This window comes from Athene noctua, chromosome 4 (genome assembly GCF_965140245.1).
Source record: "Athene noctua chromosome 4, bAthNoc1.hap1.1, whole genome shotgun sequence".
Classification (NCBI taxonomy): Eukaryota; Metazoa; Chordata; class Aves; order Strigiformes; family Strigidae; genus Athene; species Athene noctua.
In genome coordinates, this window is record NC_134040.1 from 85,814,810 (window position 1) to 85,877,201 (window position 62,392).

General features: G+C 42.8%; 4 protein-coding genes across 9 annotated transcripts; 2 read left to right on the forward strand and 2 right to left on the reverse strand.

Moving 5' to 3' along the window:
• Window positions 1-5,537: 5,537 nt before the first annotated feature.
• LOC141960436 (glycerol-3-phosphate acyltransferase 3-like) lies at window positions 5,538-23,312 on the reverse strand. The gene is made up of 12 exons (XM_074905932.1): window positions 23,157-23,312; window positions 15,978-16,050; window positions 14,186-14,456; window positions 12,958-13,032; window positions 12,161-12,250; window positions 11,181-11,274; window positions 10,779-10,894; window positions 9,387-9,442; window positions 8,949-9,034; window positions 8,070-8,198; window positions 6,827-6,906; window positions 5,538-6,389 (listed from the first exon to the last, which is right to left on the reverse strand). Exons 1-12 carry the CDS (start codon window positions 23,310-23,312, stop codon window positions 6,275-6,277), a joined length of 1,341 nt encoding a protein of 446 aa, XP_074762033.1. The 3' UTR covers window positions 5,538-6,274.
• Window positions 23,313-30,905: 7,593 nt separating this feature from the next.
• Window positions 30,906-37,542, forward strand: ABRAXAS1 (abraxas 1, BRCA1 A complex subunit). 4 transcript variants are annotated; one of them, XM_074905934.1, is made up of 9 exons: window positions 30,906-31,088; window positions 31,625-31,715; window positions 33,042-33,078; window positions 33,840-33,906; window positions 34,570-34,763; window positions 35,414-35,533; window positions 35,846-35,930; window positions 36,334-36,466; window positions 36,591-37,542. In XM_074905934.1, the coding sequence occupies exons 1-9, from the start codon at window positions 31,002-31,004 to the stop codon at window positions 36,992-36,994; spliced, it is 1,218 nt and encodes a 405-aa protein (XP_074762035.1). In that variant the 5' UTR covers window positions 30,906-31,001; the 3' UTR covers window positions 36,995-37,542. The 4 variants fall into 4 exon arrangements, with proteins under 4 accessions (XP_074762035.1, XP_074762034.1, XP_074762037.1 ...); XM_074905933.1 differs by having other exon boundaries at window positions 36,334-36,442; window positions 36,570-37,542; XM_074905936.1 differs by having other exon boundaries at window positions 31,008-31,088; window positions 31,629-31,715; window positions 36,334-36,442; window positions 36,570-37,542.
• A 139-nt stretch (window positions 37,543-37,681) lies between these two features.
• Window positions 37,682-40,038, reverse strand: MRPS18C (mitochondrial ribosomal protein S18C). The gene is made up of 6 exons (XM_074905937.1): window positions 39,933-40,038; window positions 39,763-39,845; window positions 38,757-38,840; window positions 38,269-38,326; window positions 37,886-37,945; window positions 37,682-37,807 (listed from the first exon to the last, which is right to left on the reverse strand). The coding sequence occupies exons 1-6, from the start codon at window positions 39,976-39,978 to the stop codon at window positions 37,731-37,733; spliced, it is 408 nt and encodes a 135-aa protein (XP_074762038.1). The 5' UTR covers window positions 39,979-40,038; the 3' UTR covers window positions 37,682-37,730.
• Window positions 40,039-40,159: 121 nt separating this feature from the next.
• On the forward strand, window positions 40,160-56,502 carry HELQ (helicase, POLQ like). 3 transcript variants are annotated; one of them, XM_074905939.1, is made up of 18 exons: window positions 40,160-40,419; window positions 40,773-41,508; window positions 41,839-42,028; window positions 42,583-42,778; window positions 43,798-43,870; window positions 44,353-44,450; window positions 45,023-45,121; window positions 45,885-46,030; window positions 46,888-47,127; window positions 48,012-48,153; window positions 48,483-48,587; window positions 49,107-49,326; window positions 50,119-50,276; window positions 51,170-51,268; window positions 51,555-51,728; window positions 52,288-52,401; window positions 54,534-54,668; window positions 56,310-56,502. In XM_074905939.1, the coding sequence occupies exons 1-18, from the start codon at window positions 40,267-40,269 to the stop codon at window positions 56,394-56,396; spliced, it is 3,165 nt and encodes a 1,054-aa protein (XP_074762040.1). In that variant the 5' UTR covers window positions 40,160-40,266; the 3' UTR covers window positions 56,397-56,502. The 3 variants fall into 3 exon arrangements, with proteins under 3 accessions (XP_074762040.1, XP_074762039.1, XP_074762041.1); XM_074905938.1 differs by having other exon boundaries at window positions 41,839-42,017; window positions 42,578-42,778; XM_074905940.1 differs by having other exon boundaries at window positions 40,160-40,407; window positions 41,839-42,017; window positions 42,578-42,778.
• The last annotated feature ends 5,890 nt before the right edge of the window (window positions 56,503-62,392 follow it).

Consider the following 62,392-nt stretch of genomic DNA (forward strand, 5'->3'; position numbering starts at 1 on the left):
CGTTATATAGAACATCATTGATTGGATGTACTAAACACTAGCCCTGATGACAATTGATCATGGTGAACCCTGCTCACAAAGGAGTCTGGTACTCTAATTGAGGAGCCATCATTAAATAGAATAATAAATAGAGGAGAAGGGGAGAGGAGAAAAGGCTCCAGAGCTAAGGTCCTTCCTGTCTGTACAACAACAACAAAATAATCAAAGAGCCACGAAGGCCTCTGTCTCTACTGTATGCTCGCTAACTTCTAAGCCTACTGTTCTAAAACCAGCTGTGAACCCATTGCAGGTCATCTCTGTAGTCTGTGCCACAGCTGGGAAACACGCTCAGAAGAGCCTGAGCAATAGGTATTTCACCTCAGCGCAAACATTTCCGAAAGCCAATCCTGCCAAGAGGCTGGAAAACCCAGAGGTCCCATCCATAAGGCATCTGTGGCCTGTCTCCATTGACCTCAAACTACAGGCGTAGTCAAAATACCTTCCTTAAAGTGTCTTGAAGCCAAAAAAAAAAAAAAAAAAGCACTAGGTGAAGAGCTGCCCAGCCTGTTTGCTTTGCGTTCATCCAGGGCAGGCTGAAGGAGTTTGAGTAGAGCACCAGATGGTTGAATCCAGCAGTAGCAGCTTGCTGTTGTTCCGACTGTGGCTCCAGGAAACACACACCGGTAGGAAACAGGTTCAGAATATCTCCCTTATTGTTCTGAAAACGTGGGGTTTTTTTCTGAAAGTGTCCCCAGTCCCAGATCAGGAGCAAAGAGTATCAAGGTACTGAAGAAACTCATCACAGCAAATGCAAACATCGCTCTGTCTTCAGGAACATCCCAGGCTTGCTGCCCCTACTGAATTTTAAAATACACACAAAAGCTGAGGGGTTAGACACATACTTGACTTGGAAGTAATTAAAGGACAGAAGTATTCCTGATTTTGGTTTGTCACAGGGAAGAGGCAGCTTGAGGAAACCCCACAGGCTGCTGAAACTTAGGACAAGCTTTGCTGGTGAGTACACAGTGACCGATTATCAGAGCCGGTGTTTGGGGTATGTAGCGTTATTTCGACGTTTTCATGGTTTCCTGGAAACGAAGGAGAAATAGCTGGCCGAAATCGAGGGTAATGCACTAAATGCAGCGTTGAGAAGGCTGCGAACGGGGGAGCTTGCTACCACTGACGAGACGCCACTAGATGGCATCTTGTGCACGTTTCTTTATATAATTCATGGCTGTGCAATTACTGAAACAACACCCAGGCCAGAAAAAGTTGTCTCCCAACATAAAGCAGGTCAGCAGAAGTCAGAGAGGAAAAAGCATTTCCGATGTTCCCAAAGACAAGACACAGCTGTAGAAAAAGACATCAAGAGAATAAATGACAGTCAGTCTTAATATGCAGGTACGTTACAGTGAAAGATTAGTAGATGTTTTAGCAAAATCCGATTCAGTTCTCAAACAGTACAAAAGATCACTAAGTTGCTTATCACTACGTCTTCTAATAATCTGTAACATTTCCATTTTTATAATTAACTCACGTTTCTCATGTCCATGCCGTGCTCCTAGATGACAGGCACTTGGGCATCCCTTTACATACACACAAAGTGTATATATTCCCCTGCACACACAGAAAGAGAGATGTGTATTTATATGCAAAAAGAGACCTTGAAATTTTTGGTCCCATCTTGTATTTGAGCCACAGGAGTTCTTGAAGGCCCAGGAGATTTAGAGAACCCGTCTAAAAAACTGCCTCAAATACACCAAGGCAGTGACAGTCACTCACACAGAGACTCACCTCGCACTGCTCTCATGCTGCAGAGTTACAAGCTGCTTCAGGTTACTTTACCCTTTTAGCAGAGCAGCACAATATACTTTAAACATGAATAATGTCCAGATAACCTCCTTGTAGTCCAGAGATGAAAACCCACAATGGAGAGCCAGACAGTGAAGCTATTTCAGTCTGCACGTTTAAAGGAGTCAAAACATAAACCATCTTTACAAATTCTACTCCCAGCCAAGGAAAACGTGGAGAATAGCAATGTGACCACCCAGAAAGCTGCTTTCAGAGGAGTCATTCTCAAGCTCCAGGTTTGGAAGCCTGCCTGAGGAAGGAAAGGCACTTTAGACATGGTGACCCAGCCTTTATGGGGTTGTAAGAGTCACCCTTCCTTATTCGAGGCTTCAAGACTCTCAACACAGGGGACACAGCTCCAGCCTCCAGCCCAGCACAGAAACAGGACAGCGCCCAAGTGCTTAAGGTCCCAGAGAACCCACACTGGGCACAAAGACTCTGCACCGCACCTTGGACACGCCGTGTGAGTTTTATTAAGGATATAAAGGTGGAATTTATTAAATACATCTGGTTTTCCATCCACACAGCTGACCAGTGGTGCCTTCAAGAGTTAGCATAAGCAGGTACTTTGTCTCTAACTGGCACAGGGAGAGGGGCTGGTTTTATTCACTTATTCCAACATACGCTTAGTTTCAACTCATGGCCCACTGTCTTAGGCAGAATTTCACCACTGTGGGTATCTCTAGGCCGGTTTTATTAGCAAATCAGAGTTGGGCCATCACCTCAGGGAGTGGCTGTGGCTAACAAAAAACGCCTTCTATACATATGATTCTACATGACATTCTGTAATACAGAAGTCTTTGATGTTTTCCCATTAAGTCTTAGCTCTTGATTCTTCATCAGTTTTAGAAGTCCATTATATTTCACAGCATCAGCTGATTCTCATCATTCTGTTCCAATTCTTGCTTCAGTTTCGGGTCATCTTTTGGGTCATCATCTTCTTCATCTTCCTTCCACTAGTTTTCATCTCACACAATTCTGACAAAGACTTCAAGATGTTCTGTTAAAAGCTTGGGTAGAGCGAGTAGTTTCTACATGTTAAATTCTCTTAACGTAGCAAAACCCCTGTGTTTAGTCAATTCACCATCCTTTGTTAAAACTGTCTCTCTAGGATTAGCTTGACGGGGTTTTAAGCCAGCCTTGGGGTGGGACTATACAAGCAGCAGGCTGAGAACACTTCTCAGGCCTGTGGAGCAGCATTCCCGTTACCTTGGTAATATCACAAGATAGTCCTGAACACATTCCACTAGGCCTTAAAAATCTATTTCAAACACACCAGAGGTTGTACTTAAAATTCTTCTATAAAGTTCCAGATGGACACACCTACGACCTTTCTGGTTTGTTCCAGTTTCATCAACACGACACATTAGCGCCACAGCAACCATTCGCATCACTTGGATGCTTCGTATGTAGGTGTTAGCCAGCAGCACCAAGTTACAAAGCAAGGCCACATTTTACAGTGTAGGGGGTCTCCACGCTGATGGGCTGTGCCAGAAAGCCCCCACATTTGATTTGGAGAAGAGGCCACCCAGCCAGTTGAAAGTGTGAGGCTTATTGGGTAAGGAGCTAAAGGGCAAACACAGGATGTGGTGAACAGCAGAGGAAGTTTGTGCTTTTAAGGAAGACAGAGCTGCAGGCCTCTCCAAGATTATCATCTTTGTGTAGCTTGCACAGCCATCAAATTAAGAAAAAAAAAAATTGCTTACACTGATACATTTTTTTTAAAGGGTTATTTGCGGTGGGGACTGAAATATTCACTCTTCCATCAAAGCCTACCAGTGGGCACAAGACCATGCTATGTGCGATCCTGCAAAAGTACAGAATAAAAAAGGACCTCAAACAGTTCAGAAGCCTGGTTCCTGCAAGACCAGTGGAAGATAAGCAAAGAGGAAGAGTAACACAAGCCTGAGTTCTTTGTGAAAATCAAAGCTGCAGTTTAGCAGCTTCCCACTGACATCACGACAACGTGTTCTTTTTAGTTAGCATGCCCTCCTGCTGGAGGAGGACAACACACTGACCTGTGGTGTCCTCTTGGAAAACAATCCATTCCTCCACAAGCTCAGCACTCTAAGGGCAGCGTACAATTTCAGTTAAAAGCAATTGCCAGGCTGCTGCTGATAAGCACAAATGAAACATAGAATATTGAGAGAAAGGAAAGGGGGAGATGGAAGGCAGGTAGAGCAAGCACCACCAAAACCCAGAAACATTCTCCCACAACAGGGCAAGACAAAACAGAGATTCTTGAGAATGGTCAGTGTGAGGTTCATGGTTGGACTAGATCTTCAAGATCTTTTCGAACCCAGATGGTTCTGTGATAGCCTCCATTTTAAGTCAGGTTGGCACTTTTACCTGCAGCTAACAAAACACACTTCACTCTCATCATTAACAAATTTGTGGGTTGGGCTTTTGCTTTCCAGTTTCCCTGTTCTGTAGGTAAGCACCTGCTTCACAGAGTTTTTGACTTATGTTGTCAAGACAGCCACAAAAATGACAGATAAAGCATAGACAAGGCCACCACTCCTCCCACAGCTCAACAGGTGACACGAAATACTCGTACATTCAGAGGTTTCCACTACACTTCTACAAGACCTGGAGTCACCCCCGTGGAGGTGAGGATAGTGCATCCAAGGGCTCTTCTCCTTTTGGCAAGCTGGGGAGGTGCTGCAGGATTGGAAAAAATGTACGTCATCTCCTGCTGTCTTACAGAAGCTGAGCCCAAATGAGAGCATTTTGGTTCCAACAGTTATCTCCCCATCTTTTCCTGTTTCTGGCCCCTCTTTTTGCCTGTTCTGCTGCCTGTTTTACCTCTGAGGAGCAAGGCAGCACACTAGCGTGGGAAGGATGCTCCCCACGCTCAACCCCTTGAATACAACTGAGGTCCCTGAGTGACTCTCGGACAGTAGTCACACAAAAGGAAAAACTCCCACTCTGAAACTCCAGCATGCTGAAGAGATTTAACAGTTATCGGGAGAGTCTGTCACATTTTTTCAGATTTTTGTACCAAGAAATTAGATCAACAGCTTCAACAGAGATGGCAGCACAGGTTACTACAGTCAGGAGCGAGCAGGCTTCTCTCAACAGGAGACCCTGGAGCCCTTTTCTTCTGCACCCTCCCTACCTGGGTGGCTAACCCATCTGTAAAAGGGCAGTGTCTCTTGCTGCTTACCCGACACCAAAACTTGGACTGACCGATCCACCGAGAGAATTCACATGCCTGTCGCAACTGAACCCAGGGGTTTTACACCAGGCCATGGAAGAGGAGAGCTCAGTTCTGTGCTAACCCTGTGCCATGTAGCCTCAGGGCACTTCTCACCGCTGAATATTAGTTTTCTACACTGCAGGGCTGGGCAGAATTAGACCTGCAGGGGTATTTCTGCTCACCACGAGAGGTTCTCCAACTCTGCTGAGACATCAGCCAACATAAACCTTGGTAACTGTCCTTACTCATCCACCCTGAAGCAGCTTGGGCCAGATAACAGCCATTTACCCATGCTTCATCAGTGACATTCAGATCATTAAAGAAGCCGTATTCTTCCACATCGGAGCTACGTAACAGCAGAGCAAATATTTTACCCGAAGAAATACTGTGACAGAAATACTTCTCTCTACTAGAGCAAATCAGTAGCCTCCACATCAAGTGGCCACACAAGCAGGTGGCTATCCAGAAATAACTACAACAGAGGATAACAGACATCACGTCCCAGGTTTTCTTTAATAACACATACAAACAGACACAGAAAGGGATACAGCAAAAATCAGAATACACAATATCATTTAAAAATATATTTTTCTACCATGTTGTTTTTGTGACTAATTTATCCCAGCACCACAAACCCAGGCATAGGCGATGCGCTGCCCTGGACAATGTTCTGCTGCTGCCAGTGGGACCTTGGAAAACTTTCTACCATCCTCGGTCCCGTGACACGGAGGGGAAAGTCAGCGACTGCTTCTGGCCTCCAACACTTCCTCTCCAGCTTGCAATTTGGAAAACATTTTGGTGAACTGCTTCATGTCTTCTGCCATCAGCAGATCCATCTCTACAGCAACACAATGACTGCAGCTCACAGGAAAACTAGTCCAAGTCATTGATAGAGGCTGGGAGTACAGAGGTGATTTATTCAGAGTTAAGAAGTTGCCCTTTAAGTCTTCAGGTAACTCAAAGATTTGAAGAAAAAAACCACAGTGTTTCAATGAACCTAAGTAACTTGACTGCAAATTCTTCTCACTCAACATTGGACAGAATTTTACTAGTCCATTGTAAATTTTCTTATTTATAAAATGATATCCTTATGTAATACAAAATACTATCTCTTTGTGGTCTCCCTGCTGTGTCATATGCAAAATACCTTACAGGGACAGAAGGGAAATACGTCAGTTTTCATATAAAAAATAGCCCATTTTCTGGTGGTGAAGTCACAGAGAAATGAGATAAAATAAATAACATTTAATAAACATTTCCATTGCCCACAGATCTGTTTTCTATTACTATCTGGCAATATTTTTTCTGTTGCTCTTCCTTGAAAGACTCTTTGACCTTCTTCCTTTTCAGTCCCCCATCCCTGAAAAATACAGAAAAGAAACAGCCTTGATTCATGCTCAAAGCAGAAAAATGTTATAACATTTAGACTCTGTAGTCAAAACAGTGTTCACTCTAAATGCTGGCTTTTGCAGTACGATGCTAAATTATCTGTACTGCCAAGACTTCCACACAACAGAAACAATGCCCTTCCTTTAATCCAGCATTTAACAGGCAAAGAATTTATTTTCACCAGATCCACCCATCAGCTACATTTCTCTGGTTTTATACTGTATTTATTCTAGTGGCACTGTTCAAAGGATAAAGTAGTATTTTCCGACTCAGAGTCAGTAAGGGTGATGGACTACAGCGCAAGCAAAGCAAATCTGGAAGAACTTTTAAAAGATTCCAGGCTAACGTTTCAGAAGACAGAACACCTAAATATGCTTTAAACCCAACTTCAGAGGTGTTGCTTCTTACCAAGGAAGCACAGACATTCCTCCCTGAGCAGCAATGACAGCCTTGACTCTGTTGGCAAAGTGAACAGCATCTTCTTCTTCCTGAGATTAAAATAAGAAAAAAATTATTTGCTTTGCAGCTTACATGTTTTCTCCATGCCTCACTTAAAGAGATCCTTTTTGTCAGACAGCTGGTACCTGGGGATGAGTCTCTGGAGCCAAGGCCCCAGCGCCAGGCCCCGAGGGAATGGCCTCAAGCTGCCCAGGGCAGGGTCAGGCTGGCTCTGAGGAAGGATTTCTGTGCAGAAGGGGCTGTTGGGCGTTGGAATGGGCTGCCCAGGGCAGGGGGGAGTCCCCGGGATCCCTGGGGGGGTTGAAGAGTCGGGCTGAGCCAGCACTGAGGGATCTGGGGGAGTTGGGAACGGTCAGGGGGAGGGTCAGGGTTGGGCTGGAGGAGCTCCAAGGGCTTTCCCAACCCGGATGGTTCTGTTCTATGATTCTGTGATTCACAGGAGCCTGTTTGCATGAACTGCCAGGGACTGAAGGTACAGCAGCTTCCCTGCCAAGACTGGGGCTGAGCAGAGACCAGGGTGGGCAGTACCAAACGGGGCAGTGCTGCAGCCAAGGCCTTGACCGCTCCCACAGCCTCAGGTTGGTACCCAGGGGCTCTGGGCTGAGAGGCCACACCATGTCATGGGGTGATGCTGCTGGGCAAAGGATTAGCTGGATATTATTCTGCAGAAGGATTAGCTGGATATTATTCTGCAGGGCTGAGAAACAAGGAGGCAGGAAGAAGCTATGCAGGTGGAGGTAGAGGGGGGACACAAAACGCAAAAGCACCTCAGTATGGAGTGAAGAGAAGGTCTCAATCTATAGATCACTCCCAGAGTAATAAAAGGGAGGTCTGTGCCAGGCTGAGAGGCAGGACACCTGCGGCATAAAAGCACATTTTAACACCTCTTCTAGTCTCTGGGTGCAGAGGAAAGCAAGGCAGCTGCACATAAGTAAAGAAGCTGTTGAGACGCAATAGGGAGCATGGAGCAGAAATGTCTGACACTCTGCAGGAGTAGTTTTACTGGAAGATAACTAACCCACATAAATCCGTGCCCACTCAATTTTAAGACTACAGTGTTGTGTTCTGGCTTTTGTCCATTCAGTTTTCAAAGATTCACAAACATAATGCCAACATACCATGCAGAGCAGTGCAGGCTTCCTCCCAGACAACGTTTTAAGAGCATTTTCAAAACATATGAAAGCTTAAGTACCTCTTTGACCATTGGTGGCAGGTACCACACGTTACAGACAATAGCCCAGCTGGTCATCAAATTAAAAATGTAGGTCATCATGGAATGTTTTGTGCTGTTCCAGAACGCGTCTGCAAAGCGGGGATCATACTGGAAGACAAGAGGAATAAGCAAAATGGTGTGTGTGATCTACCTTAAAGCACATAAGCTGCTCTTTTTTGGCCACAAAGTCACAGTTCTTAAGTCAGCGGCAAATCTAATCACACCTCCTAAAAGCAGCAGAATGTTCAGAGTAAAGCTCCACATTACAACGTTTGTTACAAGTTTATAAGAGTTAACTTTTACAAACAACCCCAGACTGTGACAGAGGCATTGAAATGCATCTTGACTCTAACCAGATAGATCTGCTCAAACTGTAAAGATCCATCACCTACAGATATGCTGACTACAGTGGTTTCCTTGAAATCGCTCACACCAGATTTAACTATTTCTGCAACATTATAGTTCCAGAAAAAGGAACTAACATATCTAGAGCCAGAGTGACTTGGGTAAAGCTCCTCAGGAAAGCCCTGGAAGCACCAAGAAGAGTGCCTTTATCCCCAGAGCACGCGAGAGCCAGGAGCCCTAGGGCAGAAAGAGTGGGCAGAGTTGAACATGCAGCACAGCACCTGCCAACTGTGCTTTTCAGGTGGCCCCTAATCAGCTGTAAAGACAATCAGTGAAAGATTTCCCATACTGCACTGAACTGCAAGACATGGTGCACCATGAAAATGTCCATTTTCTCAGGGCTTATTTGCACAGAACAAGCCCCTTTTTAACGTTTACCCATGAACAGCTTCTCTAGCACGAGAAGCTTCTGCAAATAATCCTTCCCCATTTGGAAAACTACAGATACATTACCTTGATTGCTACCGGGTGGATGGTCCCTCCTACCTCAAAGCTTCCCTTCTTAAACATCATTACTGATGTGTTGTTTATGCAGGTACCTGGCCAGAATTAAAACAGATGAAGAGTTTGATCCACTCTAAGAAAAGTATCAGCAAATTAATCCTAAACCGTCTTAAGGAGACTTAAGTTGTTAGAGTAGAAAGTAAGCTTTAGTTCTGAAGGATAATTCCCGAGCCTGTTTGCTCCTCCATTAATGCTATACACTTAAGCAAACAGACTGTCATAAAACTGTTATACAATATTAGAATCTGACTTTTAATATCTCACCAGAACTAATTAATTCTACAGGGCTAAAACCAAACACCTCACTTGTAAAGACTGGGTCTAATAAACCGCCCTCGGTGGCAAGAAGAAAAGAAGAGCAGTAAAATCAATACGGTGGTTTCCTACCTTCCGGGAAAATTAAAATGGGTAATTTGGCCTTATCTGCAATGTGTTCTCTAATTCTGTGTAGAGAAAATAACATTTCAGTGTATGCTTCATTCTCATAGAAGACTCATATTTGTATTTGGCCAAGAATCTAAACATCTTTTACCTCTTACACAGGACAAGAAAAGCCCTTTGCCAGAGAGTAGCCTCAGCTGGGATGTACGCTAGTTTCAGGCCTTTATCTTGGAGGTTATGTCTTGCTCGTTGCAAAAGTAGGTTTTCTACAAAACTGTATACAATTTCACCATTTTAACCCAATTAACACAAAGCCAGAGAATGGTGGTACTTGAAGCGTTTAAAATTGCTTCCCATTTATCTTCAACAGGTTCCAGCTATGAACACGGTCAGACTTCTCTTCTGACCCAAGTATATTCCATATTTCAAATTTTCATGCCTTCTAGGTTCATAACATCAGTTTTATATGTATCTAATGTTTCTCCATCTCTTAAGAGACAGGCCACTATTTTTAAGTGATGCAGCAAATGTAGTAAAACAAATGTATTTACCACTAAGCAGATTACTGACACAAAATCTGTTTTCTGAGACACCTGCCTTTTCCTATGACTCAAGAGCATGCAGTTCCTCTCCAGTCTGCATTAAAGAAAACTAAACCATCAGATATCAAAAAAAAAAAAGATGCAGCATGGGGGGACCTTCTCAATTTTTCTAGTGACAAACATCTAGACACAGCTTAATTTAGCTGCGTTGCACACTATTTCATGAAGGCTTAGGTTGACTAAGAACAGTCTCTGTGAGCACCTGAGAATATCAGCACTTCAGTGCAACATGCTGTCTCTGCAAGGAATCAATACTGCAGGCCTGGGGAGCAATATTTCATTAAGCAAACATATGACACTTCTCCAGGATGCTCTTCCAGCAGCTAGGTGGTACCTTGGTAATTATTAACTTTTAAAAAATTATTTGCTAGGATCAGCCTCCCTTTATCCTGTACTCACAGCAGATAAAACCAGCTCTGATGCTTGGAGCTGATGAAAGACCAGGGCAAGGCACGACCTGGGGAGTACATGTGCTGACAGAACTCCGATTTCTGCCCTGACAGCTCCAGTCGTCAGCCTGGAAACCGAATGAACAGGCTCTTCCTTGCTTGTGGCAGGTGGGACAGCTGGGGCAATGTGGGAATGCCCAGGGGTTCCAGGGCGTTATCAAAGGCTGGGTAGAGGATTGCTACACCCTGCGCCTTCCCCGAGACAGAGCCGTTCCAGGCCTCGCGCTGGTGACAACCTACAGCTGCCCACCAGAGAGAGATGCAGGCTGAGAACAGCCTCAGCTCACGCTTGGGCCTCACAGTTAGTAGACTGATGGGACAATTAAGCAAACACCTCACTACCTTACTTTTTCCTCACCAGATGACGGTCTTTCATTTCTGAGCGATCAAACAAAACATGCCGAGAGGTTTGCATGCAAGATTTTTGAATAAGCCCCAGAAACCCTCCGTGTGCCTGGCCAACCTGCAAGCCCAAAAGAAACTGGTTATTATGCAAACACACACAGACTTAAGTGATACAATTCTGAACACAGATGCATGTTTCTAAGCTTGGTGACAAATGATAACCAATCCTTTTGGTCAAGAGTGCGCACACACCTGCCTGCGTATCTTATTATTCTGCAGTCCTGAACGCCAGTTTGAATGCTATCAGATCCCACGCTTTCTACCAGTAGGTTTATCCTCTTACCCAACACTACATCTACAGGCATTTCAACATTACCCATATTTACCGACTCTCTTTTTCATACCAGGGAATAGCATCCGTCGGTGGCCAGGATTAGAACGTCTAGCGGAGACGTGTGGTTGGCTACACAGATGCCTCCTTCCTGGGGTCTGTTTTCCCTGCAGTGACAACCACAGAATTACTTACTTAAAGTTGATTCTCTGGAGCGCAGGCCTCATCAGGTGACCCACCCAGTGAGCACACATCCACAGCTGAGACTATCAATGACAAAAGCATTTAAGGCACACGGCTCAGCAACAGATCAACAGAAAGTAAAACACAAAACGTTTAAAAATACTAATGTTACTATCATATACATTAAGACTTCTGGCAGTGCATTACAGAAGACAGTTCATCTTTCCTCATACTTTCAAGAGTCCCTTCACATTCCAGTAGTTTTGGCATTTCACCAAACCCAGTTTCCTTTTAGCTGAGGATACAAGACTTCAGCTGCATACATTACCACTCAGAGGTACATACCAAAGGCTACTCAGACACTAAAACTCTAAAAGCAAAGACACTAGAGCATGATTTTGCTTGTTTCCTAAAGCACAAACAAAAAAATACCTCAGAAGCCTCCATCATGTAAATCTCCACCGCTAAGCAAGCAAGATATGACAAAAAACTTACCGAGATACCATCCATAACTTCAGGAAAGGTAGTGCAGAATTAGTTACCAAACTGGCTAACAGAACAGTCAAATGTTTTATGGCGAGTGATTATAACATGTTCACCACAAACATGGAGAAAAATATCTGAGTGCACATTTAATCAAGAGCACAGCACTACTCCACCTTCACATACCCTGCCGACACCCAAGAGACAACGCAGCAGGGCACGCAAACATCCTGACAGGGTCTGGATGATCCAAGCTGCTCTTGGATCAAACTGCACCATGACAGTATCTGTGCAGCCACGAAGTAAGAACCCTGCTCTGAAACTTGAGACCTTGAGCCCTGCAAGAAACGAATACCAAAGCGACGGGAGCAGGGCAGCACCGCTCACCTGTTGTGGAAACGGATGAGACTGCTCACGCATCGGACACCCAACCTGGCACATATCATCTGGACCTGGTTGCTCAGCCAGCATTTCACCCTAAAAGAAATGAAGCCATACATGCATTGCCAGTTATAGGTAGTCACTCGTAGAACAATGTAATATAAACTCTCCAAATTATTCCCAATAGCTGTTATTACAGAGATCAAATTAAGAAGATTCAGTTGCACTAACAGTACCATACAGGAGGAGTTTACTGAGTATCAAAGGTATTCTCAGGGCATTCTTCTACTCTAATCTATTCTAAACCCACCAGATTCAAAGCAGAGAAGATAACAGTCAGGGTTTTTCTTTATAGATTTTTCTCTGGAAGCAACTGCTATTGACTTATTAACATTAATTAAATATAAAAATATTTAGCTGGTGAATCACGTTTGAGGTTTGCTGCCTTTTTTTTTTTTTTTAACTGACAGGACATAACTATATCACAGTATTAATATGGAATTGCTCAGGACAGATTATTTACTTGCCCTGTTCGGACTCAAGCAGAGCATACTCTTTATTTCCCACTCTAAGACACGCTTCCATCAGTATCTATCTGGCTTACACTGGATGTTCACTTCCAGATGCCATTGCCTCACTCTCTCTCATACTGCTCTGAGTTTACAGTAGAGAAAAAAAAAAAATCCCTCCATGATAGTTCACATTAATCCTCCAGACCCAAGCAGATTTATACTCCACCACACTAATTCAAATCCTTAAAGAAATAAAAAAGAAATTTTAAAAAGCCCTCAGCAAACACCCACCTGCCATTTGGAAACTGTCCTACTATTGTAGTAGCCAAGACCAGCAAGAGGATGCTGAAAACAGCCAAGCAGATACTACAAAGTAAAATAATCTTAATTAAATGCTAAAACTCAAAACTGGAAGAGAAAACAAGAAAAATCTTTTATTTAACGCTTTGATTGGTTTCACAACACTTCCCTCCACCATTAATAGTGTCTAACAAGCAATACAAACCAGTGAAGGACAACAGGATAATACGAGAATGTTTTCACTCCATTTTTTCACTGCCCTGAGTACAAAACCTTGTGCTGCCCAGAGCCTATCCTCCAAAAAGCACCATGCCTCGACATGAAGCTATCACATGGTAAAGAAGCCCTCGTGTTCAAAGAGGATGGCGAGTAGTGGCTAGTGTTCTCTAATGCAGGTGAGATTTCGCAGTGCCAGAAAGGACCCATTATGTCATTTTTACATACTGAAATCTTGGGATAGGTTTTTATTCCCACCCCAAGCAGTAAGATACTATATAATCATGAAAATTAAATGTCATTGGTGACTAAGGGCTGAGCAAAACCAATACTGAAACCATTTCTACATAAACATTGTCTTTTTAAGCTGCATATCTAAGGTCACAAACAGGCATATGTGCTCTGCTATGCGACTGACTGGTCCAAAATCCCCACACACACTGCAACTATGTTTTGGATGTACTTTGGATCAGAGGAATAAGAAGTGTTAAAAGCTCCTGCTCTTTACAAGAAGAGGTATTTGTAACTCTTTGGTCAACATGATAAAAGGCTGGTTTTGCTTAAAAGAGAAGCTAAATAGTCTCAAAATTAAATACCTCCCAAGTGGATGTCTCTCTTTTTGCATCCACAACACCAGCTCTGCTCCAAAGCCCAAGTGTTCAGCACACAGTCTCCCTGTCTCTTACTCAGACAGGTAAAGCCTCATCCTTTCAGTTGAAAGAGTTGTTACTTTACATAACAAAAAGATCTCCTGATCGTTTTTATCAAGTTTTGCTGAATTTTCAAAACAAATTAATTACTAATAAAACATATGGAATATGAGAAATGTACATCTTCGGCATCTTTTTTTTTCTGTCAGGGATATCTGAATTTCAATGGTATCTTGGAAAACAAAGTCATGGCAGGTTCTCCTTTCTGCAGTAGTCAATAGCAGATTTATTTCACATCTCTTTCACAAAAGATATATGGAAAACCCAATCCCAGCAAATTACATCTGGCTCACCGAAAAGGCATCAGGAGACAGTATCGAATCAGGATCCCAGCGACCCACACAAGGCTCAGCTGCCAGCTGACGTGGTGCAAGCTGGCGTTGGTTCTGCTGAGGAGATTCCAGGACACCAGCTCCTCAGAGGAGAACCGCCGGGTGACTTCGTCTTCTGCAACAGCCTCACACCCCTTTTTGGAGAAGTACATAACATCAGCAAGGTTGAAGCATCCTTGGCGCCAGCCAGCAATCTCCTCTTCCATGGAGGTTTTCTCTCTCTGGATGATCCCTGCATGAAGAAATGAGTCTTTCTTCCACAGAGTGGAATGGACAACATGGATTCCAAGGAAAGAGTAAAATACATGTACTTTGTAGAAATAGCTGTCCTACTCATTTAAGTACTGGCATTTAGTTCCTTAAGTTACTTCTCTAATCCTAGATTGTTGAACTAAATTGTTGAAGAAATGAAAAAAGTATTCAGAGCAAATAAAACCTTGAGCACAACACCTCCTTCAATGTCACTGACCGAACAACGTATGTACACATGCCTAGAAGTGTCAACAGCCAAGACTGCAAACCCCTCCTGGTGCCTTGACTCAAATTCAGGCAGCATTTGTACAGTTGGTGTTCCTGGTGCTGTTGATTAGTTTTACTTTTTTTTCCAGCTGTAACAAACACCTTCCTCTGGTATTTTTTTTTTTTCAGACCCTTCTCTCTTCCCTGATCCCTTCCCCTTTAAGTCACTTCACCACCAAGAAACTTCAAAGTGTCTAGAATTTTCCCCCAAGATATACAGAGTGCAACACAGAAGCACTTTGCAGGAAGAATGACAACACATTCACACTCCATTTCTATAAAATCACACCTCATAGGATGGCACCTCAGCAAGTTACTGAGGTCACTCTTAGACCAGATTCTTATCTGGCTGGTGACAGTGACTAAAATTGTATTGATTCGTAACACCAGGTAACACTCGACTCTGTCTGCCTTTTTTGGGGTGGTGTGGGGAGGGGGGCTATTGGATGATATTAAATATGCAATATTCAAAATACATTTAATTTGTCTTAATCAACATACTACCCCCCAATCAGAATAACAAAACTTTCCTCCAGCTGCACTTCAGCCAAATCATCAACCTTCAGGCCTGAAATTCATCAGCTGACAAACCAGTCTACCTGACTAATGACTAAAAATAGCACTACAAATAAAAGGATTATTGTGGGAACTTAACTCAGTCCCCTTCAGTCAAAGAAGAAAGTAAAAAACAGTTGGGAAGAGGAAAAAAAAAAATAAAACACTCGCATTTTATTCCCATGCCTAGAGAAGGATGCAAATTCTAACCGTGATCTGTGGGATGGTATAGCTCCTTCATTGAGAAATCTTGGCTTTTTGCATGTGAGGAGCTACAACAAGTGAGAGAATCCACACAGAGCAACGTCAAGGGCAAAGACTACTCATTCCTCCTAATCTTGTAAAGAGAGCTGATGGAGTTGGAAATACTCATGAAAAGAGGGACAGCTTCCCAAATGCATCAGCAATGTCTTTCTCTACTCACGCTAGGTCTCACAGCTTTTTTTCAGAAGGCTCAGTCATTCACAGGTTATCCTGCTTACAACCTACTTAAGGTCTCTTTTGTGGGTTTGTAACTTCAGCAGGCATTTGCCCATCAAACTCCATTTCAGCCATTGCACTTTTCTTACCTATCAGATGTAATTTATGTTTCTGTTCACTCTTTTCTAGATCAGATGTTAAAAGAGTTGCCATTTTACAAGAGGGATAGTGCTGTGTCCCCTTCGTTCAGAAATCTTACCAGTGGAGATTAAATTTTCAAGCACCAGCGCCTTCTGCTTTTTTACTCCCTCCTCAGTCTGCAGGGTGGCCCACTGTTCCCAAAACAAGAAAAGTAGATGTTGATGGTTTTAATTTCGTCATTTCCAGGCATTCTGTAACCACCTTAGGTGAACTGTCTGAGCCTCTTTCCTTGAAGCCAGGTCTTAGATTTGCATTTTTCAAATTCATCCTGAAGGCTGTCCTGCATGCCTCCTGTCTCCTTTGTTACATAGATCACCTTTCAACATTGTCATGAAAAATCGTTTGGATTAAACTTCTTTTCAGGACACAGAAAATTGCTTTGTTTTTGTTTGGGTTTTTAAAAACAAAGAAACAAGCCCCCAAACCCCCACTGAGCTACCTAAGAGACTCCATGAGGTCCATAGGTCCAAAAACTGTCTTCCCCAGTGAGCTTCAGGCAACAGAATTATGCAAAATACTATCATTGACATTAGAGACATAATGGAAAAGAGAGATCTAAAATGGATTTTAAAGAACAAAAGATATTACATCAGCTTTAGGGCATTCATGCAGTTTTTGTTAAAAGATGACAGGGGAGGGACTATTTCATACACACAGTATTTTGGAAGTTGTAGTTTTGGTAATGAGCTTTCACCCTTCCCTGTCTTTACCTTTTTGAGCTGAACCAAGTTTATGTTGCTCTGCACAGGGAGGAGAAAACTCCTCCATTAGCAAAAGCAAATATACCAACACACCTAATTTCTGAAGTTTTCATGGTTTGGAATGTTTTCATCACACACATATATTGACATATAAATAGTTCTCACAAGGACTAGATCTTCCCATGTTTACATCAAGATATCTGCCCTAACAAAGGACACACGATGCTTGTGTGTAGGCTCTGCTCATTATTAAGGAATCAATGACTCACACAACTTATGTCCTCACCTGCTATTAAGGCTTCCTACATAAAACAGATAAGCATACATCCTTCTGCTTCAGGATAAGCTCTTGCAGAACAGTTTATTTCCCTCGTACTGACACGCGCAGCCATGTAAGTCACCACAAAGCTTGATCTCAAATAGTCTTCACCACATTTACAACGTGGTGCATGTGCCCACAATGGCAACTAGTTCTCTACCTGCTGCACGTTCTCTACCAGCTCCCTTTTTAGCTATGGAAGTTTAAGTCAATAACAAAAAAGGGACACTTCACCACAGCATAATTAGGATATTTTAGTTGACATTTTTTGAGAAGAAGGGGAAAGAGAGAAGAAAGAGAAGAAGGGGAAAGAGAGAAGAAAGAGAAGAAGGGGAAAGAGAGAAGAAAGAGAAGAAGGGGAAAGAGAGAAGAAAGAGAAGAAGGGGAAAGAGAGAAGAAAGAGAAGAAGGGGAAAGAGAGAAGAAAGAGAAGAAGGGGAAAGAGAGAAGAAAGAGAAGAAGGGGAAAGAGAGAAGAAAGAGAAGAAGGGGAAAGAGAGAAGAAAGAGAAGAAGGGGAAAGAGAGAAAGAGGAAGCAGAATGGGTAATGATGTGATATTTTAAACTCCATGAAAACCATCTGTTATAACACCATGAAAAAAAAAATACAGATCTTTGCCTAGTCTGTACTTTCCAGCTATTCCCTAGGAAAGGTAAACTGGTATGTCATCTGTCTCAATCTTCTGCAATACATGGAGAATCATTCAGAAGCGGGGAGCCAGGGGGTGTCATGAAAATGGCAGCCCACACACTGAGAAATGAAAGAACAAATGGCACAGGAACAAGAATGTTGCAAAAGAGAGTAAAGGCAGACATGTTGCAAACTCAACCTCTTTATACCGTACTGCTGGTCTTCACCCCTTCCCCAGTATCCTTTACGATAGTTGTATGGCATAAGGGAGGAAAAAAATAAGAGTCACCTAGCTTGGCACATAAAGGGTTTTGCCTTGCTCGCTGCTTTAATGTCTACCATCCTTATCTTGCCCATCACAGTCCTCCTACGTGAACAGGCACCTGCAAGTTGGCAAGCACTGCCAGAAATGAACTTGCTCATACTGTCTTAAAGGATTAAATCATCCTCCTCAAGGAGGCTGGCTTGTGAATCCCAGGTAGAAAAAGGGCAATCGTCACAAGCTGACTCACAAAAATACGTTAACTCATTAAATGAGCAAGACAATTCAAAACCAAACAAAAACTTGTAAAGTTGACTAGTGAAGTATAAAGTCCTGCCAGGCTATTGCCTAGTGCCTCATGGCACCGCAGGACAAAAGTGGCAGCCTGTAATTAAATAGTCAGCCAAGGCTACGAAGGCAGAAGACAAGGCAGGAAGAGCTTTCAATAGGTGGATGGTGACACAGAGCTTGTCAGCTTGGAAAAGAGCTGGCTGGGACAGCATGTGACAGGGGTCTACAGAGTCTGGGCTGGCACAGAGCAGGTGCATAACGAACAGTTACCCATTTTCCCTTCTAACACAAGAAACAGGGAGCATCATATGCCAATGTTGGGCAGAGTGTACGAGCAAGGGAAAGATAATGTATTTCCACAAAACCCAGTTCAGTTGTGGAGTTCCTTGTCCCTGACATATCATCAGAGACTAACTGAAATGGCAGCAGTTACATGAAAACATGGATGAAAATCATCATGGGACACAAACCACTCCTAACCCTTGAATCAGCATGAGAGGCTGAAGCAACAAGCAGCTGGGAAGGTATTCCTGGCAAAAAGCTCTCAGGCTTTTCATCAAGCAGTTTAGTTGACGCCTGTCAAATCCTAGGCTGGCTGTCTGGGTCAAACTCTGGACTGACCCAGCACAGCAGTTCCCATGTTGTTCTGCATTCTGTGGCATCTCTATGTTCAATTTGTTTTTAAAATATGAAATAAGGCTTTGTGATTGCCTTTGTTTTGCACAGTATTGAGACAGAGCTGTCATGCTGGTCTTTGTTGCAAAACAGTAATGAAAGGATGTTTTAAATACCTTACAAAAACACAGATGTTGCAACTAACACAGAATTTAAGTGTTAAATGAAGCAACTTCATTCCTAAACCTGCTGACCGAATGAGAACTCGGGCGCTGTGCTTTCCTCCCTCCCATTACTGACACGAGGAGGACACAAGGAGTCCAAACCTCCAGTGGGTGATCCCATCTGCAATACTGAAGACTCGAGAGCTTAACTTCAACAGCTTCCTATAGTCACATTCTGAGCAAAATAAGGGTGCCTAATACTTTGTTATATTAATTACTTTCTTCGCAGTGCATGATATGAAAAGCTATACAATATGGAATGTTGATTTTTTTTTTTAAAAATCTCACTTCTTTTGGTTTTTCCTCTCTTTTTCCTTTTAAATACAGCTTGGTGTGTTGTTTGGTACTCCATTTTTCTGTACTGTGTAATAATTTGGGTTTGCCTCTCCATCTACGCTCCCCTATTTTACTACCTCTTCTCCCATGTTCTTGCAAAAGCTTTTTCTAATCACTTATTACACTGTTTTTTCAGTCCTCTTCTTGGCTTTGTTCTCACGCATGACAAAGGCCTTGGAGCAATTACTCCATTTAAAGTCTTCTGAAATAAAGAGAAGACGGTCAGAAGGTTTTTAGTACAGGCTAAAACCACCGTCTAAGATCGAGCACTTATTACCTTTTCATCCAACAGTCCTTTCCAACCTCATTTCCCCTTTCATGTCCCAGAGAAGGACCCAGAACAAATGATCTACATAGCATATTGCATCCCTGAGAGGATGTGCAAGCAGTGACTGTCCACAGTCAGACAGCGAAAAGCACTCACAAACCTCCTGACTGCTCCAGTGAGGGCAGATGAAATAGGTCGAGAAGGGCCCCAAACACCTGTTTGGGATAAAAGCACAAGCATCATTGCTTTGGTTTCTGATGCAGCAGCTAGCTCGGGATATCCACGCATCCAAAGGCACAGCGGTGAGCTTCTTCCGCTACCTCACATGTCTGCAACACCTGCCCACACTCCAGTGGGAGTTTGCAGCCTGTTAGCTACCTCAGCAAACAACTGAGCTGTCAATTCAAAGAATATACACAATTATTAGCTGGCTGGGGTCTTTCTTACACCTATTTCTCAAGAAACAATACTCTAATTCCATACAAAAAGCTCAGATCTCATAAAATTCCAGAAGATTCTTGGCAGAGAGCTACAGCTGTTTAACATGTTTATTTGACTCTCCACAGGACTGTGAGAGCACGGAGCAGATTTTATTCTATCAAATGCATTTTCTTCTGCAGCTGCAACACTAAAGGGCTGGAATAATGTCCCTAGCACAGCTTTGCTAGTATCATCATTTCCTCAAAATCCTGTTACAGACAAGCAAACATAAAGCTTAGAGAAAACATATTATGTCACAAATAAAAGCTTACAAGCCTATATGAAATTATAACCCTGTAGCAAAATTAATCTTTATCATTTCCAGAAATATTTTAAGGATAAATTAATGGTAATAATAGCAATTATGGGCTAACAGTTATACAATTGAGAAATTACTGTCCTGGAGATCTTTTAATATTATATTACCCATATATCCTCAAAAAGAAAAAACAAACCACAAGAAAACCCCCACAAAACTGAAAAACCCACAAGAAAACCCAGTCACTCTCCAAATTTTCAAACCTCGAATCTTGCTTTTGTAAAAAGGTTTTGTTTCTAAAACTCGAGTATCTGCTGGAGAAGCAGCAAAAGGTAGAAATTCTTTCCATACATAGATTATGTCTTGCCCCTTTGTTATGCTTTGCTCACACTGCTAAAACACTTCAGTGAAGTCAGGAAATCAAAACGACTTTTCTCACAGCCCCATTACTCACTGTTTAGTAACAGATCTGCAAGCTTGGGCTTTATCGTAAAACACTAGAGCCCCCAGCAAATTCAGTAAGGGCTATAAGACACGGTTTCTTTGAACACACACCTTCAAAAAGAGTATCTTTTGTCTTTAAAGTCTTTGATTTCAGTCCCTACTCTTATTTTTCTCAAATTGACAAAACGTGGAGGAAACCAAATCACGTTTTCCCTCTGCCTCCCAATTTGCAGAGTCATTTAAAGCTGTAAGAAGTAAATACGAAGTGTTCTCAGGTGAGAAGTTTCCTATCAGTTTTGCCAGCCTGCATAACAGACTAAATCAAATGCATCAGTCATTTTGAGAATCCAGGCAATAGTGCTCAAGGTTGGGTTTTTGGTGAAATATCGAAGAGGTGTTTGGTACTTCCACGAGCAGCTGCAATACAGTCAGCAGTGTGCTAATACATGACTAAGCATCTGCTCTTCGCATTTTCAGCGTAGCTACCCAGTAAGGCATCCCATTTCACCAGTCAGGCCAGCAACAGGAGCCAAGAATGGTCTTTGTGCATGACCCCATTAGCAAGACCTCAGGTAGGCAACATCGCAGCTAGAAACACATTGACACTTCACTTCCAAAGAGCCAAGTGGGCCACAGCACAAGCAAAGGGAACCTAACATTCCCTCCATCCTATCCCCCTCCTATTTCAGGTCAAGTAAATAGTTACACTTTTGGGACGATGAGAAGCATTTGAACAATACTTCCAAGAAAACAGCAGAAATCAATCATGAGATGAAAACACAGGAAAGCCCTTTTTTGCTCACAAGACAGTTAAGGAGCAACTTTCAAGTAAATAACAAAACAAGCCAGCCTGAACTCCAGTACCTGGAGCTGTGCTCTTCCTATTGTTAGCTGCTGTGGCAGTGGGAACTAGACATAAAGGGCTCTACCTGATCGCATAAAACCAAGCAACTTTTCCTTGATAAATTAATCCTCCACATTGTGAACACAGAATTATCATGCTCATAACCTGTTATGCAAACTGTGGAAAGAAAAACATTTAACATGCTTTCCCAGAAAGAAGCACTTTCTTACATTAAGCACCCACTGAGTGGTTCAAACGTCCTTCAAAGCTGGGAAATACACAGGGGAAGAAGCAACAGAAATTATTTTAATGTCTGCCAACTGCAGCAGCAAAGCTGCCCACAAGTCTCCTCAGGTTTCTGTTTGATATGAGAGCACCTGATGACATCAGTTCCACATACAAGTGCCACGAGCCTCTTACTCAGGGCACCAGTAAGAATTTAATTAGCATACCACTGGCTGATTAAAAAAAACCCAACAAAACCACATATAAAAGCTAACATTACACATAGCCACTGCAGGCAATCATTTCCCGTGGTCATCAGTACGAGAAAACACAAGCAACCCCTACAGTTTGCAGTTATGTTCATACAGCTGAAGACAATCCCTGCCCAAGAACTCTTAATCAGAACTGAAATAAAAAATAATAAAGAAAAGGGAGAATTGCAAGACAGAATTGACAAGGTAAGGTGGTCATGATATTAACTGCATCACATTGTTACAGGCATGTTCTACTGCACAAACAGGTAGCTCTAACAGCTTAGTAACAATAATAGTAATAGGTTTTCTGCCACAAGAAGCGTACTAATGAAAAGCAGGTTCATGCCAGAAAGACAAGGTTAATCTACAGGAAAACAGAAATGCTTTGCTGTTTAATATGATGGATTTACAGCACCTGCTCTTGGCCACTGATGGATATGATAAGTCAGACTTGAAAAATTAAATGGAGTTCTGGTTTATTAAAAGCCCCAGAAAAACTTTTACTGACATCAGCAGAATCAAGATCTTAACCATGACCTGTTCATCTCTAGAAAAATCAGTGTTTGAGAAGGTCAGATGGATTCCTCAGGTACAGCAGAACTTGTGACTGCTGGGTCGCCCACGTTTGTAAGTGGGAGCAGCAAAGACACAGTCAGTACTCTTACCTAGGACAGCACTCATTAAAATAACCCAAATAAAACCACCAAACTTACGTACATCTAAAATACACATTCCTGTTACTTGCCAACTCCCATAAACTAACTCATCTTTTTATTCATATTTGTCTTGTCACGAGTATAGCATGAAGTATTCTAACCAGCTGGAACTAGAAACAATATAACATGAAATCTCTACCTAAACCCAAGAAAACCTCAAACTTGTACCAGATTATAACCCAGCACATAGCTAAACATCATTAAATATATCATTCAAAAAAACCACCACGTAAGTTCACAACACACCCAAGTTAATGGAATTTTTCTTGCTGACTTTTATGGCATCTTTATCAAATGGACACATTTTAATTTTTTTATTAAACATGTCCTGTAGCAAACACATACCTTTTAAACCCACTTCTCAACTTACCTCTAACATTTTTATTAGAATTTTCACATAGCAGTGAGAAATCCCCAGTGACACTCTAAACACTGAAGGCAACAAAATTAACACCACAAACAAAATCAAGCCAATAAACAAAATCTTGCCCTCTGTAAGGCCATAGCCTTCTTTGCTTTCTTCCATGCTTGCTCCTTCAAAATGCCAACTTGCTGCCTTTCTGAGAATATATTCTCATCTGTAGTGGAGAATCCAGCAAGCTTCAAGAGACAGAGGCAAATAAAAATTACACATTCTAAAAGCCAAAGCTATCTCTAGGAGAAGGCTGCTCCCCTCTGAAGCCTGACATCACAGCTGTTCTCAATGATAATGTATTTTCTACCCCTTGTCCCGCCCTAACTCCACCCACTTTCTTTTAATTGATAAGCATTTACTCACCAGATATAATACAGGGGAGAAGAAAGAAAAACCATGATGTTGTATGTTAGGTAATACGATACTGCCAATAAGGAAACTTGTCAGAGTGTCAATTAGTTTTCACAAGGCATCTTACCAATAAATTACAATACAGAACCAAGTAGGTGTGGTTTTCAGACTGTCCAAAGCCTTCTAAAACTGATTTAACACACATGAAGCACTTTTCCAACTGACATTTTCTCAAATTAATGATTTGCTTGGTCAGACTTTCTACTTCAGGCTGAAATGAGAGCTTGTTTCAGTATTTGACCAAAGGAACCAAACTGAAGCTTGAGGTGCAAGTCAGGCTACTTTATTTTATAGTAATGCCTGTGAAATGGAGATACAAACTTCAGCAGGCAGGAATCAACAACACAATAAAACCTGCTCCCTCCACTGCTCTACAAGAAATGAACCAAACTGTAGTACAGGGTTACAAAATGCACAGCGGTGATGTAATAAGTCACCTACCTTTGCATCTATTCAAGTACAGAATTTAAATACAATAGATAAGCAGGCTTCTTCTCTCCTATCAAATGTCAATAATTTAATTCACTATTTTTTAGGAAAGACCCAGTTCAGCCCCTTGCACAGACCCCCCCTCCTGCCTTTTTTTATGCATCTCTAGAACCTAAGAGGAACCTGCTAGCTGCTCATTTATCACAGAATAAACCTTGATGGAATAAGCATTTAGGGCATAACTTCCAAGATAGTGATGTGGTGGTCCACAAAAGACCTTTCCTTTGCACATGCTTACATTGGCATGTTTGTCTAAAGCTGGGGCTGTGCTTTCAAAACACCCTCACTCCCCCAGCCGTTGTTTGGTTTGTGTTGTGCAGCAGCCCCAGTACAGGCAAACTGGATTCCTTAGAAGTGAAAGCAGATCCAAAGATCCTCTGTAGAAAGTGCACCCAGTCCTCCCCTGTCAGTAAGAGAAGCCCAGATACCAGGGCAGGCTGCAGCACCACCAAGCCGTCCCGTTTACAGCAGGCACCCAGGCACTAACAGGCAGGCTCCGGACCTCTTACAAGCTCAAGTGATGCCATAACACGCTTCTTGTGCCACATAATGAGTCAAGTAGCTTTTGTATCTTCAGATTTGCTGCTGAATGCCATCCCTCAGATCTCTGTAACTGTACTGCATCTTCTTCGGCAATCTAACTTTTCTTCTGCATCGTCCTTTTATTGTTTACCTGCTTTACCTTTGCTTTCCTTGCTGGCCTCTCTCTGAGCCTTCTGTCTTCTACAAAACCTCGCTGGTTTGGGTTTCAATTATTCCTGCCCTCCCACTGGCCTTTCAATAGCAACCTCAAGCCCCTCTCTGGCTCTCTCACTACTCTCCTGCTGCCAGGCTCACCATCACCCGCCTCACCACAAGGCTCTAGTTCTAGGCTTCTCCAAGAGCAACGTTTCACTGTTGGTAAAACAGCTTTGCTCGCCAGTTTCTATTTAGCTACCATTCCTTAGGTTCTCCCTTCTGGGCCCCTGTGGAGCAGTGTGCCCTGCTCGGAGCCACTCCCTAGGACGACACAGAGTGGAGAGCTGGGCGATCCGCCGGCACGACGCAGCGCCGCTCCGAACAGCCACCTTCGGCCTTGGCACAGGGGATGGGTATGCCTGTCGTCTGGGTGCTTAAAACTTTGTGGGCGGGAGGGTGGAGGTAGTTTCTGGGACCTGATCTGAAGCAGGAAAGATGGGCCAAATGGAGTATTGATAGCACACCGGGAAGCAGCAGAAAGGGGTGGCGACTCTCTTGATGGGGCTCACAAAAGAGGGATCAGTTCTTAAAAAGAGAGAGTTCCCCACCCTGGGGGGAGGAAGAAGCAGCTTCCTCTCCTGAATGAGGGAGAATTGTTTCCCACCCTGCAAGATCTTACCGTTTGCACTGCCTGCCTAACCCTTACAAAGTCATATTCCCCACCACACCAGCAGCACAGACAGACACTGGGATTCTTCCCTGCCACCGTCTAAAAAAAACAGAGCACAAGTGAACCCCTCTCTCGTCAGGATGGGACTGTAGCCCTTGGTCACCTATAATTTTCTCTGGAAAACCACTCAGCATGAGGTTTTCTGGGGGCTGCTGAGACAGCTGTCAGAGGCATATCCCCCCAAAAAGTAGAACAGGTTTGGAGGGGGGACAAATAAAACAGAGAGGCTTTGGCAGTCAATTGCTTTTCACCCAACACGTCCCATCTGCCACATAGCAAAGGACAATTACCACACCCATTCCCCTCAGTCTGCTCCTGGACACGCAGCACTGCAACAACCCACTGTGGTGAAAGCATCACCCTGGATCCAGGGGCTAGCCTGGGGGCCCAGCCCCTCTCAGGAACGTGACAGGGGAGGCTGCAGGGGTGGCACTCCCACATACAGCAAAAGAAGACAAGAGTTGCCAGTAGCCTCTCTACTGAGGTGCCTAAACTATCTAGCCCACCTTTGGGCTAGAAGATCTATAAGGTCCATATGGCCAGGCCTCTTCTTACCTTTATTCTTTGCTTTATCCACTTTGCACCTCCTGAAATCATGCGAAATATTTCAGTGTTCTGACTGCTCTGTTGCAAACCTTTAGTGTCACATGGTTGGAGGGTTAAAAAAAAAAAAAACAACCACCAAAACCAGCCAAGTCGGGAATGACACCAAAATCAAGAAGAGCCTCTATGTCTACCTATTAACAGTATGGAATAAAAATTCTAATGTAATGGAAAATGGCCCCAAAAAGCACTAAAAAAGGAGCTTGAGAACTGGAATTGCTCCAACCACAACCAAGGAGTTCAGTCTTCATTAGTTTTCTGCCAAAAGCAGCTGGCAAAGGTTCTAAAGCATCTTTCTGCTCTTGGGATCATGAGCACGGAAACAACTGAGACAAAACAGTGCTCAAAATAGGTTTACTTCTCAACTCCAAAGCACTCGGGGTTACTGTAGAAGTAAATCTGTACTTGAATGGTATCTCTGCGCTGTAGGAAGGGGATGCACTTGCTCGTCATGTGAATAAGAAAGGAAATTCTTCATTTCTCCAGGTAACTCATAACGCAGCTTCCTATTTTCCAGTCAGAAAGTTGGGCATAGCTTACTACACCCCCATCACAACCATTGATTTTTTTTCTTATTATTTCAAAAGAACCACTGAAATGTACGTGTTTGGCAAACGCCAGTATGAATAGCCATGCGTCCAGCAGCATGAGCTGAATAAATACAGTTTGTGATGGGGCTACACAAAATTCCTCAGCACAGGAATTTCTTAAGAATTAGCTCTACCATCCACTGACTCAGCAGAGCTTCTGCAGATCATTCCTCTGCCCTTCTCATGTTTATCCCTCTTGCCAACAGCCAGCCTGCTGCAATCATGTCTATTTTGGAGCTGGAAGAGATACTTTATTCAGAAGTGTGAAGGTATTGCAAATAATTCAAATAAACGTGCAGTAACAGAATGTAGTTCCACTCATTTGCAAGGTCCAGTATATCACGGTTGATTAATTTATAACAGAATTACAAGCACTTCTTTATGGTGAAGTGCCCTATATGCCAGGAAAAGTCACAGTACACAATGTGCAAACTCTGTTCATTTGAAAGACTGAAATCCAACTTAGAAGACAGAGATCCCGGTGACAGGGGAGGAACTGTAGAGCAAAGCTCTCTTTAATATAAACAAATCTCAAGCTGACACCTGCAAGCCTAAGAAAATCACTTGAAACAACGAAAATATTCCCGTCTCCCAGGGAAATGAGAAAGAGACAGAGCGGGTGTCAGCTGCCTACTCTTGGCTCTCAATCCTTCAGATCATTCTGGTAATTTCTTATTATGAGGCAACGTTTTGCAATTGTCTGAGGGAACTGGAATTACGACCCATTTATTTTTTCACTATGAGGAGAAGCAAACACAGCACTGACCTCTGCCTATCTGTAGCATCTTACATGGGAGGGTTAAATCAGGTATAAAGAGCTTTTTCCCACACAGGAGTAGCTATAAAGTCATCTTTGAAGCCAGGAACAGATAAAAACTGCCATAGGACATGACCACTTTCAAAGAGTGCCACTAGGGCTTTGCCTTCCCTCTGATACTACCTGATACCTCTGATACCTACTGTGGACATGGACGCAGATTTTAAGGAATACTGAAGGAAATTTATTTCAATGTAAATATGCCAGAACTAACCATTCTCCTTCTAAATCTTGTCAACAAGTTTTAAGGGAAAATAAACCACAACGAAAAGGTTAATTTTATATGCAACCTAAAAATGCACGTGTGTGGACTAGAAAGAACACTCAGCGTGGCCTCTAAAGAGAAGGAATCATGGATCAGCTCTGGGAACTGTTCTTTCAAACAGGACTGACTGGAGCATTCTGCACGCCAATAATTCTGATGTGTGCACTCATGCAGGAAAACTACTAAGAATACCTCTTTTTCAATTAAACTTTTCCCAGCTGTAACAAAAAAAAAGGGCCCTTTTGGCTTTTCCTTTTATCTTCTCAATGTTTCAACCTCGTGTTCAGCAAACTCACCCGACTGCTACTCAAGGGTGAAATAATCTCTGGTAGTTTTGTTTCAAATTTCATCAAGTCTGAGGTTCGTGCTCAACTTGTGAAAAATCCTCCAAAAGGCCAGAATAACCTTACAGATCACCTATTGCACAGTAAGCGACGTCAGGTGAAATATTTATTGATGGAAACCACACTGTCTTCATGCACTAAAGTGCAAATATCCACTACTCTGCTTTCGTACTCTAACTGATCCATGTCTGCTGCTCTTTGGGTCTGCACAGGCCCCACCCACACCACTAAACCGACCTGCGTTTGTGTCTGACTGCAGTAAGGTTGTGCTATTTATGCTTCATCTTTGGCCATCAACAGCTGAATTATGAAAACATGGAAGAAGCATGTTTAAGTATTGTATCACTCATTAGGATGACTGTAACACATTTAGCTCTGACCACACAAGCATTATTGTTTCCACACAAGATAAGTGCAACAATTACAGAACATTGATAATATCCTGTGGCTTACAACAGGATTGCATTTTTGTATCACAAAAGCGGGAAGTCCATGACATGTTCTGTCTGTATTTGTTTGCCCCAGCAAGGTACAGGTACCTACTGGATGTACAGGCATTACATGGCTGTCAACACGTGTCTCATAGATTGCCAATATAAATCTTGTCTATGGCTTGCCTGTCATCAATGCTGAATGCAACAGCATCAACTGTCAATGCCCAACATTTATTGCACTGATTCAACGCATAACATTTTCTCACAGCTCTGGCTTAGGAGTGACTGCAATCACAGCACATGGTGCTTTGGGGCAATTTCTGAAAAGTGGCAGCGTTCATGTCCGCTTTCACCATTTTCTTCTCAAGAGCTATGGAGGCTGGTCAGACCCATCTGTTCTTGCTGCCTCCACTGTGGCAATGTGGTCCATAATGGAGTCATTTGTTGCAATGCATCACTTCAATTGTGTTGTACTTACTACCCATTTAATAACACAGGCCTGTATTGCAAGAAATGCACACTAGCTCTTTCCCATTAAGCTCATCAATCATTCTGTGTCATCTGACAACTCATCACTGCCTTATTCAGAGATCTAGATAACTTATGAGTGTGTTGAGAAACAAAAGATGGTCCTTCTCTCCACTGCAATAACAGGTAATAATCACAACAATTTCCCTCTTCTAAATACTGGCACCATTCACACAGATCTTAAATAATACTGAAGGAATTTTATTTCAATGTAAATATGCCAGAACTAGCCATTCTCCTAAATCTTGCCAACAAGTTTTAGGGGAAAATAAATCACACTCAAAAGGTTAATTTTATATGCAAAATACACGTGAGACCCCCAAATCATGGCAAACCTTGTGAAAGACCACAGGATCATACATCCTATTTCAAAAGTCAGGAAATGAATGTCTAAGGCTCAGAATATGCTCACCTATGGTCCTGGCGAGGGATGAAATCAAATACTGGCTCTCCTGAAACAAAGGGGAAAAACTCCTGCAGCCTTTAGACCAGATCTCTGATGACGTTTCAAAGAATGCTGTCACTCTTAATTCTCCCTTACTGGAATTTTTTTCGTAGAGTTTTCTTCTGGGTTACACGGTCAGGAGCACCTGCCAGAACATGAAAAAACACGTTACTACAAATATTAAAAAGTAGTAAAATATGACTATTGAAAAAAGACAAAACATCCATTCTGAAACCTCAGTCTGTATCTTAGGAAGAAGAGGTACAACTTACTGCTGTCGGATCGTTGTTTAGCATTACCACTTTACGACTGCCTCATCAGGATTTATTGATTCTCCCCACGATCCCAAACAGCATAGGGCACCTCCAGGCACACTCCCAGCAGCATGCCCTGTTTCAAAAGGGACATAATTTCGTCTATTTTCATATTGCAGGCTGGCAGGACACAGCCCTCCCACCAGGGAGCCACGCACCCAGCCCACACCACCCGCACCCCAGCGGGGTGATGTGGGACAGGCAGCTCGGCTTTACTCTCGGTACAGATCAGCGAGGCCCTTCTGTAGGTGCAGATCCCGGCTGTTTGGCCTGGAGCTGGTGGGCAGGCGGCTGGCGGGTGAAACAAAATTGACTCAACAGTGAAGTTTTTTTTCCTGTCAAGCAGGAATTCTTCATTAGCAGCGCTGGGGATTCTCCACCAGCCGGGCTCCCCCGCACTAGCAAGGGACACCACTTCACACACACACAAATCATCCATCTTCCTTAGATTCCCTGCAGAGGGGCTCTCAGGATAAGGAGCTCCCGGAATTCATTTACACCGTCCCAGCACGTGCAGTGGAACAGGGTGAGGGCCGCCGGTGGCGGAGGGGAGCAGTAAGCAGTCTTCCTCACGGCGTTCACTAGCCGACCTGCCCTGCGGAGCTGCCGGGCAGTGGAGTCCAGGCGCCTCCTTCCTACACCAGCAGAAGCACCCTCCCCGTAACAGGGTCTCTGTGTCCCAGCCCCCCCCAGTTTTCCCATCCCGGGAGCTGCCCCAGCGCCCGCTGAAGGCCTCGAGTCCTCGCCCAGGGATTTCCCTCGGGAGCCTGAGGAGCGTTTCGGTCTCCCCCGGACAGACCGAGGGGCCTCAGGAACCAGCTGAGGAGTCAGGAGGCCTCGAGAGACAAACGGGGCGAAACACAAGCAAAGCTCTGAAACCAGCGGCGCAAGGCACAAGCAAAGCTTCCATCCACCACAGTCTAGTCTTCGTAACTGCCAGAAATTCACCCCTTTGAGCCCTTCCATCCCCTCTCACAGGCACCCCCGAGGTCAGGACACCTCTCCCTGCCCAGGAACTAGCCCTCGCCGCTCACCTCCTCCCGCAGCTGCTCCCTCGCGGTCGGGACGTGCCGCCGGGGCCCGGCCCGGCCCTGTCCTCCCGCCGGCGGCCGCTGGGGGCTCCCGCCGCGGCGGCTCCGCCATTGTGGGGGCATGGAGGGCGAGAGCACGTCGGCCCTGCTGTCGGGCTTCGTCTTCGGCGCCCTCGCCTTCCAGCACCTCAGCACCGACTCGGACACGGTGGGGGCCGCGGGCCGCGCCCCGGGCGGGGCGGGAGGGGCCGGGGCGGGGGGACCCCGCGGGGCGGCCATGGCGGAGCCGGCCGCCGGGCCTGCCCTCCCCGCCGCGGCGGAGGGCGCTTTCCGTGCTCAGGGAGGGAAACGGCGGGGATTGTTTTTTTTTTTTTATTTTACTTCTTTGAAAACGAGGAGGTGCGGGCCCCCGAACGCCCGGTGCGGCGGCCGCAGCGCTGGCCAGGCCTGCGGGCCTCAGCGCAGCGCCGGGCAGCACCCGCACGGCCGCAAACCCCTCGCCTCGGAACGGCAACATGAGGAACAGAAGCCCAGTACACAGCCCAACTTACTTTTTTTGTTGTTGTTGTTCCCATATATAAACGCAGGTATCGACAAAAGAGTGGGAACCCACTCTGCTTAAAGCCAGTTCTCCTTGGCAGCTTTTTTCCTCTCCCGGAGACAGCATTTACTGCTCATACTAGACAAAGTCCCGCTCAGTGCTGCTGTTGATCTGAACTTTTATTTTCTCTTCCCCCTACAAAGGAAGGTTTTCTCCTTGGAGATGTGAAAGGTGAAGCCAAGAACAGCATTACTGACTCACAGATGGATGATGTTGAAGTCGTTTATACAATCGGTGAGTGTCCACGTTTTTACTACCCCACTTGGCCTCAGGCACTCCGTGACTGCTTCCAGTTACAGAGGGCAGTCATCCCCGGACAGCAAGGCCAAAGCTGCTAGTTTGTGTGATGTACATCACTAAATTGACATCTTAGTGATGTAAAAACACACATGGAAGGGTTATTTTCTAATAATTGCTACGAAAATAAAGTTTTACTGTAGAAAATACAGTATTTTACTATAAATACTAGCTCTTACTTCCATGAATAGTTCCTCTTTGTCAGATATCTTGTCACATTAAAGACTTTTGCATTGGCCACGACACAAACACTCCTGGACTGTATTGCTCTGGAAAAACTTGGCCTGTTTCAGTGATGCAAACTGTAATGTGTTAGCATCTACTACCTGATCTGGAGCTTATTAAAATACTGTGTGTGAAGGCTGAAAACTACTTACGTATTTCATTGAGCAGATGCCAGATGTATTTTTCTTTACACTCTTCATGGGATTGGAGTAGATGTGCATTTTAAACTAGCCCTTAACAAAAACACATGTATATGTGCATATGCACACACATTTAACTCCATTCCTTTCAAGTGTAGTTGTACAAAACCAAAATGAACAAGGTAATGCACTATGTGCCTTCTTTCCAGTCTTCCTGAAAATACCATAGGAAGAAATTGCATCCCATTTTCTAGTTTTACTCTAGGATACAATTAAGGTGTAACGCTTCCCTCCAGACTCACAGCTGAACCAAAAACGTGGGGATTTTTTTGTGGTGGCATTGATGAAGTCACCCAGAGCCTCATCATCACTTTCTCACAGGCAGAGTTAGTTGCTCCAGAGCTTGGGGGTTTGTTTTAGTTAACTTGGGAAAATTTTAGGAAAATGAAAAGATTTAGAATGCCATTAGATCACTCACTGTTTTTCTTCTGGTAGTGTCCCGTTTCTTATTGTCTACCCTGTGGGGTTCTGTTCTCCAGCCTCATCTGTCTTACAGCATCGCTGCCTTGCTGCAGAGTAACTCAAAGATATGAAATCTTTTCATATTGCTTACTACTGTACTCAACAGAAGGGAGGAAAATATTTTTTTCACTTGACAAAACAGAAAAATGGATAAAAAGTACAGTTTATGTAAATGGTTCCCTTTACATTTCAAAAATAAATTGGAATATTTTTTAGAAGTATTTCTTAACTTTATTTAATTAGATGTGCATTTGATTTTAAGAAATTAAATATAAATCTTTCTTGGTTCTTCTACCAGTTTAATTCTGATCATAGCGTACAGAAGAATATACATCTTGAACTGATGAACCCAGAGTAATCTTACCTCTCTTTCCAGATATACAGAAGCATATTCCATGCTACCAGCTGTTCAGGTAAGAATCTCAAGTAAACAGATATTAAAAAAGTTAAAATTAATCCTAAACTTGAACTCCTCAAGATTAAATTTACATTACTGAGAAAGCCACCCAGCTGTAACTACAGTGGCCATACCAACCCCTTGCAATTGCAGGCGCTCGATGCTTTATGTTGTGTCTGGTTTGGTTCTGTCCTCCTGCTCTGGTGCTTGTCTGTGCATACAGAGATAAGGCATACTGCACCTTCTGGTGAGCTATGATACCATATAAACTACCCCATACTGAAAAAAAACCCATTGCTTTTCCAAAAGCATTCTTCCTAAACCCTCACCCTCAAAAAAAGAAAAAACACATAGCTAGTATTCAGAGTTTCATCACAGAAGGGAACACAGTTGTGCAGGTTTGCACCCCTCTGAGGGGAGAGGCCCAATACAATCTCCTCAAATCTTTCTGAAAATTTATTGTTATTAGAAGAGCATTCCGTAACGAACTGGACGTATCTTGTAGCTGAGAGAACATAGATGCTACCTTTAACTCGTGTCGCAGTAGCACTGATGCCAGACCAACACCTGGGCTGTAAAAGACCACCTACATAGCTATGTGAATAATAAAATTAGCTGCACTGTCCTAGCAGAGAAGCTGTGTCTGCATATTTTTATGCTTACCAGGGGGAAGAAAAAGCCCTATTAAAGTGAGATGACTGCCAGACTGCTAGGGAATAATTATTTCTACAGTTGCTTTTGCCCCCCCCCCCTCTAATTGTCCTAATTTTCTTCTAGCTTTTATAATTCTGCAGGAGAACTGAATGAACTTGCCCTGAAGAAAATACTATCAGGCTGTAAGAAGGTATTTTACTTTCAAACTTATACCAAGGAGCTCACTCAGATTTTGGAGGCTCTTCAGGATAACTCTTGTATCAAGCCGCCTTTTTTTTTTTTTCCCCCCCCTCCTCCTCTTTTTTATATCTAGTCCCTCATACTGCTGGTCAAGGCAGCTGCATCATCTTTTTCCCCTGAAAGAACAGTTTAGGTTATTTTTGACTAGGGTTTGCCTACATGTATGTCACAACTTTTCCATCTTATCCATTTCTCAAGCAAACAGTTTAGATATCTCCAAGGAATTCTACCAATTTCAAGATCAGTTGAGGTCAGCTGAAGTGGTTAAGCACCACTTGTTCCCCCAGAAATTTAGTCTTGTCCTTAAGGAGGGGAAAGTAAAAGCTGGAAAAAGACAAACAGCAAGATAGCAGAACAAAGTTTGCAGAGTTTCAGCCTGAGCACAAGCTCAGAAAACAGGCAGGTTAAACACATGGGTTTGAAGGGAAGAGAGAAGTTGTCACACTGGAATCAGGTTTAGGTGTTTTAAGGGTTTCAGGTTAACTGACTTCTTGAGTACTTACACATCAACAAACAATTGAGATTCATGACTTAGTATTGAATCCTCTAACTTGCTTCAATATGACACACAGGGATAATGATTCAACAGTAATTAACTTTCTTCTGCCTGCAGAGTGTGATAGGATGGTACAGATTCAGACGAAACACAGACCAGACCATGACGTTCAGGGAGAGACTTCTTCATAAGAATTTACAGTCACACCTATCAAATCAGGGCCTTGTGTTCCTGTTACTAACCTCTAGCGTGATGACAGAAAGTTGCTCTACCTATAGACTGGAACATGCCTTACATCGGCCACAAGAAGGGTAATTGCTTTGTTCTCGAGTTTTAATAAAGCAGCAGCACAGCATGTGCTGTAACTTGGAAGCTTGGTTTTTTTCTTTGTTGCAGCTGGATCAGCTGCTTATTTTACACTTAAACATTAAATAAGATTATTCCTTATACTGCTAGAGCCCTGTTGAAATCTTACCCTGGAGTTCTGTTCAGGGTTGACTCTGTAGCACCAGTGTCAACAGGCAGACGCTGTCAGTTCAGCTGTGCACATCAGCTGTTCTTGGTCAGTTTGGTTTTGTGTGTATAGGACTTCAACTACGCAGTGTTCATCTTCACATAGCCTTCAGATATTTATTGGTGGTCACCTTCAGCTCTCTTCAGACATGCTGCCCATAGGCTAGGCTTAACAAGTATTGTCTTATTGTGAGACTCGTACCAAAAAACAGGGACAAACTAGAGGCAGTGCTCAGAGTCTTGTTGCTCCTGCAGTTTGCCTTCAGCCATAAGCAGTCATCCGTGGGTGATGCCATGCATTTAGCAAGAACTAGCTATGCTGCAGGCCTCCATCTGGGATGCATAACCCTCAAGAACCTTTAACTATCAGAGGGGCTGTTAATAAATCAGAGTTAAAAAATCAGGGAGGATGTTAATAAATCATGTTCTCACACTTCTGCTTTTTAAGTCTTTTCCAGAAAGTTCCTTTGGTGGTTACCAACTTGGGTATGGCAGAGCAGCAAGGTTACAGAACAGTGTCTGGCTCCTGTCTATCTTCTGGTTTTGTGAGAGCAGTAAGACAGCACAGGTACAGTACATGCCATATTTACGGAGAGCTGTAGCTTTCAGTTAGCTATCATTATCCTTCTTTAATAAGTATCCTTTTAAGTGCTTTTGCAAATGCTACAGCTGTACCCTGCTCACTTGCTGACCCGTTTCCTGCAATTATTTACCTTTCCAAGGTACCTGGGAATCAATTCAGTCCCACACTTTGACAGGAGCAGCTGTCTGTCTCAACACAGGCATTGTCAAAGCTCAGAATGCTTCTTTATTCGTTAGAGCTCCTACTAAGTAAGCACTGGGATTATTAACTTGCAATTATACAATTCTTGGTCCACAGGTCAGAATTCTTTTATGAGGATGGATCCTTACAAGAGGTTCAGAAGATAAAGGAGATGTATGCCACCTTGCAAGGGGAACTGAAGGCAAGTCAGACACCTGCCCAGGGTGCACCATCATGAGAAAGCTCTGCCCTGGAAGCCTGTAGTGAAAGATCAGAGTTCCCTTTGCTGTTAGTGGCTGTACACTTTAAGTTCTTGAAGACATCTGCTTAGTCAAAAGTCCACTGATAAATTCTCACGAGAGGATTATTTTGAAGGAGCACTACCTGTAGTTTGTCAGAGCTCCGCTGCTTAGACGGGAACAAGTAAAACATCTTGCACCTCATTCCATGCAAGGTGTGAGCTCTCTCTAAAATCCACCTCCAGCTCATTATTTAAGCTTTTTAATACGTTGCGTCCAACTTAAAATCACGAGTGTCTTTGCAACAAGGTTAAAGTCAGCTTCTGTGAATACCATTAATCTCACCAAACGCTCTTTTTCTTGCAGAAAATATGCTCTACAGTAGAAGCCAGTGAACGATCTGTAGAGAAACTCTTAGCAGAGGTGAGCCAATTAAAAGAAGAAATAAAGAGGAAAAAGCAACAGAGTTGTTCAGGTAAGTTAAATAAATGCAATGCCAGTCTTAGTAAGACTTCCGGAGTTGATTCAATGGGCAGAGAACACTTCTGAACTTGAGGGCAGCGTGCAAGGGGGACTGCAACTCTAGCTTGTTTTTTTTTCAGGGGAAGACAGAGACTACCCAGGAGAGCCAAAGGAGAACCTTCTCCTTTGCCAGGCACTGCAGACATTTTTCCCCAATTCCGGACTTCAGACATGTATCGTTTCCTTCAAGGGCCGACAGATATCTAAGAACTCCTGTAACATCGACCATAATATTAATGTTATGGACAAACTGACTCTCATGGTAGAGGAAAGAGACTTCACCGAAGTGGAAAGACACCTCACCAAGCGGAAAGTTAGAGGGACCACAACAGGATCAAAGTCATTCAAGAAGTCCAGATCGCTGCAGCTTCACCAAAAATTACTTCGAGACCAAGAGGACAGTGACCAGGAAAGGAAGCTTACGCTGAGTAGCACTGAAACAGATGAGGAAGTGCTGGAGAAACTCCGGGACACAAATGAATACCCACAGTCTCCTACTTTCTGATCTGTTAATGATTTGTCCAGATGACTTTGCACCAAATGCTACTGCCAGCATATTCAAGTGGCATATCAACTTATAGCCCTGCAGGGTTAAAAAACCCCCTGCATTTTCCCAGGACACAGAAGTCTGGGGTTTTTCTTCCAATGCGTGAATCTTGTTTGGCACAGAGACAAGCCCAGGTGACATTCCCTCCTTTTGCTTTCCAGATTTAAATCTATGTTTGCTCTCTCAGGGTTTCAAGACTATGCTAGCAGGCTGTTAGCAGTCCTATAACTGTGTCAGTACTGCCTTGGAGTAACATGGCTTCAAGCTGCTGGTGGAAGCAGCAGCACTGCCCTTCTCTCAGCATAAGCTGAGGCAGGGAGCATCAAAAAAATACAGGTAACACGCTAAACAGAATGAGCTGTCTACAGAAAGCACCACCATTTCAATCTTTCAATGTCTCCTTGGCTCTCCACTCCTTGTTTATTTTGTCCCTCTTCTAATCCAGCAAGGGAAAAGACAGCCACCTGAACTTTAGCAAGACCTGTGAGCAGAGGAAGTGGTCCATACAGTTGCTTTCATCTTTCGTACTTCAGACAATTTTAGAGACTTGACACAAAAAAAACCCCAATCCCAAACCAACTGACATCCAGCCTTTGGTCAGTGATATATTGTTTTAGCCAACCAGATTTCCAGTAAACAAGAATGTAAACATGAAAAGTAGTTTTATTTTTGTTTGGGTTTTTTTAATAGTATGTTACTCTGGATACTTGATATTACATATCTTGGGGTCTGTGAGAAATGATGGGTTCTTAAACATGACTGGCATAAATCCTGTAAAAAGACAAGATGGAGGAGTTTATAATAGGAACATAGGCGACTTACAAAACTCAAAAGCATAACCATACTTACCTAACACATGAGCTCTTTTAATGGCTTTTGTAATTTCCTTCTGCTTCTTGTTGCACAAGCCTAAAGAGAGAAATCATTTTTGGTCTCTTAAATCAACAATAACCAAACCATTAAAGGGTAAAAGTGCTATTACTGACACTTCTGAAAGTGACGCTACTGACAGCTTTGAGTCCTCACAAAAAAGGGCATGTGTGCTTATACTGTTAGATATAAAAAAACATATAATTAAGGGGTATTTTCATTCCCTGGTGAAGGTTACTAAGAGGAGCACTATTACAAAATATACAGAGTTGGCAGGAGTTACCTTTGGAAACATGGCTGATACAGTTACCTGGATGCACAAGACCAATATTAAGCATTAAATTATTTAGTATTTCACATACCTGTTATATGCCTGCCATAAATGCAGCCAGTATGCGGAGAAACAAACTGGGAAAGAAGCTATTTAAAATCAAGAAACCCAAAGTCAGTTTAAAAACTTTTTTTGAGAGCTTTAGTTTAATATTTACGTTCTATTTTTCTTTTTTTTTTTCACCTGTTTTTACAAAACTCAGTTCTACCTGGAGACAAAAAAAAAGTATAGCTTAGAGTTAGTATTTCATATGTGATAACATTTAAGCTATATGACAGTAGAATTGAAACTAAGGACTTGTGTTTGGTAAATAACAAAGTTCTGATGCCTGCATGTAGGAGTAGCAGATTGAACACCTTACCACAGTCACCCTCTTTGATCCTTACCTGCACACATTCTTAAGTTTTAAATCCCTAAGGCATCTGAATTAATTTTTCACTACTCGTGGACTCCTTACACAAATATTTAAAAACAGTAGATCCGTTACCTTCACCTGAGAACAGGAATCTTCAAACTCACCTGCACATTCTTGTAGTCCACATTTGTTCCACACAAGACACATCTTTTAGGAGGGTCTTTATAGGGGTTCTCCATGTGTATGGGCTGAAATTAAGAGAATTATCAACATCTGTAAGCTTCACAATAAGGAATGCTTGTTATTTTTACCCGTTAGGCAAAACCAAGTGCCTTGAAACCAAAAGAGATACTTAGTGCATCACTGAAGGTTTTCAATAGCCTTCGCTGACACGCTGATTGGTACCCAGCAATCTAAAAGACTCCTCACAGCTACGCAACATTCTGTATCCTGATAACCATGACAATGGAACAGGCCAATTAAAGCAATTAGTAAAATAATGTTTACACCCTCCACTTGGAAGGCATTAACTACAGAAACTGGTAGTACAGTAGTTCTGTCTGGTAAGTCAGAAGAGACTTTTTTTGAAAGCAATTGAAAAGTAAATGGCCTGAGGGAGATCCTGTCTGCCCGTACACTTTAACAAAGAAATTCCAATACACCTCCCAAGCCCTGGAAGGCTCCTTCGGCTTCAAAACACGCCCAGCACCAAATCCTTGCAAGACATGAATGAAAGGTGAAAATGCGCTTTTTTTGTAGACATAGGTAAAATTTAGGCAGAGAAAGACTGTTTCTAGAAGTTATTTTGCTGGTACCGGAAAACACATGTTTAGGACGTAACAACCACACCTAGTGCGTTCTCTTCAACCTTTTTACTCAGCTGTAGACAGGTAAGCGGCGCTGCCAAAGGCTTTGCTCCACCCCCGAGTTACCAAGACAGCTGGTTTAAGCCACCGCACTTAAAATCCTGGACTACAGGTCAAGGCGCGGTGCCCTCCCGCAGCACCGGGCCCTTGCTCTGTTGTTTGTTTTTTATAGGAGCCCGAGCTACACAAAGACCAAAGCAAAGCACCTCCCGACACCTCTGTGCCCGCTCCCGGCGAGGGCGGCAGCGGCCCAAGAGCCAACCGGCCCGGCGGGGCTCGTCGGGGCCGCGCTGAGGGGCCTCACCTGGTCGGGCCCGCCGAGCTGCTGGTCGAGCCCGCCGAGCTGCTGGTCGTGCCGTAGGCGGCGCGGCCGCTCCCACAGCGCCGCTGTAAGGGAAACACCGAGAAGGTTAATGGGGGGGAGCGGCCCCGCCGTCCCGCCCGGGAGGCGGAAGCGCAGAGCGAAGCACGCACCGGGCACCAGCCGACGCCAGGGCCTCCCCACAGCCAGGGCTGCCATGTTGTCCCGCCCCCAGCAGCGCCACTTCCGTCTGCACGCGTCTGCCCCGCCACTTCCGCCTTTCCTGACCAATAGCAGGGCGGTCTGGCCCCCCTCGGGACAGGCGATTGGCCGCCGCGCCGCCCCGCTCCCTTGCTGGCAGGGGCGCGGTGCGGAAGTGATGTTGGCGGAAGCGGGTGGAGGGGCCGCGCTCGCCTTCTGGCGGCCCCGTCCGCCTCCGGCCCCTCCAGCGCCGCTCCCCGGCAGCCCCGGCCGGGGGGCGACGTCCCGGCCCCGAGGGCGGTGGGGATGGCTGAGCCTAGCCTCGCGGTGCGGAGGAAGACCCGCCCCGCCTCTACCCGCAAGCGGGGCCGGGCCCCGCTGCAGCCAAGCGCCGTCTGTTCGCCGGTGTCTCCCAAGAGACCGAGCTCCGACGGCGAGGGGCCCTCGGCGGAGACCCCGGTACGGGGCTGGCGGGTGCCGACACGCGTATCGAGGCGGGGACACTCCGCCCGGGAGGGTGGCGTGGCGCTGGTCGGGGAGGGCCGGCCGTTGTACCGGGAGGGGATGCGCTTGGGCGCTAGCTTTAATCACCGCCATCGATCAACAGTGCAGGCATCGCCTCTGCTTCTAGGTTAAGTTTCACGGAGCTAAAGCGCGCGTTCCTTTAGAAGTCAAGCTAGGTTTTTCTCCAACAACATCAGAAAAACACTCAAAATGCTTGTTAAGTTGGTAACACCCAAGTGACTTGGAAGTTGTGCCGCCTTCCTCGGTCTTACTCCGGAGCGTTAACACTCATTGTTATGTTTTTACAGTGCAGTAACGATAGTGAAGAGGATATGTTTGGTGACCCTGACAGCTTTTGTGGAAATAGTTCTTTGCTAGCTCAAGTTGACGATATAGAGCAGAAATACCTGCAGGATGAAAACACGGATATAAAAGCAGCAGGAGAAATCGTCCTTGGGAATCTTCAGTCAGGAATTCACCAGAAAAAAGATAATTTTTCTACGAAAGAAAACATGGTTGTTTTTAAAGCTGACAAAGAGGAGGGTTTCCAAATGAATGAAAATGACCCAGTGGATAACAATCAAGAACTGACTGTATCTATTTTAGATGACTTGCCATCCTCACAACTTTTGTATTTTGAGGAAGTGAATGAACTTTCTTCTGATTCTCGACTGTCTTCAATCTCAGAAATCAGGAATAAATTTGTCAGTTCTTCCTCGGTCAAAATCAGGAGTCCATCATCATTTTGTCCTGATGCTGAACACAGGAACAGACCTACTGACTTTTCCTCAGACTCTAAGTGTGATTTATTTAAAGCTGAGAGTCTTAAAGATCATCTGAAAAGTGCTATGACTGGAAATGCCAAAGCCCAGACTTTGCAGGTCTCTAAGACCAAACAGCTTAAAGAAGCTGTTTTATCTGAAGAGATTTGTGTTGCTAGGAAAACCATTGAATCGCCTTCTGCTGATATAGGCCCTTTTTATGGTTTACCTAGCAAAGTTAAAGATCTATTCAGGCAATTTCGAGGGATTGAAACACTTTATGGTAATGTAATTAATGGTTTGTTGAAAAAAAATAAATTGCTGGTGAAGTGTTGCCTGCGTTACCTGCTACACTGTAAAAATATTTAAGTTGAGGTAAAATTTAATGGTGGAAAGTGGTTGTTTTGGTTTACTAAGTTGTTGTTTTGATTATTAGATGGGTGGGAAAGGTTGATATGGCTTATAGAATACTTTAGAATGCTCTATCACTCAGTTTGTTGAAGAAAATCTTTCAAAGACTAGGATTTTAAAGTATTCTGTATGAAACACAGGCATTGGGATACTGATTAACATGTCTCTGGTGGTTGCTAATAATTCTTTATTAATTTTGCAGAATGGCAGCATGATTGCTTAATGTTAGATTCTCTACAGCAAAGAAGGAATTTAATATACTCGTTGCCAACCAGTGGTGGAAAAACGCTTGTAGCTGAAATAATAATTCTCCAAGAATTGCTCTGTAGGCACAAGGATGCACTGATGATCCTGCCATATGTTGCCATAGTCCAAGAAAAGGTCTGGATACAGTGTTTTTGATACTGCTTCTCTTTTCTGATATGCCTTGATACTTGGCTGGTTTTAACACTCGTTTTGGCAAACTCCGTGATTTTCACAACTGTGTGGTGTGAAGTGAGTGACTTCTCTCCTAAATGCTGCTCTGAGGGTCAGTAATTGCATAATAAAATAGGCTTAAATTATGAGGTGAAGATGCTGAATTTTGAAATAACAACTTGTTGTAATGTTCTGTATAGTTCTGCAGTCTTAAAAGCTGTACTGCCCAGCTTGCTAAAGGAATGGTTTTTAAATAAAAATGACATAAAATGACTTTTTTTTTGATAAAAAAGAAGAGCTAACTTTAGAGAACAGATGTAACCCCAGCTTGGTAATATTTGTAAACACTTCCACTTTGCAGTTGGTAAAGGTAGTCATAGCTCATATGTTTTATGAATTCAAACGGCTGATTGTGTGTTGGTTATATCCATGTTGAGTTCTTGAGGCAGCTCTGAAATCCAAAATGAGCATAAGTTTGTTAGTTTGTTCTCCAATTTATCTTTTTCCTTTTTTTTTTTTTACAGGTTAGGGGTTTATCAAGTTTTGGGGTAGAATTGGACTTCCTGGTTGAAGAATATGCAGGAAGTAAAGGAAGATTTCCACCACTCAAGAGGAGAAAAAAAAAGTCTCTTTATATTGCTACTATAGAAAAAGGACATGCTCTAGTGAATTCCTTAATTGAAACAGAAAGAATTGATGACCTTGGTCTGGTTGTAGTAGATGAGGTATGCTACAAGATTTACTCAGGTTTATAATATGTTATTTTTTATATTTATAATATACAATTATTGGCAAAGAGCAGTCTTTTGATTACTTGGTTTTGATTTGAGTGTTTATCATGACATTATTACTACTGAACTAAGTTTTCTCTGCCTTGGTACATGATTCTGTAATATTGAAAGGTGTGGGTTTGTTTTTTTTTAAACTGAAGTATTTGTTGTTGTATCAGGAATAGATTCTATACTGAGGTATCTACTCTGTTAGTGACTGATGGTGAATTACTTAGTAACTACTTGCCAGTTAGACATCTCTAATGGATTGGGAAAAACATAATTTTAAATACATGGAATGTATTTTATGAGTCCCAGAACTGAATGCCTGAATGTGAAATCATGGGACTTTCTGTCTGGTATTAATAACGACTAAATGAAACCTTAGAAAAAAATAGCAGGTAACATTTGACTGTGAGAATTGCCCCTCCTGCTGTTTAGTGGTGTGGCTGAGTTGTGCTTGGAAGGGTTGAGTCACCTGTATAACATCCAAGAGGGATGTTTAATTCATTAAATGCTTCAGGCTGACCTTACTTTAACACAGTGGCTTCTAAACAGAAGGTAGATTAAGATCTACTTCTTCTGGAAGTAGCTGGCTGCTAGATTTTTTTAGATTAACTTCCCCTGCAAGTGTTGCTTAAAACATAGTTTGTTTAAAATTCCTTTGGGCTGATGAATACAAAGATCTCCACATTGACTGTTCACCGTCAGGAGTAAACTGTGTCAGTTATGGTCTAGTTAAATGGAAGGTAGATCTTGGTATTTACATTTGCTCTCAGGTCTGATTTTCTGTGATTCTTAAACGTTGTTTTGGTGAGCCTGTACTTCTGGAAGAAGCTTAGCAGTCAGAATTTATCAGAGCCATACCAGGAAGCCCAACAAAGACATTCCTGCAATACTTGTTTAGGGCTATGTAATTTGTTTTTTGTAGAAATACTCTAACTCAGGAACATTCTTGCATTTTCTGTCCACAGCTGCATATGCTTGGTGAAGGAAGTCGTGGAGCAACTCTGGAAATTACCCTTGCAAAACTTCTTTACACTAGTAGTAAGTCCTGGCTGCAGTTGCTGTTATTAAAACGCTATCGTGATGGCATCTCTGGAGAGAAGCCAATACTTTTGCTTTCTGGATTTGTGGTGTTCTGCCTGCTTTTGCAAACCATGGCATGACTCACGTAGTACCAGTGTCTGCTCATTTAAGTGTTGGTCAGTTGACCCTGTAATGATGGGCTGGGTGTTGTTGAAGCTTTTTTGATACTACTTCTCTGAGAAATCCTGAGTGTTGTCAAACGTCTTCCTTTTCTTTGTAGGAGCCCCTTAACCATTCCAATTAAATGCTTATATAGAGAAGGATTCCTTTTGTATGTTTGCCTCAGATAATATTTCTCAGCTATTCAAACCCTTCAAACCTGCTACTTGGGTGTTTTAGAAGACTGATGATAAAGAAGCGAATTAATGAATTAAATACTAAGCAGGAGTGTTAAAACTTGTTAACATGGCAATAAATTAATCTCAACTTCTGTTTTACAGAAAACACGCAAATCATTGGAATGAGTGCAACTTTAAATAACGTTGGAGACCTGCAGAAGTTCCTGCAAGCGGAGTACTATACTAGTAATTTTAGACCGGTCTGTACACAAGATAGCATAAACTAGTAAAGGAGATAGTTGGCTTTAAAATTATAGCAAATCTGTTTAGGATTTGATCACAGCTTTTGTGCTTGATTTCGCAGTGTAATGTAATGCAATGCCTGCTACTGCTTGCAGCTGAACCAGCAGAGCAAGTGGCACTTGTAAATGCACGAATGCAACTACCTTTCTATTGTGTTAAACCCTTTGTGTCACTTCAGCTAAACCAACTTCTAAATTACAGCTACTGTGGTAAATCATCACAGGTCATTTGATATAACTGGAGTCTGTACTGCTGGTGCTTGAGTGCTGTTGTGACAATGGCTTATGAGTAGTTCGTGTGGTACAGGTTTTGTCACGTGCTTTGTTATAATTAGACACTTTGTCCAGGCAAATAATTAAAATCACTTTTAAAAGTTAATCATGGGGTGGAGTATGTGCTTGTGTGCACACGAGTACATGCATATATGAAATGTGATGCATAGGAAAAAACAATAGGTGTAATAGCTTGATCTTTAGAGAAGACTTGGTAATTTAACTGAAGTTTCTGTTCATGGCTTGTATCTCCCTAGGTAGAATTAAAGGAATACATAAAGATACGAGACACCATTTATGCAGTTGACAGCAAAACAGAGAATGGCTTTACTTTTTCACGTCTCCTTAATTTCAAGGTAAAACTTACAGTTTCTTTGAACTATAGTTTCACGTCTCCTTAATTTCAAGGTAAAACTTACAGTTTCTTTGAACCATAGTAAAATAACACAAAATGTATTATTTTATACCGATTCGTTTATAGAGCTTTTAGCAAAGCAATTACTTAAACGCGATAGTTCATTTGTAATGCCTATGAGAAAGAAAATGACAGGCTTTAGGGAGGTAAAAAGGTTTTCGAAATACTGAATGCTTAACCTGATTTTTGCTCCTTTACTGCTTTTTAAGGTAGAGAGGTTTCTTCATTATTTTGATACGTGAAGAGCAATGGGTTTGAGTATTCCAGGTACCCAGTGCTTTATGTGTCTGGGTAAATTTTCTCAACAGTTGATCACGCTTAGATGATACTGAAAGAAGACATCTTTTTGAGGGTTTTGTTGGCTTATTACTGCTTTGTAGGTACTCCTTCAAACCTTTAAAAAGGAAAATGTATGTTATGGTAGACTGCCAGTAGCAGAAGTAACATCACTGTGGTGTTGGTAAAAGAAATTGAAGTGTTAAGGGGAAAAAGCAAAGCATTAATTTCTTACATCCATGTATCCCTCAGTTCAAGCTAGATGTGTTAATAAACCCTTTCAAGTGAGGAGTGGGAGAAAAGCTTATTCTACAACTTCTTGCAATCATGTAATGTTAAACCAAATGGGAGTATTCTAGCAACAGTTGAGAACAAGTGTTGAATACTTAATTTATGACTTAATTTCTAAGTTTAAGTGTTTATGATAGTATTCTAGTAATCTGGAGAAAGCAGATCCAGACCACATCATTGCACTGGTTACTGAAGTTATTCCTGAATATTCCTGCCTAATCTTCTGTCCCACTAAAAAGAACTGTGAAAATGTGGCTTCAATGGTGTGCAAGTACCTCAAGAAGTAAGTTGGTCATGATTTTATGGAACAATTGGTCAGAATTTTAGGATTTATCTTCACTAGTTTGCAAGTGATCTCTGGTGATCAGAAGTAAATACTTTGAATAGGGGATCATGTGATGTTGCAAACTGCCTAACTGATAGCAAACTGCTCAAGGCTCATTAAACAAATGTTTTATCAGAAAAAAAAATATCTTATTTTTTCAACAAACTAGTTGGAAAAAGTGGTTATTAGAGGACAAATAAAGAAAAAAGGAAAAGTGTGCTAAATTCATCTAACCTTGTGTCCCTTTGGCACTGGCCTCTGCAAGCTTAGAGAGCAAACATTTTATAGCCCAGTGTTTGGTTATGTGTGTTACTAGCTGATGGAGTATCTCTGTTCCATGCCTGCTTTGTGAGTGTAAGTTGTAAAATCTAAACCAGGCTTTGTTAATAAAGACAACTTACATTTGGTTCCATTTAAATGTAATTTGGTCAACTCATAATGGTCTAGCAAAGTTAAAATTTACATAGGAAGAAATTACACCAAAACTAACTAAACCCCTCCCTTGCAATCCAAACTGAAACCAGTTTTGACTTACCTTTAATCTTCAGTGCAAATTGATATTGGCCCCGTTTCCTTTCTTCGGTGCACTGGACACCCACTCCTAGTCAGTATTTGATTGTTTCTGTGCCTGCAAATAAGAAAAGATCAGTCTCCTGTATTGCTGTCTTAAAGTTACTGGAAATAACTGTTTTTCCAACCGAGTTGTTGGAGGAAAGGATAATGAACAGGGATGGACAGTAAGCATGTCTCTTGTTTTTCTTTATATGTGGTTAACGATTGAGCAAAGTCTAAAGAAATGCTTTTCCTCCCTGAAGAGAATTTAGGCTTCACAGGGAGAAAGAGAAACAAGATCTCATCCAGAACCTAAAGAATATTGGAAATGGCAGCATCTGTCCTGTTCTGAAGCAAACAATCCCTTTTGGTATTGCCTATCACCATAGTGGACTCACAAATGATGAAAGAAAAAGCATAGAAGAAGCATATTCTACAGGTGTCCTGTGTCTACTTGCTTGCACAGCTACTTTAGCTGCTGGGGTCAACCTACCAGCTAGAAGGTTAGTACCTGAAACATTTCATTGTTGCATTGGTTTTTTGCTTTGTAAAAGCATTGCTTTAATATGTCGGTGCTATTGAAAGTATGCTTCTGCTTTTACTGGCAGGTTGGGAGCGTTAAGATTTTTATGTTCAGCTTGGGAGACACGAGACTGCAAAGTTGTTACATGGGAAATGTGAATCAGTAGCAAGTCCCTCAGAGTGCTGAAGGCACTTACCTAAATGGATTAAGGAAATTTTAATAAATTGAGGAAATGCTTCAGTAATTTTAGTAAAGTTACTCAGAAAAATAATGAATTTGTGGTGTTTTCTTTAGATACTACCTGAGAACACTGTTTAAATTGTCAAATCTTAGTTCTAAGGAGATACAGTTTGAACATGTTTTAACACAAAAATGTGTTATCTTTTCTTATACAAGTGCTGATGGTACAGCTGCTGTACTCCATATGACCACAGAGTGTTTGCAAAGAATCCAGTTTTGGGTGCATCTGTGTTGGAATAATGCATCTGAGGGGGGAAAAAAATATACATACAGATAAGCGTTGTCTTTCTAGCATAACTGATGTGTGGTCAGTGTTGCTTATGTCTTTTAGCAAGGTTTATTTTATGTCTCATTGATTTTTCACTCTTAAACTCAGGCCTTTGAGTAGATGTAAAGGCTAGTTCCAGAGGTTCTGCAAAACATGATAAACACAGCTTATCGTTCAGTGAACCTTAAATCGCTAAATGTTTTCGTGGTTGATGTACACATCTGTTCAAACAGGTGCATTTGTTTTTTCTTAAGTTACCCAGCAAGGGCCATATATGAACAAGGCAGTTGTAAAATTCTATTGCTGCATTTAGTACTTTTAATATAAAGCATAACTTACTAAAGACTTCTTTACAGGGTTATTCTTAGAGCTCCTTATGTTGCTAATGACTTCCTGAAGAAGAGCCAATATAAGCAAATGATTGGCAGAGCTGGTCGAGCTGGTATTGACAGTGCTGGAGAAAGTATTCTCATAGTGCAAGAAAAAGACAAACACTTGGTAATTTTCACAAAGCTGTTGGTAGTTTTTACAAAGCTGTTGGTAATTTAAACTGTTGGATTGAGTTGGTGGGGTAAATGGGAGGACCTGAGCTGCCTGGCTTGGTTTTTGTTCACCTGTTAATGTCGCAACTATTGGGCTTATGTAATAATACCCATAAACTTAACTTTATGTGGTTTGTTTTCAGATGTGAAGTGTAGACCTTATATGTCTACACTTATTTTCCTTATAAGCTGAATCATGTGTATCAGTATTCTTAAAAGTGTAAAACTAATGCATAAATTTTCCCTGAACTAGGATATTTCTTGCGGGGTTTTTTTTTTTTTTAGATTCAAGATTTAGTTACCAGTCCTTCGGAGAATTGTTACAGCAATCTTCTGATGGAGTTGACCAAGGGAATGCAGAACCTGTTGTTATCTTTAGTTGGTCTGAAGGTATCAGTTAACTCTTCTCTGTGAGTAACTTAAGTGCTTGGGAATGCCAAGTAAATCTCATCTGTAGATTCTGTAGGAAAAAAAGACTTTTTGAACAGATTGGCTTACAAGTTCAGAACAGGTTTTAATGAGATAAGGAGGACAGAGATTTGATTAGTCTCTTTATTTAACTCAGTTGTCAAGTAATCTGGTAACGTGACAATTTCCTACTGTATAAAAAGTCAATTATATCTACCTTATGATTCATTACAGTATTAATATTTCAATATCTGATACTGGATCCAAAATACCAATAAAGTGGAAACAAATTCACGTGATGCAGTAGCTAGAATACTGGAACAGATGGAGAGCAGTCCCATCAGATCCATCACAGGCTGTTCTACTCGCTGTGTGTTTCTGTAGAAGCACATTAACAGGATATCAGACTGCTCTATTCAGTAAATTCTTTCATTCAGCTTACGGAATGTGTAATGTGAAATGACATCTTTGAGTATGCTAATCACTTGCCATCTGATGCAGATAGCAGTTACCCATGAGGAAATCTCCAGTTTTATGTGCAGTACGTTGCTGGGCGTTCAGCAGCAGCTGCTGTCGAACGAGAAGAGCCTTTCTGAGATAACTGAAGATGGGCTAGCAGATCTCATAGAAAAAGGTCTCCTGAAAGAGAGAACCTCTGCGAAGGACCACAGTCCCAAACGTACACTGACAATTACACTGTTGGGTAAAGCTACGTACAAAGGTAAAACTTTTTTGTTCTTATCACAATCTTTATTTCAACAAACCCTTTCATCTCATTATCTCAATTTGATGTGTTTTCCCATATGAAACTGCAATGAAAAAAGTTGTAGAGAAGCAGTTTTGATTACTAAATGGTGTGCTGGACTGAAAGTGGGGATGGAGAAGTTGTACGTGACTGAGCATAATGGGAATGAAGTACGATAACGTTGGTCACAATGGGCGTAAAACCAGACCTGTACTCCAGAAAAATGATTTAAAGGTGTGATGTAGTGCTTGTAATAAAAATTACTCATGACCTTGTTTTTTAATTCATTGTATGAACAGGTATTGTGAACAGGGGGATTTCTTGACCTAGAGGGAGGCTTAAGAGAGAAAGGAAGCATATGACATGTAGAACCAATTGTGATAAAGGAGAGCGTATCAGCAAGTGCTGTTTTCCTGTCATAGCATAAAGATACAGGGTATGGAAAGCAATTGGAGTAGGGTGAATCTCTCAAAGATTCCTTCAATCTTCAAGACTGTTCTAGGACTTCATGAAAGCCAAGGTGATGCACAAACACTCCAAAACCACACAAAGAATAGACAGACGCGGAAATAAGTGACTGCCTTTCTTCAGTTCTGTTTCACTGCTCCTGTTAGGTTAGAGCAGTTCTTCAAGTTAATGACTGACCTGCAGTTCAGATGGCCTAACAAGCTGTTGGGGAAGGCAAAAGAAATACTGACTCTGTGTTAAAATCTATTACACTTAACCTGGTGTGCCTGCTTAAAATTGCAATACGTTGTGTGCTTATAGGGGCTATAGACTTGGCATACTGCAATCTTCTTTACAGAGAATTGAAGAAAGGTTTGGAAGGGCTGGTTCTTGAGAGCAATCTTCATCTTCTCTATCTGGCAACTCCGTATGATATGACTCTTAATTGTAGCCCAGATTGGATGATATACTTGAGACAGGTGAGAATTTACCAGCAAACATGCATTGGGACATATAGTAATCCTGCTTATTAATTTTTAAGTTTATGCACATTGGGAATGTAGGTAGTGGGGTAACAGTTTGATAAAAAGTTTAGATATGCTATTTTATTTTCAGTCACAGGGCAGAAGTGCTTTCCTGTACTGCATAAAAACCTAAGTTCTCTTTTGCATGTGTATTTGTCCCTGTTTGCAGGAAACAGTGGCTTGAAACATCTCTTTGAGTTGCCAGAACTCCAAATCCTGACTCTAACCTTGGTGCTTATCTTGCCATCACCAGATTAGTCTGGTTAATCTTAAACAAGGCTTTCCTATCAACTAGGTATATGTAACCACATCGTTGTAGTCCTGCAAGAAAAACACTATTAAATTAATCAGGAGCCATATTTACCTTCTGATGCTCGCTCATTTAATCTGTAGTTTAGGGAGCAAAAGCCACTAGAGAACGTTAAGTCGTAATCTTTGTTTGGTATCCGGGTCTGATGCTTAACTCCGGTCGTAACTGCAGCTGTTACTCTGACCAATACCTTCCTACAGACTAGGCTTATGTCAGCCTTAGCCCAGCCCTTGTCCTAGCCTTGCATACTCTGTAAGATCAACCCATAACTCAACTTCTCCCTTTACTGTAAAGTGTTACACACTAGGGGTAGCACTAAAACCTATTTAATTTTGTTGAAATGTGGCATTCAGAGATGGAGACAGCTACAGATAATACAAACAAGTAGGCAAAGAAGCTGCAGAACTGACTGTGTCTAGTGGCTAAGTACAATATAGAGATAGTGAAAAACGTTGTTTCACTTTAATAGACTTGTGTTTTCTATATAATATTAAGAGAACTAAATATTTGAAAAATTCTTTATGAAATCTTATTTTAGCTCAACCAGCTAAGTGCAGCAGAGCAAAAAATAGTGGATATTGTGGGAGTACCTGAAAGCTTTATTACAAAAAAGGCTTCCGGTCAAGCCATCAGAAAGGTAGGCTGGAGATTTCTCTTACCTAAGATGACAGTTTGGTCATTTCACTTGACGATTTACAAATTCTAGATTATTTTTCTGCTAGCATTCTTTATTACTGTTCTGTTTATTAAGGTTCTTTTAACCTCCCTGATTGGTTTTCTTGATATTGTTTAATGGCTTTGGTTATAACATAGACATGTTTTAGAGAGGCAAAGGAGCAGAGATTAAAAGAATTTCCCTGTAGCCCTAACAGGATATCTTGAATGTGGTGCTGGCTCTGAACTTGAACTTGCTTTATTCCTAGAACGTGGACAGTGCCGTGGTAAACAGGCTCTACCTGTCATTTGTCCTTTATGCCCTACTGAAAGAGACCAATATATGGAGCGTTTCAGAGAAATTTAACATGTCCCGAGGATATGTACAAAATCTCCTGAATTCTGCTGCCTCGTTCGCCTCCTGTGTTCTACATTTCTGTGAGGTAGTGTGTTAATGTCACTAAATTCTTTGGGGTTGGTTTTGCAGAATCTGGAGTTTTGTTCTTGCGTTAGAACTGAACACGGATACTGTGTTTCCCCTTTCCTCTTCAAAATTATGTTTTCTGTTCAGAAAAGCATGCTCGGACAGTGGTATTTCTTACATTAAAAGTAACCTTTAAGCACTGGGAATGTGAAAAATACACGGATTGGGCAGGGTGTTGATCAGTGTCAGCACTGCTGGTGAAATAATGAACAGGTCTACCCTTGGAACTAAGGCCATCTGGTTGTGGAATGTCATCTCAGGAAAACAGTTGACTTGGCTTGTTCTCTTGGTTTTTTTCCTCTGTTGAAATAATGCGTTGCTTATCCTTCAGAACTGCCCCAGCTTTGGGATGTTTGGCTGAAGAGTGCTGAACACAACTCTGCAACTAGCTGAAAGGATAACGTTCCTCTGTCTAAAAGCCAAATATATGCTTGTTGCCATAGCTGACCTCTTATCAGTCGTACCCTCCAAATACAGAACTTAAGACCTGATTTTTTTAATGATCTTTGTCTCTGTAGGAATTGGAAGAATTCTGGGTTTATAAAGCCTTGCTGACAGAACTGACCAAGCAGCTGACGTACTGTGTTAAGACAGAACTCATCCCTCTGATGGAGGTAGCAGGGGTTCTGGAGGTTAGTAAACCTGGCTTTGTGAGATCTTTTTTCAATATAAACTTGTGTTCTAAATGTTATTGTGTCCTTCAAATATATCTGGAAGGCCAAGTTAGTTTTTTGTTGAGAATTTGGCGTAGTGCAGATGCACCACCACAGTCCCGGAGGTTGGGGAAAAAGTGGTCTGTTGAGGAAATGTCAGCTGGAGCCAGTAATGTTTTTCTTCTGGCTGCTACCACAGCAACAGTGAAAATGGTGTATTTGGACAATAATTTAGCTGTATACTCAGTTGGAAAACAGAGTGCAGGTTTCTTTTTGTGGTAAGGATTCTTCAGTTCATGGGAGTAAAAGAGGAATAAGAATTTACATATTTATTTAGAAGATCCTCACAGAAATATGTGAAGTCCTGTTGGGATCTCAGGCTAAAGATTGTAAAAATCACTGGCAGTGCTGCCTGTATTTTAAGCAAGAAACTTAACCAGTCTCTGAATTGAAGACTCCTGTTAAAGTAGAAAATTTTGGGGGGCTTCAGTACAAGGTTGTGAGTGTGGACATCTTTGCAAAGTGATCCAACTTGCCTGTCCAGCCTATTGTAGAATTCAGTTTGTCAGCAAACCATTGAGTTTAGCAGCAGCAAGATTTTATTCTGAGAAGCTAAAGAACAATGGAGACTTGATGGTTTTTGTTTGTATATATCAAACTTTCTTAATCAGATGTGAAAGCTAAGTAATCTTGTTTTTCATGGCTCACTCCGTATGGGAGCGTTTCTATGTAAAGGCAGAAACAGCTTGGACAGCGTGAAGTTGAATTTTAAAGATGACTCTTCAAAATTTTTGCTATAACCAAGGTACTTCTTAGCACTGGAGTTAAAACTATACCGACAGCTGATATTTGTGGCAGGTAGACTGTCATCTTGAACAGATGTGATTTGCTTAGCTCTCTGTGCAAAAAAATGATAAAGACAATCTTAAGGTTGTTGTAGTGAAGAGAAAATTCTCCGCACATTTACCTGCACAGTTTCCAAAGCGAAAACCTTGTAGTGAGATCAAGTCATTAGTGGGGAAAGATTCTGTGTCATCAGTCATACTGTGCATTTAACAGCCAGATAAAGTACAGGAAATAGTTGCTGGCAACTTGTGGTTATTTCTGATTAAATTCATGGCACCTACTTCACATCAATGAACATTCACAGCTCTCAGTTACCACAGAGGAAGATAATGTGTTGTAAGCTGTTAGGTGTTGGATGCTAAAAAAAACCTCATACACCATCAAATAAATGTCTTTCTATTCCTTGTCTTCAAAAGGGGCGAGGGGGGTAAAAAACAAAAGATAATTAACCAAGTGATTGGGGGTGTAACACTTGTTCATCAAGTGAGTATTATTTCATAACTCAGGATACTAAAGCCTTGGGTATACTGAATTACTCTACTACTAGTGTAGAAATGTATTTTAATTTAAGCTTTTGTAAAGTTCTAGTAGTATTGGTTTTGAAAAAACAAACAAACAAAACAAAAACACCCAAAAAACACGTTTGCCCAGAGCCCCTCTGTTAAGCAAATACTGCTTGTCTGCCTGACACAGCAAAAGGATCAAGTGAAGAGAAAGGTAATGCACAACCCCTTCCGCTGGCGGGGATCAGATTCCAGAGAATCTCTCCCTTGATATCTCCTGTATATTTGAGCTCACAGCCATGACTTTGCACAAAACTAGAGAAATAAAAAAAGCTATTGTGATACTGAAGGGAAGATTACTTATAAGCTTGAAACAGGAAAGTACAGTATCTTCTGGAATTTTGTGAAAGCTCTGTTCCGTGAAAATTGTGGAAAAATTCAGATAAAATCAGCCCTCCTTTCACTTAGACACCTCCAAGGGATGTGAGAGTTGTTCCCATCAGTGGCAGTGAACGTAACAGAAGAGGAAAATCACAGATGGGTTCCAAAGAGCTGGGTCGGATTGCATGGGGAGGTAAATCTTAGCAATGAAGCTGCATTCTGGGGGAGCAAAGATGTTCTGTGAGGATTCGTGTTCTTAGAAAGATAAGAGAATTGAACCGATCCACAGACACAAAATGTTTGAAGTTGGTGCAGAGATTGTCACTCAGTGGTAGTTTGTGTCGCTCTTTTTAATAATCAAACACAATTTTGGACTTGCAGGCACGAGCGAAGCAGCTTTATAATGCAGGGTTCAAAACCTTAGCTCACTTGGCCAATGCGAATCCAGAAACTCTGGTTGGGACGATTGAGCACTTGTCACGACGTCAAGCCAGACAAATGGTTTCATCTGCCAAGGTAAGTTAGAAACAAAGTTAGAGAGACCTGCTTCAGAACTTCAGTGTGTCAAATTACATCTTGTTGTATGGTGTGAGAAGTGAAGGATGCAGTAAAGGCATCAGTGGATATTTGTGATCCAGGTGCTGATCTGCATTGAGAATATACTGAAACCTTGATGACATCATTGGTCAAAGAGGGTCAAGAGTGATGAACTGAGAATTGCTGACCTTCGTGCTCCTGAGTGGTAGACAAACTTAAACTTTTCCTTAAAACAGTTTGTTATATACAGGAGAGTGGAAAGCTGTGCTCTTTCAGAGGGGAGGCAAAGGGCAAGAAAGTCTGACAGCTCGTCTGATGAAATGTAGGAATCGACTGACTGCCCTGATCTCTGCGCCTGAGTCATCGTAACTGAGAACACTCAGTTCTGCCTATACCTCAGGACTTAGAGAAATTCCAGTGGTACTTGTTATAAAAACAGGGTTTTCAGAATGGTGGAAACAGAAACCAACAAGCTATAGGGTTAACCTTGCCCATGCCTTGTTGCTCTTCCCTTTCTAATCGTTTTCCATTTTGAATGCATCATGAGAAAGGCCTCCACTTCATTTCTGCCTCTTAGGCACACATAAGTAATCCAAGGGGAAGGATCTGTAAGAAACATCGAGTTGTGCCTAAACAAAAAAATACAGGAGGTACTTTGTTTAGCAAGTGGTAGGACTTTCTCTCCTTGATCTCCTCTAAACACCTGCTGTTGCAGTGGCATCAGTTTCATGTTGGATTCTGCTAAAAGAGCAAGCTTTGGTAGAGTAAGAGAACGCCTAGAACAAACAAAGGGGTAGTTGGTGTAAAAATAACATGGCCAGTAACAAAGCCTTGGTGTGTATATTCTCACAGCGTAAAAGGACAAACTTTGGGGTTTATGCGCCTAAAAGGTCATGGCCATGTAATGTTGTTGTAGGCTCCTTACTGCTTTTTTTTGCTGCTGTGTGAGCCAAAAGGAGGGGATATGTGCAGATTTCCCATCTACGTCAGTGCCAAATCCAGCGATCTAGCAGCTCACCCTCATGCTCAGATATTGAACTGATGGAGCTTTTTCTAACAGGGAGGTTAAAGCCCTTGTGTGTGTTGTGCTGCCTGGGGGAGTGTGACCCTCCAACCGCCAGCAGCAAACAGTTGAGGGCACTACATCAAACAGCTGCTGGTATCAGGGGTCCCATATGTCTGATGTAAAATGCTGCAGTAAGAAGCTTTGTATAAAGCAGCAAATTGGCAACTCGGCAGATGCGACCTCCAAATGTTTATTCCAGTGTGGAAAACAAACACTTAAAGATGCTCTTGTTAACAGGTTTTGTCTAGAAGTGTTATGTGCTGTTAAACTTTGTGTGTTAAGTGATGGCAGAACTGAAAAAAACAGCTGTGTACTTGATGAATTTTTGTGTTACTGTTTTTCATATGGGTATACACTAAAGAGTAGAAAACGTTAGTGGTAGTACTTGTGAAAACGTTAGTGCTCTGAGGTGAAGGTACTGTGGTGCTGTGAGCAGCAGTGGCATTTTTTGCAAACCAGATGCACGTTTGGAAAGAAACAGTGGTGTAATCCTTGTAATTTGTCTTTTAATGGGTTTTTTTGTGTGTTGGGTTTTTTTTTTTCTTCAATTATAGATGCTGCTGAGTGAAAAAGCTGAGGCTTTGCAAGAAGAAGTTGAAGAACTCTTAAAGGTGCCTACAGATATCCCAGGGGCCTGCTGACCATGAAAAATAAATCCAAAAATTTGGATATTTTTAAAATTTTTAACTTTGCTGTGTAAAACTGCTGTAATTACAATAAATATTTAATGCCTTTTGTATACCTCAATTTTGTGTGAGTTCTGAGTTCAGAATGTTTCTTGGGAAGTTGACTTAACTTAGAGATGTTGGGAAGTTGACTTAACTTGGAGATGTTGATTATGAACCTCTTGAGCAACAGGCTAGAATCAAAAGATGCGATCTTAATTCATTCCTGTCTGTGTTCAGCCATAGCCCAGGGAGCTTTGGGGACGGGATTAACTGCCCGATGGGTACTTCTGCGGGCTTAGGTTCACAGCTGACTCGAATCATGTCTTTACACTGCATATTCCCCTTAGGATGAGTGAGCTACTCCAAAGTTCCTACTTGCAGGAATCTCTGTGCTCTTGGTGTAGCTAATGGAAGGAGAGAAAATAGACCAGCAATTCCTAATGAAAGCTGTCCCAGAGTTGTGTAAGAAATTATAAACGATGCCTTGTTGAAGCCTCGTTAAAATATGCAAATATCAAATTTGTTTTCAGCCTCTGGCAATTCCCCAGGAGAGAATTCTTTCAGGATGATTCTGTTAGACGTCTTCCAAACCAAAGGTTTACATTTTTCTAACGTTTTTAAATTCCTTAAACGTGAAGACTGATGAAGTTGAGGACTTGAAGAACTGATTTTTGGCAAGCCGCGTCAAGTTCTGAGACTCCAGGGGCATCTGTCGGTCGCTAGTTAAGATATTTAAAGGTATCTGAACCAGATTTGCTCCAGCAAAAAGTTAGGCTTCATGAAAGTACTTTTGAAGTTGCCTAAAACGTCTTCATTTGTGACACAGCGAGCTCTTCGAAGGCAGCATGTAGTCCGTGGCAGGGTTAGAGCACTGCACACCAAGCCTGGAGACTGTGACAGGCTGCTGGGTTAAACCATGGCAGGCAGTACACTGGCACACTGAAATAGGGCCTTTCTGTGTAATATAGTGTATATACAGGTATGTACTTACAGCTGTAAAATAGGGTGTCCCTCCTCAGTAAAGTAAGATAAGCCTCAGTTAAAACTGTGGGGTTTATTCAACCTTGGTTAATTGTGTTGGGATTCTAGACATAAACAGGAATGGTTTTTAAGCCAGGGGGGTTGTTAGAGGTTGAACACTTGACTGGGAGAGGTAGTGGTGAAAAACTGATGACAAGGCCAGTATTGTACTGCTCACTTTGTTGCATCAGAGAAATCATAGGTAGCAATTGAATAAATTCTTTATAGGCCTTCACTTAGCAGAAACGTGCCTTTAAGACCACCAAGTTTGGGTAAGGGAGATAGTTGAGTGCGTCCAGTATTAAACCAGGTCAAGAATTTAAAAATAGCACTTTTCAGAGGCAGCATGATTCATTTCCACTGCTGGATTCAGTCCCGCGGGGAGCCCCGTTACTGTACTGAAGTGCCTAAGGCACACACGTTTCTGGAAACAGGAGAACCCGTGAAGTCGGCTCTAACAAGAAGGTGTAATTTGCCCTCAAGTGCAGAAGCAATATTTACTGGGTTGTGTGTCTCTTAACGCCTTGCCCTTTTAATTGAGAAAGACTTTTTTCCTTTTTGACGAAATGATTGATAATAGGAGATTCTCTGCTGATTTATTTGTGGTGTTTTCAAAAGACAGATGCTGCTCATCCCAGCAGAAATGTGAGTACATATCTAAGTGGTTGATGTAACAGGTGTGTAGGAAAATTTTAGTGATGCCTGTAAGTTGCTCTCAAGGTTAATTCATGCTGGACAGTGTTCCTCTGAAGTTTGAAACAGTCTTGCATGGATTTTTTGGGGAAAAGGGAGCAAATTGCTGTAAAATTATTCACTCTGAATATCGAGTTTTTCTAATAACTGATGTTATGGAAATAATTGATTAATTGCTAGATTAAGTACAGAAGTAGTTAATGAGCCATTAACCGCTGTCACAATAATTTCCACAATACTTGTATGCTGATTTTTTAAAAGTGTATATTTATATTTTTATATTGTGGAGGGGAGCAGCAGGAAAAAAATTATTTCTGGCAGCTGTTGTTGAGTCCCTCACTGCCCATCCTCAGGCTTGTGCATTGCCGTAGCAGCCAGCACTGTTGCAAGGCCGGGTTTTGAGGAGCAGTGTGCCAGGTGTTCCCCACAACCCCTTTGAACACGGCGGCGAAAGCTGGTTCGAAACAAGCAGGTGTTGTCAGGTCTGTGTGAAGCTGGTCTGGAAAGCAAAAGGAGTTGACATTTGTTGTTTCTGCTGCTGTGTTTATACAGGCTGTGCTTTGCTGGATGGATGAGTGCAGCTCCCCCAGGGCTTTATCTGTGACCTTTGATAACGTTAGAAATGAAATGAAAGAAACTGCAGTGATTTGCACTGAAACTGTGCTATATGTAGCTTGTCTTATTTTTTGAAATCCCAGCTTACCAGGCAAGGCAGTATACATCTTTGCTTTTTCGAAAGAGTGTGTAATAATTAATTATAATACACAGTGTGTATTAATGTATGATTAAATGGTTTTCACAGAAAGCTTTCTTACCTGGGCTTTTCCCCTGGGTGGAGACAAGAGAGGGGAGAAAAACAATATGCCACAGATGCTGCTTGCAGTATTTTTATGCTTCTGGATGGTGCTGAGGTGCCTGTGAGAGGGGATGGAAGGGCTCAAAGGGGTGAATTTCTGGCAGTTACGAAGACTAGACTGTGGTGGATGGAAGCTTTGCTTGTGCCTTGCGCCGCTGGTTTCAGAGCTTTGCTTGTGTTTCGCCCCGTTTGTCTCTCGAGGCCTCCTGACTCCTCAGCTGGTTCCTGAGGCCCCTCGGTCTGTCCGGGGGAGACCGAAACGCTCCTCAGGCTCCCGAGGGAAATCCCTGGGCGAGGACTCGAGGCCTTCAGCGGGCGCTGGGGCAGCTCCCGGGATGGGAAAACTGGGGGGGGCTGGGACACAGAGACCCTGTTACGGGGAGGGTGCTTCTGCTGGTGTAGGAAGGAGGCGCCTGGACTCCACTGCCCGGCAGCTCCGCAGGGCAGGTCGGCTAGTGAACGCCGTGAGGAAGACTGCTTACTGCTCCCCTCCGCCACCGGCGGCCCTCACCCTGTTCCACTGCACGTGCTGGGACGGTGTAAATGAATTCCGGGAGCTCCTTATCCTGAGAGCCCCTCTGCAGGGAATCTAAGGAAGATGGATGATTTGTGTGTGTGTGAAGTGGTGTCCCTTGCTAGTGCGGGGGAGCCCGGCTGGTGGAGAATCCCCAGCGCTGCTAATGAAGAATTCCTGCTTGACAGGAAAAAAAACTTCACTGTTGAGTCTTTGTTTCAGTTGCTTCGGGTCAAGTGCAGTCCTGGCTCGTAGAACATAGTGTAATGTGCAGGTGTCCAAGTGGGTGAATGTCTCGTGCGAGGTGAAGGCTTGTGCTGAGGATGGGTTGTGGAAGGCAAAGATTTCTCACCTCACTGGGATGTTTGTATCCTAAAGCCTGTGTTAAAGGGAAAGAAGCGACCATGAGTCTGTTGTTACTTCACGTAAAGCTAAAGTGTGTTGTAAAAATACGCTCTATAGGATGTTCATAACTCACATTAAATTGGATCAGGGCTGTGGTGTGTGAAATCCCTCCAGGCCGCAGTAGTGCGGAGTAAGTCACAGCATATTTCTCAGCCTTTGAGCCTATTCCCACCACTTCCCAACTACCAGTTCCTGGGTTTGTGTGATTCCCTCCCTTCCCCCGAGTCCATAATTCTGTGCTTTTGGGAATCCCTGTACAAACCTTACTGAAAACTGTCTCTCTGGTGGAAGGACTGGGGAGAGGGTCAGGCTTAGGTTAACGTTGAGCTGTCAGTTCTGACTCTGCATGAGACCCATTGTGTCCCCATGTTCTGGAAAGCTGCTCCCGCGTGAGCTAGTCCTGCCTAGGCAGCTCTCGCTTTGTCCCCCCTTCTAAAGCTTCATCTCATCTCTTTCAGCGTGGTGGTCCAGCACTGGGTGTCAGCTGTAATGAGAGCCAAATATTATCACTTAAAAGCTTTGTTTTGGTTAGAAAGGAGGCTGATTTTGCCGTGCTCCCATGGCACCTCAATTTGTCAGCTGCAGACTTTTATCACTATAGGGCTGTGTGCACTGCAAAGAGAAGTGCCAAAAACTGGGACCCAGAGTGTCATTTCCATCTCTGAACAAACAGAGCGTGTCCCATCTGAGAGTCTCATAACCAGCTACGTTCAGAAATAAAACCAGTGCTGGGAGCTGTGTGCTGGGTCAGGACAAGGTCTGCCTGGGAGTTTGGCAGCAGCAGGTAAGGACAGCTTACCAAAACACCTCGATGGGCACTTGTCTGTGTTTTTACAGTTTCTAGGCTTTCTTGGCATCAGCTTACTCTTAGTTTCATCTTCCTGAGGCTTCTTATGTAGAAACAAAAAGTGCTATTCTGACATGGGTCAGTTCTGTTCATCCACCCGAACACTGGTCTGTCATGGAATTGTTTACCTTTCTGTACGGACAAGTCTTCCCTTCTGAATTCCCCTAATATGCACAAGTAAAGCACTGAGATATGTGTGTGTATATATATATATATATATATATATAAAAAAAGACAGGTATATCGGTCCTTGCCCAGGAGCAGCAATGGGGTTCCTGCTAGCAACAGCATGGCGCTGCTGTTGTTGGACTGTTGAAATTCCTGGCAAGTTTTATTTTTAGTTCTTCCTAGTTGTAAAAAACAAGTCAGCACAGTGTGTCTGCTAACGGCACGGCTGGCCTGGGAGAAGCAGAACTGCCTGGGAGGAGCTGCCTGACCACAAGGCCGGGGTGAGGCTCGGGAGGGAGGAAGCTGGATGGGGGGCTGCGACGGAGCCACCTTCAAACAAAACGCAAGTGGGTTTAAGCCTAGTCCTGGTTCTTACGCCCTCCCCTTGTAGCTCACAGGGCATCGCTCAAATCCTGCCCTAATTTCCATGAGAGTTCAAATGCCTCTGTATTGAGAAGATATTGGGGGGGGGGGGGGGGGGGAAAGACAAGTTAATAGGGCAGATAAGGAAGTGAAAATAATAATAGACTATACGAAACAAGGGCTGCACGATACAATCGCTCACCACTTGCTGACCGATGCCCAGACCATCCCTGAGCTGTGGGGTCCCCCGCTTAACTCCCCCCAATTAATCTACTGAGCAGGAATCTCCCTTTGGCTGCTTTGGGTCCACTGTCCTGGATGGGTCCCCTCAGTCAGGAGGAATCCACAATCAGCTGCAAAACACGGCCCTGACCCTTTGAAACGTGCCCCTTGTGCCTCTGCTGGGAGAAATAAAGTGCAGTGGCAAGTGGCTCAAAGCACCTCTCCCTGAAGAACCACATTAAGGAAATTAAGGGTGAAGTAGTGATGAATTCCAACAGCAAAAAATAAACAAACAACAGGTGGAGGCTGCTTCTCATCTGGCAGCTGTTAACATTTTCTGTGCCTGTGCTCATGTTGTGCTGACCAAGACGCTGAGCCGGTCAGGAGAGTCACTGATGGTTTCTTTCTGGCGGAGCCATGGCTGCGTTTATCAAAAACAGAGTTAATTTGGTCTAGTTCTTCTCGTTCTGGAGGCGAGTTACTTAATAGTACAGAAGTGTAGAGTAAGCAGGAACAGGAAGGCCCGGGCAGGTGAGCGCTTGAACCGCGCTGATTACGGCCCCGACTGGCGTGAGCGTGGGAAGTGCTGCACCCACAGGAACGAACAGACGATGAAGACCGAACTATCTGCAGCCTGTTCCAGCCGGCGACCTCTTTGCAAACAAACTTAGTAAGGAACAGGGATGCTTCAGGATGAGCGGACGGGAAACGCAACGGCGGTGTTAAGTGTAACTGTTTAAAAACCCTGCGGCTGGTCCGAGAGCTGCGGATGAAGCAATACCTGTCCCGTGCGTCCCCTCCCCGCCGGCTGCGAGGCGAGTTCTTGCCAAAGGAGAAGGCTCAGCCCCAGAGCCCGGCTCGGGCCGTTTCCGTAACAGCAA

What these genes read in the sequence shown, in the direction of transcription:
- LOC141960436 (XM_074905932.1), bottom strand. Translation starts at nt 23,312, where the DNA reads ATGGAAGAAAGCAAAGAAGGCTATGGCCTTACAGAGGGCAAGATTTTG. An exon ending in CATTTTAATTTTCCCGGAAG is followed by an intron (nt 9,035 to 9,386) that starts GTAGGAAACCAC and finishes AATTCTGGCCAG; the next exon opens with GTACCTGCATAAACAACACA. An exon ending in TGCCACCAATGGTCAAAGAG is followed by an intron (nt 6,907 to 8,069) that starts GTACTTAAGCTT and finishes TTTTAATCTCAG; the next exon opens with GAAGAAGAAGATGCTGTTCA.
- ABRAXAS1 (XM_074905934.1), top strand. Translation starts at nt 31,002, where the DNA reads ATGGAGGGCGAGAGCACGTCGGCCCTGCTGTCGGGCTTCGTCTTCGGC. An exon ending in TCAGCACCGACTCGGACACG is followed by an intron (nt 31,089 to 31,624) that starts GTGGGGGCCGCG and finishes CCCCCTACAAAG; the next exon opens with GAAGGTTTTCTCCTTGGAGA. An exon ending in TGAAGTCGTTTATACAATCG is followed by an intron (nt 31,716 to 33,041) that starts GTGAGTGTCCAC and finishes CTCTCTTTCCAG; the next exon opens with ATATACAGAAGCATATTCCA.
- MRPS18C (XM_074905937.1), bottom strand. Translation starts at nt 39,978, where the DNA reads ATGGCAGCCCTGGCTGTGGGGAGGCCCTGGCGTCGGCTGGTGCCCG. An exon ending in TGGACTACAAGAATGTGCAG is followed by an intron (nt 38,327 to 38,756) that starts GTGAGTTTGAAG and finishes GATTTTAAATAG; the next exon opens with CTTCTTTCCCAGTTTGTTTC. An exon ending in TTATGGCAGGCATATAACAG is followed by an intron (nt 37,946 to 38,268) that starts GTATGTGAAATA and finishes TTCTCTCTTTAG; the next exon opens with GCTTGTGCAACAAGAAGCAG.
- HELQ (XM_074905939.1), top strand. Translation starts at nt 40,267, where the DNA reads ATGGCTGAGCCTAGCCTCGCGGTGCGGAGGAAGACCCGCCCCGCCTCT. An exon ending in GTCAACCTACCAGCTAGAAG is followed by an intron (nt 47,128 to 48,011) that starts GTTAGTACCTGA and finishes ACTTCTTTACAG; the next exon opens with GGTTATTCTTAGAGCTCCTT. An exon ending in AAATGGTTTCATCTGCCAAG is followed by an intron (nt 54,669 to 56,309) that starts GTAAGTTAGAAA and finishes CTTCAATTATAG; the next exon opens with ATGCTGCTGAGTGAAAAAGC.